Source organism: Mustela putorius, unplaced genomic scaffold, assembly GCF_011764305.1.
Source record: "Mustela putorius furo isolate JIRA1106 unplaced genomic scaffold, ASM1176430v1.1 tig00004033_pilon_pilon_pilon, whole genome shotgun sequence".
Taxonomy (NCBI): Eukaryota; Metazoa; Chordata; class Mammalia; order Carnivora; family Mustelidae; genus Mustela; species Mustela putorius.
The window spans coordinates 6,218,298-6,287,594 of NW_025422169.1; the positions used below are offsets into that span (position 1 = coordinate 6,218,298).

Below are 69,297 nucleotides of genomic sequence, written 5' to 3' on the forward strand. Positions count from 1 at the left end.
CGCAGGAAACCACGGGTGTGCACACGCACCCTGTTGTCAGCGCGCGCGGCCGGTTTGTCATTCTGCACCTGGCCTCGCTTTAGGAGGAGTTGGGTCACCTCATCTGGGGTCCTGGGGTCCCGGTCCAGGGCCGACTCTGCACACTTGCCAAGTCACGCTCTGTGGATCAGAGCGGAGCCTCTGTCCCTGCACTGGGCCTGGTTCATGGACGCAGAAAGAACACTTCACGGCGGCCCGCGGAGCCCGAGGATGTGAACCCTCCCCACAGAGACAGCACCACGGTTGGAGTTGGAGCTGATGTTTAATTCTACCGGCTACACACGCTCACAAGCAGGACAGGAGTACGAGGCGCAGCAGACAGCTCGTGCTGGAGTCTCCGGGTCCCGTGGGGAGGACCCAGGACGGGGGCTCTGTGAGTAGGTATTCGCGTCAACAATACTCGCATCGAAGGGCCGATAAATAACTTAAGTGTTACAAAAACGGGTGGGAAACGAAGTCCAAAGCAGTGCTTGCTGGCCGGGCGGGGCGGGTCCGGGTCCGGGTCCGGCGGCGTCTAGATGGCAGCGGGCTCCTCGTGGCCTCGGGGGTGCACGGGCTCCAGCTGGTTGGACTCGGAGACCTCGTAGCTGGCCTTGTACTTGGCCAGGATCTTCATGAGCGGCCGCAGCTTCAGCCACCACTGCTCCTTGGGGATCCTGTGCCTGCGGACGGCAGGAAGGGGTCGTCAGGGCAGCCTGGCCCCGGGCGATGGGCGTCATGGGGTCGGGGCTGGAGCAGCTCCGCAGGATCTGCTCGTCTTCCTAAGTGGCATGAACCTGTTCTGTAGACTTCTAGCAATGTGCCCCGTTTCTCAAAGGCTTGTGTTTTCGGAGTTGTGAGGACAGGTTAGGGCCCCTGGGTCTAGCAGCGGCGGTGTCCCTCCGCCCTGTCCTGCACACCTTCCCCGGCCCGGACGTGTGGACCCGCAAGGGCTGATTTACTCACTCGAAGTCTGTGTCCTTCCTCAGCTGGGTCACAGGTTGGAAAAGAAGGTTTCTTTTGCTTATTCCCAGCACGCAAATGGAATCCTCACTCGTAAACCTTTTTCCTGTAAAAGAGAAAAAGCGGTATCAGAACCAATTCTCAGTCACGCTAAGGACAGAAGGAGAGGTGAGGGCGGAAAGGAGCTTTGCCGGCGCGGGGCGCAGGTTCCTGGGAGGCAGGCGGGAGCTCGGACGGCCTGGCAGGAGGCAAGGCGCCCCGGGCGCTCTGGGGTCTGCGGGCGAGGTAGGGAACGAGCCCAGGTGACAGCTGCAGGACCCTGCTTTCTCAGGGGCTGCTGGCTCCGGTCCGCCGGGCCCCGCAGGGCTGGAGCAGGGAGAGCAGAGACGAGGAGGCGCCTGGGTCACCGCGCAGCCCCTCACGCCGCACACACCCCGAGAGGGGCCGGGGACACACATTGAGCGCTTCGCCCCCCGAGCTAAGGGAGGACGCGCGCGCTTCTCGTGGTGAGGCAGGGGCTCGAGGAACACCGGCCGCGCCCGCGGGAAGAGCCGGCTTCCCGGAGCCGGCCGCGGGAGCCCAGGCTCGGGCGTGCACAGACGGGGAGGCCGCAAGGTCCGGAGAGGCGCGTCCTCGGTGACGTGGGAAAGATCCCAAAGTAGAAATGGAATCAGAGCCAGAGTCTCTTCACTGAAGACTAAAATTACGTTGGCTCTATTGGCCTCCCTGTTTTTTAAGTCAAAGTCTGGAAATCAAACTGACAGACACGGATCTGGTCAGGCTGCTCCGGAAAACGGGGCTGAGGCCCGGTGTCCACAGTAACGGGTGGAAGCGCCACGTGCACAGAGAGTTCTAGAGACAGAACCTACAAACCCGATCGCAGAGCAGCTCTGCTCTTTCTGTTGACTTAGGGAACTCCAGTCAACTCTGCCCACAAGGCGAGCAGGAGGCTTGATGGCATCCACGGGGAACCCCACCCCCCACACCTAGACTTCGTGCAAAGCCAGAGCGAGCTCGCGCCCTGCACCCGACAGGGACAGGATGCGTCGGGAAGTCGCCAGAGCAGGAGGCCACCACAGGAGACCGTGCAGGAGCCCGTGCCCGGGGCAGGGAGCGCACCGCAGGAAGCAAGGCCGGCCTCATACCAGCTTCTCGGGGCCAGCAGGTCACATGCGCTTCCGTCTGTGCGAAGGTGCATACAGGTACCCCGCTTTGTCCCAAGACCTGCACTGGGACCTCTGCACGGACAGGACACCCAAAGAGGATTTTAGCGTTTACAAAAAGCGAAAAGCACGAACCTCGGAAGTGGCGCCACCCAGCGCCTTCCCCGGGAACTGCCCGCGGCATCCTCACATCCAGCCACCTGGGCTGCGCCTCTGCGCGTCCTGGCTTTACCCTGGGAGATTTCGTGCGTCCGTTAGCCACACGTGTGTCCTGAGTGACCTCGGGAGGCCTGGGAATGCTCAGGAGCTTCTGTATAAACTGCTTCTTTATGCCACTATGACTTACGAAACGGTTTTCTAAGACGGCAGAGGAAACGCAGAACACGCGCTCACGGTCAGAGGACCGCATCGCGACAGCACCACGACAGCAGACCCACGGCACTCGTGAGCTGCAGAAAGCCCTCAGACAGTTACCGATCGTGCTCAAGGGCGCCGAACGCATTCCCCGTTCCCATCAGGGCCGCAGCCTGCACAGGAGCTCTCCTCACTCCCGCTCTCCAGGATTGCCCCAGAGCGACACACACACCCACAAGCGCAAGGAAAACGTTAAAAGGCGTCCAGATGGTCCTGGCTCCGTGGGTGCGGAAAACGCAACAGACTGGCAAGTAATTACCAGAATTCAGAATGTGTAGAAAGTTGTGGATCGCAAACTTTACAAAAGTTGTATCTCTGTATGCCAACAGTACATTTAAAAAAATACCATTTCAGGGACGCCTGGGTGACTCAGTGGGTTAAGCGGCTGCCTTCGGCTCAGGTCATGATCCCAGCGTCCTGGGATCGAGTCCCACACGGGGCTCCTTGCTCAGTGGGAGCCTGCTTCTCCGTCTGCCTCTGCCTGCCATTCTGTCTGCCTGTGTTAACTCTGACAAATAAATAAAATATTTAAAAAGTAAAAAAAAATACCATTTACAGTAACATTTTTTAGAATGTCGAGTCAGGAATAAATTTACAAAAGATACTGCAGGATCTTTATACCTTCACAAGAGATAAAGAAAGGCTTAAGTATATGGAGATAGTGTTCATGAACTAGAAAATATTTTTAAAATCTCAGATCCTCCACCATATAATTTACTGACTAAATAGAATTCCCTCAAAACATCCAACAGTTTTTGGTGGACTGTAACAGTCTGATTCCATTTCCGTGACAGCACAAAGAGCCAAGGATAGTGGAAACCAAAAGACGTCTAGGGTAGTGGGGCCTCACTTTTCCCGCTATCAGAAATCATCGATAGGGGCGCCTGGGGGTGCTCATGGGTTAAGCCTCTGCCTTCACCTCAGGTCATGATCTCAGGGTCCTGGGATCGAGCCCCGCATCAGGCTCTCTGCTTGGGGGGAGCCTGCTTCCTCCTCTCTCTCTGCCTGCCTCTCTGCCTACATGTGATCTCTCTCTGTCAAATAAATAAAATCTTGAATTAAAAAAAGGAAATCGTCTAGAAAGCTGGCGTATCAGTGAGGACCAATAACTGGATGCCAGACCGCACACCCTTGCTCCCACTGAGCAAGGAGCTAACCCAGAGACCGTCCGGCCAGCGTCCCAGCTACCCGGTCTCTGACGGAGATTAGAGGCGACGCAATGAATGGCACGTGAGTGAGAGCCCGCATGAAGTCAGACCTCAGACTTCCCATCAAGTAGATCAAAGAAGGAATTGTAAAAACGTTTCAGCGAAGAGCTTAAACCGTCAAGGAGAAGGCAAACAGTCTACCTGTTTTGCTTGCACAAAACGACAAGCCCCACAGGACAGCCCTGTCTGCAACATGGCCTGGGCAGAATATGAAATAGAATTTTCTAGAACATAGAGTAGAACAAGTCTCTGTAAAGTCATCGAAACATTTTTAAATCTATACAGTGATATAAAAGCAAAAACTATGTGTCGATAAGGGAAGTATCAGTAAGCAATAGGAAAGTAGGCAAAACACTGGAAAAGCACACAGAACCAGCGGGAGCCCGAGGAAGCATGAGGGAAGCTGTAGGAGACTTCACCTCAAAGCCACAGGAAACTACCCACATCACAGGGACAGCCCGCCAGGGACGGGTCACGTGTCACCTGGGCAGGAGGAAGGAGCCCGCACACCCCAGGGGTGACCCTGCGGTTGGGGACACCGGGATGCAGGCCAAGGGTCAGGAACACCCGCTGGTGTGCGTCCGAGACCAACGCCCCAGCAAAGGGAAAGGCACGCTGCCACCCTCCATCCCCGTAAACCACAGGAGCTTGCGAAGGTGTCCCCGAGGTGGCGGGACCCCGGAAAGCAGAATAGAATGATTCTGCAGTTCTGAGGCCTGGTGGGGAGGGAGGGCAGTGAGCCAGAGAGAACATCCGTGCCAGATTCGGGAGGAGCAACCCGTCCAGACACCGGCCAGCTCCCAGTTTTCTCTGAAAAGGAGGGTCATGAAGAGTCCCTAAGTCCTCGGTGTCCTGAGTCAAGGCCAGTTGAGAGCGTGCTGTGTGGCCAAACAAGGCCAAGTCACACTAGGGTCCTGCCGGGGGAGCCCCATGTATGGGAGGCACCCTTGATGCAAGGAGCATGGCGCTAAGGTACCTGAGTGCCCCCCACCTCCGTGGAGGAGCCAAGCCCTGCCTTTGAGGAATCCCGGCCAACGACGGCCTTGAAGGTCCCAGAGCACCTGCAGAGCGAGGCCCCGTGCGGCTCGAGGCCGAGCATGTGCAGAGCAGCAGGCACCTGCCCCTGGAGCACCGGCCGCCCCAGCCGTGGCGCCTACCTTTGCCCGGAGCCTCCTTCAGTTTCGTGCTGATCCACTGCATGGCCCTGGCGGAGATTTTGGTCCCGAAGTTTCTATCGAACGGCGAAGGCGCCCCACCCTGTGGACGGTCGGAGATACAGACGCAGTTATGGACACAGTGACGATGGTCCGGCGGCTTTTCAAAATGCACTCAAAGGTGCGAGGGCTTACGAAGTTCACCTCCTACTCTGACCAGAGTCACACCCTGGATCCAAGTGGGGGCTCAGGGGTCTGTGTTTTTGTTCTTGCATGTTTTTACCTGCTTGTAGGTGGCTAGGACCTGAGGCCGGAGCTCCGCCCCCGAGGCCAGCTTCCCCGCGCTCACCCCCACCCCGCACGGGGCTGCGCAGCTCCTGGCTTCGCTCTTTTCAGATCTCCCGTTGAGATGTCTTATTTTGGGGTAGGGAGCAGGTCACAGTTTCCATTAAGAATCTGACCAACCCCGAGGGCTAGCTTTCACAAAAATACACGCACACCGTTTCGTCACATAAGCAGGGGACCCACGGGCCCTCTGGAACGGACGAGTGGGTAAGTTAAGACCCTAAGATGGTGGGGGGAGGGGGGGAGTAGCGTTGGGACCAGGACAGGCATGTCATCTGGCGACTGCAGCCCTTACCCCATGCCCACCTCCAGCAAAGCACACCCCGAGTTCCTTCCAGACCGCTCTGATTCTGTGCAGACCTCAAGCACCATGTGTCTGATGCGTAAATAGTTACTAAGAGCCAATAGGGAATGAAGTACTTGGTCACCAGAACACTGGAGGTCTCCCATCTACCCCTGCGCAGAATTTCTACAGCTGGAGGAACGTCGTGGGGCTTCTTAATGGAACCGTACATGAAGTAAATGCCAAGATGTCTGAAATCTCTCCTGAACACACATTTTCTCCCCCATCACAGCTAAAATAAGGCATCCGTCCACACCGAGCCTCCTGGGCAGCGGCCTGCTTCACACCATGCAGGCCCCGGGCGCACCTGCTGCATGTGCCCCAGCACGTTCTTCCTGCAGTCGAACACGCCCTTGCCCTCCTCGGAGTAGAGCTGGTAGATGAAGTCGGTGGTGTAGTTCTCGCTGCAGCTCTCGTTCCTGCAGCAAGGGGACACGGGGGCTCAGGGCGCCGGTGGGGCGTGCGGCCGGCCCCTGCCCGTCCCGCCCTGCACGCACCCTCTTGCAGAAATGCCAGTGGCCACCCGAATGTTTATAGCAGCAATGTCCACAATAGCCAAACTATGGAAAGAACCTAGATGTCCATCCACAGATGAATGGATCAAGAAGATGTGGTATATATACACAATGGAATACTATGCAGCCATCAAAAGAAATGAAATCTTGCCATTTGCGACAACATGGATGGAACTAGAGCGTATCATGCTTAGCGAAATAAGCCAAGCAGAGAAAGACAACTATCATATGATCTCCCTGATATGAGGAAGTGGTGATGCAACATGGGGGCTTAAGTGGGTACGAGAAGAATCAATGAAACAAGATGGGATTGGGAGGGAGACAAACCATAAGTGACTCTTAATCTCACAAAACAAACTGAGGGTTGCTGGGGGGAGGGGGGTTGGGAGAAGGGGGGTGGGATTATGGACATTGGGGAGGGTATGTGATTTGGTGAGTGCTGTGAAGTGTGTAAACCTGGTGATTCACAGACCTGTACCCCTGGGGATAAAAATACATTTTATGTTTATAAAACAAATTAAAAATTAATGGCTTAAAGAAATGACTTGGTGACACCTTAGGGGAAAAAAAAAAGAACTACAAAGCAAAAATGCATTTTCAGGTGTGCCCTTTAGTTACACGAACGCGTGTGGTTCTGAAGTCAGCATGTAACAGCCCCTCCTGCATGTCTCCAGTGGTGAGCAACGGCCGCCCCAGGGTGCTTCAACCCCGTGGCCAGGTCGTCTGGGGAGCTGGGGCTCAGTGACCGAGGACAAGTGTCTGTACCTGAGCACGAGTCCCCTCTGAATGGTGGTCTTCATTTTCTCCGTCAGGTGCTCCACGTTGGACTAGGAAAGAGCGTTCAGTTAGCCTGACACCCGCCACCACACGACCCCAGGGATGCATGCGGCAGGGGGCGCGGGAGAGCACGGCTGCAGGGCGAGGACCAGCCAGGGGTGCCAGTGGAGCAGAAGAGACCAGCACCTGCGGGCAGGCGGCACGCTCGGCCCGGAGGGCAGCTGCTCAGCTGGGCACAGACGGTGTCCGGGGACCCAGCGCCCCTGCAGCACGCAGGGGCGGAATAAATAGCTTTCCCTCTTCAATCGCGAATTCATGTCCTCTGTGTACCAAACCTGCGTGACCAGCGCCCCTTGCTCCTGTGCCTGAGGATGTCTTCCCCCTCGGAGGACAAACTAGCACACCTGGATTTGTGCACAATCTCCTGGCTGCCTGAGCAGGATCTGGGAGCCTGGAGAAGCTTTTCTAGCCTTGCACTTGGGTACAAAGTTTGTACAGAAAGGGATTCTGGATCCTGAGCACAGAAAACGTGCACGGGAAGGAGGTGTGTGTGTGTGAGCAAATCTGTCCTCCCAGTGGCTGCCCGTGTGCTGGGGCGGAGACGTGTGCACACCGAGCCCTGCCTTCTGGTGGCTTCTGAAGGACAGATGGTCAGATCCACGGTGTGAAGAAATTCCCAGGTTAAGTCTGATAACAAGTGAAATCATCAAGCGGGTCTCTGCTTCATTCGTGGGGTCCAGAAACAAAGACTTTAAGGTTCCTGTGCTCACTTCTGCAGCACAAATACAGTTTTACCTGTACTTTCGTCTGAGTTGTGTCTGTCTTCCTAAGGCCTGACCTTGTCCAGTGCCCGCCTCCTCCTGCCCCAAGGCGGGTGTACAGCCCGACTCCCCCGCACTTGCCACTCGCCCCCGATAAAGCTGGGGCCCGAGGGAACCTTGGCCAATTCGGAAAGTGCATCTCAAACTTAGGTTCCCCAGGTGAACCCTGATGTCAGTTGTGGTCCCAGGTGCGGGTCACACGTTAGTGTCGGGGGAGGGGGGTCTGTTCTGACAACGGTCCCGCCTTGGCGGGAGTGTTGCTGGGTGTGGGGCAGGCGTGCAGGGGACCTCTGTCCTCACCCTGAAACTGCTCTAAAAAATACATTCTGTTAATTTTTTTTTAAAAAAACCTCTAAAGGAAGCATGCAATCAGAACGCAGGTTCTATTTTGTTCTTAGTGCCTTAAGCCCGCCGTCCCGGTCCCGCCAGCCCGGCGAGCGCTGGGCCCGTGCACTCCCCCGACACACCCGGCCTTTGCGGCAGGGAGGCCTCGGCGCTCCAGGGAGCACGTGCTCCCGTGACCCTCCCGCGCGGACACCCACAAGGAGCTGGGCGTCGCTCATGCCCCTTGACCCAGTGAGGGTCCCCAAAAGCACGTGTAGAATCTGGTGTCCTGACAACCAGTCACACTCCCCTCGGAGCCAACCACCACGCATGCGACCGCACAGCAGCACCGACAGCCGTGTCACCCAGGGGCCCCGCGGCAGGGACGTACCTGCAGGTCTCGGATGTCGAACGGCTCCTCAAAAATGTAGGCGGCATCAGCTCCGGCAGCGAGCCCCCCCATGTTGGCCAGGTAGCCGCAGTAGCCCCCCATGGTCTCGATGATGAACACGCGGCGCTTGGTCCCGCTGGCCGACTGTTTGATGCGGTCACACGTCTGGCCACAGGAGGACACAGGTCATTCCACCACCGTGGGGGCGGCCAGGGCTGGGACACGGGGACAGAGACTGCGGTCCCCGGTGCCCCCGGCCCTTGCGGCTGTGCTCACCATCCCTGTATCCTGACATGCCCACCGGGGGGCTGGGCCGGCTCGCTGGAGCTGCCCGTGCGGCCTCGTGGGCCGTGGGCCCCGTCTGGTGGGTGAGCTGCTTCTGAAAGGCTCCCTGTGACATCTGGGTCCTGCTCCTCCTCAGTCTAACCCCAAACACGACACCCCGCGAGGGCAGCTCTCAAGCTGGACAGGGCTCCTGGACAGAGCGCTCGGGAGTCTTCCAGACGCTCACACAGCGGGCCTCCTAAGGAAACGCCTGCCACGGGTCAGCCTCGGGACACAAGCTCAGAGCTGACACAGCACACACTCCCGTCCGCCGCCTTCCCGCGGCCTCAACAGCGCAGACCCCGTGCGCGCTCCCGGGACCACAGCGTCCCCACCTGGCCCTGTCCCGGACGACCACTCTGATCCTGATTTGCGGGCCCGGCCCTGAGATAAGGTCTAAGTACGCATCCGAGCCTCTCCCTGGCCGGCCCACTGCGGGCACCAGCTGCAGCCTCTGTCCTGCTCCCGGGAGAGAGGACCGGGGGACTGCGGCCGCCGGACGCACCAGCTCCTAATCCAGCAGCCGGGCCCCTGCGGTCACTAAAACCAGCACCGACAAAGCTTCAGTACAGAAGGCAGCCCCACCCCGCGCTGGGGGCACAGGTCGGGGGACGGGGAGGAATCAGGAGTGTGGACGTCCCCACACCGGCCCCCTTCACGGGGGGAGGGTCCCCTCCCAAACCCAGACGCCCTGCCGCGGCAGCCAGACCTTCTCCCAGCAGTCCCGGGCTGCAGTCCCACTCGCCTCGAAACCTGGGGTTACAGTCCCAGCGCGGCTAACGTCTCGTCACACGTGTTTTAAAACAAATTGTGTGAAAACATAAGGAGGCGCTCAGAACAGGGTGAAGACGAGAGCCCCGGACCTGGACCGGAGGACACAGTCTTGCTGCCAGGTTCGCCCCCACGACGGGGATGTTCTGAGAATTAGGTCAAGAACATGGCCCTCGCCTGGCCACCTGCCCTCCTCCTGTGGGGGGAGCACGCCCCACAGCAGTCCGTCCCCACGGTACCGATGTCTGGTACCCACACACCAGATGGGGCCCAGGGCGGGGCCTGCTGGATCCCCAAGGACGGGAGCCCCTTTCTAGGAGCAGAGCCTCCCCCTGCACAACCAAGGGCATGTGCAAGCCACAGATGTGCCTGCTCTCCCCTGGAGTGTTCCCACTCCCAGGCCCCGAATCGCTGCACGCACGCCCTCCAGACTTGCGCTGAGCCCTCCTCACACACCACGGCGGGCTGGCTGTCCCCCGAGCGCGAGCGCGAGCCTACGGGGCACAGCCCACGAGAGACTAGGGCATCCTGCTTTGGGGTGTGCAAGAACAAACCTCACCCGAAGCGCTCGAGGACCAGCCCCGTCCCAGCTACGCCACGAGCTCCCACTGACCAACCCAGAAGGAGCCCTCACTGCGGCTCGCGCCTTCTGCAGCACCGGGTGGGCTCCTCCTCTGCGCCCGCGAGAGCGGAAGAGAAACCCCCTGCCCTGGTCCGCCTGATGGAGCCACGGGGCCTCTTACCTCCACCACGACATTGAGGCCCGTGTCCGAGCCCAGGCTCACGTCTGTGCCCGGGACATTGTTGCTAATGGTGGTCGGCAGGATGCAAATGGGAATGCAAAACTCCGGGTGGTGGTCCCGCAAGTCGGAGAGCAGAACAGCACTCTCGAAAGCCTGAAGCAGCAGTGCAAGCGGTCAGCGGGGCGTCCCCAGCACCCCCTGTGAGCTGTGTCCACGGGGCCCAGGGCGTGGGAGCTCCAGGACTGCGGAAGGGAGCTGCGGGAGTGGGGACACAGCCGCGGGGCACAGGCCTCCAGGAGGAGGGGCTGCAAGCCGGCAGGTGGCAAAGCAGGAGCCAGAGAAGCTGGCGTGTTAGTGGATGGACAGCCTTCCCTCCTCGGCAGCTCGGAGGCAGCGAGGGAGGCCAAATGGTGGTGGGACGTGGGGGGGCTTTATCAGGGGCCAGGCCAGCCTGGCAGCTCTGTGCGCTCCACGGGGGCACAGGGGCCTGCAGTCTGGCCTCGGCAAGGACCCCAGCACCGGCATGAAAGGCAGCTGGCAGGGCGACAAGCACTGGGCTGGGGAGCCTCGCCGGTCGCGCCTCTGCTCTTCCCAAGTCCTTCCCAGGACTGACACAGCAGCCGGGAGCAGCCAGAGCCCCACGGCTGCTCGGGGACCCCAAGCTGAAGAGTCTGCCTCTGAGGTCAGAGGGACTGTTCGCAGGCTCGTGGGCGGAGGTCTGAGGTCGCTGCCTGTTAATCCAGTGTTTGTCAGTGGCACAGGCCCCTCATCTGCCAGCCCCGAGCCCACCAGGCTCGCCGGATGGCCGGGCGGTTTGAGAGACCACCCACGGGTACACGGACGCCCACACAGGCTGTGCTTTTCCCCAAGGTGACCACCGTGCACTGCGGCAGGAGCACACTGGGATGGCGGGGGTGGGGCAGGCTTCCCGGAGAGGCGGATGCTCTCCATGGCCTCGTGCTTCCCTAAAACACATCGGGTCCTGGGGCTGCTGTGGCCCGAGGACCTGTGGATGCTGGACCTGTGGCAGGTTAGTCCAGGGAGCAGCCAGGAGGCAGCTGAGGGGGTCACTGCCCTGCCTCGTGGCCCCTCTGCGTTCACCCTTCTCCACCTCAGCCTGCCCCCATCCCTGCACGGACCCTGCTTTTCCGCCCCAAGGCCAGATCAGGGCCCCGCGTGTAGTGCTAGTGTGGGCAGGTGTGCAGCCGGCTGTCCCGGAGTCACAGGTGGGCTTGGAGGCCAGGAGGGCGGTGACCATCCCACAACCACAAGAACTGTCTGCGTTCTGGTTCCTGTCGCTCCGCTTTTTCTGCTCCATCTCCAGGAAAACGACCGGGAGCCTCCAGCAAGGACAGGGGACAGCCCTGCCAGGAGAGGGAGCCCCGGCTGGAACGGATATCTGTTCCCAGGTCTGGGGACCAAGGCAGACTTCTGCTTTGGGCTCCGCGTGCACAGAATTGACAACACAGCAGCCCCGCACTAACGCCGAGAAAGACGGGACCCTTTGTGGGGAAATAACCCTACTCGCATCTCGTGCTCCTAACTCATGGCGGCCACCTTCCTGGCCCGCACAGCACCACGAGGCTCAGATCGGATGGGGATGTCCTGGGCGCCAGTTCTGGGGATGCAAACACAGCCCCTCACGAGCCGCGCAGCCGTGGTGGGACGGCTTTCTGAGCCCCCGCTCGGAGGGGCCCGGGAGTCACCGCAGCCTCCAGGAAGCACGAGCTGTGCAGAGGTCTGTCTGAGGGATGCCCCAGTAAGCCGAGCACCCTCGCGAACCCGGAGGACATCAACTGTGAGGACAGTGACCGAAGTGCCCAAGATCATGACACGCCCAGAGGCCTGGGCCCTGCAGACACTGGGACCGATGGCTCCCTGCAGCAGGGCCATGCTGAGGTCGTGGGGGTCAGCAGCAGTCGGGCCTCTACCCACCATGCACCAGTGGCACCCCCACAGCCCGTTCTGGCGACCGAAACCACGGCTAGGCATTACTGACGCACCCAGGGGGCAGAATCCCAGGACAAGAGGCACTCGGGCAGCCAGCGCTCCTGGACAGGAGGCCACGGGCCCACAGCTGGCCCACGTGGGCAGGAGCTCCTGGGTGACGGGCGCACACCTGCATGGAGCTTAGTCTGGCGCTCAGTCCCTCTGGAGCCCATCCAGAGCAAGGCAGGGCGCCCTGAGCCGGCCCCAGAGCCCTGTCCGCACCTTTCCAGCCGGCCGCTCCCTCTGTGCGGCCAGCCCCGCCGGGTTCCAACCCAGATCCAAACTCCACACGGTTTCACTCCAGCTTCCAGAAACACCACTCTGTACAAAACCCAGCCACTCCACACACCCTGCCCATGCCTGGGTCCCAACCAGGACATGACCAGCAGGGGCAGGAGTGGGCATCGAGGCTCCTACACAGGTCCCGCTGGACATCCAGCTCACCACGGGTCACCGGCCAGGACAGGGCCCTGGTGCCCGCGAGCCCACCCACAGGCCGGGGCCTCAGCACACGTGCGCACCTTCTCCCCTGCGAGCGCGGGCCTGGACCAGACTGGACATGAAGCTGCCACCTGGTAACTGGGCAACCGGCTTGAAGAAACTCAGGTGAGAAACCCAATTTAAAAGACCATTTGCCCAATTTCCAAACCACTCCAGGGCAGCAAGGTGGACCATTTAGAGTTTCTGTATGTATTTTTCTATCTAATCTTGATAACCTGGAAACCATATTTTCAAGCAGAGGATCCTGGAACTCTAAAGCGGGAGACCCCTGGCTTCATACGACAGAGCACACACCGGATGTCACAGGGAAACCAACACCTACTGAGGCCCGTCCCACCGCCACCGACTCCCGAGTACCCCCTCCCCCAACCCCCGGAGGGCTCCAAGCCGGTGACAGTTAAGAAACATGAACTTGCGGTTCCTTCCACCGAGCGTAAGCAGATGTGGACTCCAGCCAAGGACAGAGAAACAGCAGGAAAGCACGGACGGCGGTCACACACAGGGAGGGACAGTGGCCCTCCTACAGAAGGCGGGAGCTTCAGCAGGGGCGGAACTGGTTCCCAGCAGGCATAGTAGGAGCAACAGTCACCAGGACAGCGGGCGCGATGGCCCGGAGACAGGTTAGTGGTGTGAATAGGGCGCTCCGGCGTGGACGCACGGGAGACACAGGGCAGGGCTTTTTAGTAAAGAAACCACAGAACGGTGAAGCAGCTCAGAAAAGCAAAACAAAACAAAACACAAAAAAGCAGTGCTAAAGCATTACTTACCGCCTGAATGTTATTTAAAAAGCTTCTCTTTTATGTGCCAGCACTAGAGACAAACGTGATCCCAGGGGTTAAGAAAAAGAATCCCTAGAAAAACACTCTTGGGATCTGTGTCCTCCCGGGGAAGATAAAGACTGGATGATTTACTGAAGAACTGCGGACACCAGATTCAAAAGGAGGAGGAGCGCGTTCTGCTCGTCGCCGCGCTGTGAGCTCCCACGCCACGTGCCCGGCGTGACCACACACCGGGGAACACGGGGGTGTCTCTGTTTTCGCTACTGCTTTTCGGCAAAAGAGCCAGCATGGCATCACTGACTTCTCAGGTGTGAGTGAGGGTCCCCGAGTTACCGTGGGGAGAACGGTGCCAGCGGCGGGGGCCACGGGGGGGACGGAGGCCACTGGCGGATTCAGGTCCGTGCACAAAATTACAGAAGCCTCAAGCTCAGGTTCTATCCTCATCCATTCGGGGGCATCAGACCCAGGATTTGTCATAATAAATTATGATCCAAGGCTTCCCAGGGGGGCTCAGTCCTTAAGCATCGGTCTTCGGCTCAGGTGGGGGTCCTGGGGTCCTGGGTGGGGGTCACGCGTCCCAGGTGGGGGTCCTGGGGTCCTGGGGCCAAACCCCACGTCGGGCTCCCTGCTCAGCATGAAGCCTGCTGCCCCCTTGCTTGGGCTTGCTCTCACTAACTGTCGCTCTCTCTCAAATAATAAAATAATCACAAAAAATTAATAAAGGATGTTATGAGGCTGAAGTCAATTTGGTCCAGCCAAAATACAAAAACAAAAACCACAAAAACCACCACCTAGCTTTAATAATTAGCCGAATCACAAAATCCTAGCCCACAACTAGGGGAGCCTCAGACGCTCCCGGTCACTCGAGGGCTGGCGGCAGCGGAGCCCTGGTGCTGAAACCACTCTGAGCATCGGATCAGAGACAGTCAGGCTTAAGGAAAAAAAGGAAAAAAAAAAAAAAGGCGTTTCTGGGGAAACAAGCCGGGGTCTCACTGCTGTCTCTAGTGCATGGCAGATAAAAGCGGGCCAGCGCCCCCGCGTTAGCGTCTGCCACACCTGCTCTGCCGGCCACACGGACTTACGTCGGTGATGGTGTTGAGCGCTGTGTCCGCGCCGATGCTGAAATCGGAGCCTGGCACATTGTTGGAGACAGTGGCAGGGACCATGACCATAGGGACACAGAGCTCCTCGTACCTGTCCCGGGCAGCCGACAGCTCCAGCAGTCCCAGGTAGGCCTGTCAGGCAGTGTGCAGGTGTGGGGGAGGGGAGCAGAGGGCCGTTAGGAACATGGAAGGCATGAGGGTCACCAGACAGGTCAGGTGGGAGGGTCACCGCGTCTCCTGGGGGCACGCGTCTCATTGTCTGAGGCCCTTACATTTTCTCTAAAGCAAGCGGAGAGGTCAGGAGGGGACCGATCATGGTTGAATAGAAACAGTTAAGGTCTGCGGTCCAACGTGCAACCGCAAGTGGTGGGGGTCACGTGACCACCCTGCCTGCTGGTGGCCCACGGGCCTCGAATTCGAGGGAGACGACCACCTGTGCAGACGGGAGACGCACGCGTCCCAGGTGGGGGGCCCTGCTCCCAACTCGGCTGCTCCTGCGGCCCCCAGGCCCAGGGGTTACCCCCCCTCACCCACTGCCCTGGGCCGCCGAAGCCCGCCCACGCTCACCCCCCCACAGCACCGGCAGGCGCCCCAGGCCAGGGACGCACCTCGAATCCCCCGATGATGAGCAGGGCGTTGATACTGTGTGTCCGCATCTGCGCAGCGATGTCCTCCAAAGACTTCCCGGGCAGCGTGCTAGAGATAGGCCAGGGCACAGGTGTGGCTGGGCAGATCCCGCACCACAGGCGACACCCCCGCCAGCACCCGGGGAGCCCCGCGACCCCCACGAGCCGCACCCCGCTGGACGGCAGAGCTGGGGAAGCAAGGCTCCAGGGAGTGTATTTAAAACAAAACTGAACACCGCACACAGGAAGGGACGCTCGCTGTGCCGTGCCTGGACCCCAAGAGACTCCTGACGCCTCCCCAGGGAAACGCTCTGTCAACGCTTGTGAGTTTTCCTGACACCGGAAGCCCCGCGGGCGCAGCTCACCCAGCCCTGCTCTCAGTAACGCCACACGTGCTCCTGCTGGCGACTCTCCTGTCTTATCACCTGGAGCCCATGGCCGGGCCAGCGTGGAGGACCAGAGGCATGACCGCTGGCCCAGCCGCGGCCACAGAGCCGCCGACCCCCGCCCTCCTCCTGCCTCCTTGCGGACAAGATGCTTGTGCTTTCAGTACATTTATAAGAATTCTCAGGACAAAACTGCCCGGGGCTGGGTGGTCGGGGCAAAACCAGGGGGCTCGGTGGCAACGACAGGGTCCCCCCGGCTTCTGGAGCACAGCCACCACCTTGGAGCAACCCTGAGCTCAAAAGCACAAGCACGTGCGTGTCACAGCCGATCGGAAGGGGCCCGGGGCACACAGGTGGACCAGGAGCCCCAGCGTCCCCAGCAGCAGGGGTGGGCAGCGACCCACAGTGGAGAAGCCGTGGGCTCCGCAGGGCCCGCCTGCGGCCACCATGGGGCTCTGTGCATCAGCGGCGATCAAGGACACTGCGACAGCAGTCCCCGAGTCTCGTGCCTCGCCTCTGCTGCAGGGCAAATCTCGGGGCCCCCCAGAGCACGACCCGGGTCCCTGATGGGGAGGAGGGGGCTGGCCCGTGAGTCAGCGCCAGCTGCCTTCAGGGTCCCTTCCCCAGAGTGAAAAGCAGCAGCTTCAGCCCCGGCTGCTTGCCTAGGATGGGAGCCCGTCCCCTTCCTAAGAGCTGGTCAGAACAGGGACGGGGAAATTACCGTTTGGTCCCAAGAATGGAGCCTCCTTGGCCGGTCCAGCCTCCGACGTCCCCCCAGCCGATCTCCTTTATCTGGCGTGCAGACAGTCCAACGGGGCGACAAACAAGGGGTGAGCTGTGCGGACAGAGGGCTCCCAGGTCCGCACGCTCTGCAGGGGCACCTCCCCAGGGGCCGGCGAGGCCCTCGGAAGCCGTCCCCGTCGCGTCCCTGAGCGGGTCAGGTGGGTCCCGGGGTGAACCCCAAACCCTGGACACCTCACCCCGGCCCTCCCGCCGCCTACGCCCACAGTGCAGATCAGATCCAGACCTCAGCTGGCATGCCCTACCCATGGGAATGAAAGACAGATTCTGTTTTTCTCAGTTGATACAAAAGAAAACTTCTTTAATTAAAAATTGAAAGAAATCTCAAGAATGCAGGTGAGGCCAGCTAGAGGCAGGCACACAGGCCGTCTCCTGGGCTGGCCCCCTCCCCGGTACTAAGAGTGTGGTCTGGTCCGCGCACGCCGATCCCTCCCCAACTCCGGTCTCCAGCCTATGCTTCTTTTTTTTTTTTTAAGATTTTTTATTTATTTATTTGACAGAGAGAGAGAGAGAGAGATCACAAGCAGGCAGAGAGAGAGAGGAGGAAGCAGGCTCCCCACGGAGTACAGAGCCCGATGCAGGGCTTGATCCCAGGACCCTGGGATCACGACCTGAGCCAAAGGCAGAGGCTTTAACCCATTGAGCCACCCAGGTGCCCCTCAGCCTGTGCTTCTTAAAGACCCCGAGCACACCCCTGCCAGCTCCCAGGACCCCCCCCCCCAGGGCCTCTGGTCACCCATCCACAGGACCCGTCCTGCTTCTTCAAACCCCTCCTGTCTTCTCTGAGCAAAACCCAAGTTCCTTCCAATCACCTCCAAGCCACGTGGCCCACCCCCTTCCCTTCCCCTGCTCTGCTGAGGCAGCGGCCACGTGAGCCCGCCGTCCCGAGCCCCTCTGGGCCTGGCCCTGTCCTCGCCCAGCCGGCACGTCCTTGCCGGCACTGGCTCAGCGCCTCCGTCCCCGGTCTGAGACTCCCTCCCCAGGGGTGTGTGTCTCTAGGGTCCCGGGCAGACCCCTCCTCTGGGCATCTGTGCAGCGCTGGTCCCGGCCCAACGTGCCCCATCCTGTGCCTCCCCGCCTCCCACTCACCATCTTCTCCCTCCCCAAGCTACAAGCTGGCAGAGGGCAGCTCTGCTTTCCGCACCAGCTGGCTTCCCCAGGGTAAGAACTCAGTACGTTTTGGGGTGATCAGGTCAATAAATACTGTCCCGCGGGGCACACTACAGCCTCAGCCACATTATCTCAACTCCTGCAGATGTGACCTCGGTCATGCTGATCCGTGTCTCCATGCCTCAGTTTCTAAATGAGGACAATGGGCTAATATCTCAGGTCTGCAGCTCTCCTCGGAGTACTCAGTGTGCACAGTAAGCACTCAGTGTCTGTTCACTCCTTTCAGCAAAGCTTCCCTCCAAGTGCTTGCTGGCTGCGTCCCACTCCCACAGCACAACAGCCTCTGGGAGGCAGACACCCGCCCCCTTCCCTCCTAAGGCCGGCTCCCACGGGCCCCACCGGCCACACGGCCTGCAGCCCGAGGAACCCCGGAGGTGCGCTCCACACGGAGCGTCCTACAGCGCCCAGGGCGCATACCCCGGGGCGGATCGAGAGCAGAAGTCGTCCTGCAGCGTCTGCATTCACCAGGGGACAGAGCCCTAGGTTTGCAGCCTTGGCCGGTCCTCCGTCTCCCAACGACGTCCCCCAGGGACTCACCTGGCCTTTGGCGAAGCCCTCGAAGCCGTCGTAGATGGCAAGCATCTTGTGTCCATCGGCGATGCCCACGCGCACGGCGGAGCGCACGGCGGCGTTCATCCCGGCTGCGGGTGCCCCCACGTTTATGACCGCCACGTTACAGTTGCTCTGCGAGACAGCGGGGGGGCAGCTGTGAGCGCGGGGCAGGCGCTCAGCCCCGGGGCTGGCTCTTTTTTTTTTTCCCCAGGATATCTTAAAACAACCAACTTCTTTAATTAGAAAGCAACAAATATGCAAATGGCAAGTGAAGAAATTCATTTGACCAACATTTTCACTATAATGAAAATTACTCTTCCACACTGATCCCAGCTCTCATATCTGAAGGTTAGGGAAAATACTGCACTTTGCATTTTCTAGCACTCCTCACACAGCGTCACCGACCTTCACAATCTGATCGTCCGGCAACTTGATGGCGAGCCGCTTGTAGGTGTTCAGATTGGTCTCGAAGCTCCTGGAAGGAAAGGGGGCCATCGGGCGGAGGTCAGAGGGCGCATGGAGCTTGAGGGAAGGCCCTGGGAGAAGGCCTGTGCGGGACGTGGACAGTTCGCGCACCCCTGCTCGGAGCGCTTGGGGCAAGCAGGCAGCCCTGGGGTCACCCCGCATCCCCGAGGCCCCGGTATCTCCAGCTACTAGGCCGCCTGCTGAGAAACCTGGTCTTTCACGTGCTCCGGTGTCCTGCCGGCGGCACCCCACTTTCCATCTGCCCCTCCCGAAGTTCTCCAGCACCCGGCCTGCCGGAAAGCAGACCACACACCAGCTGGTCCCCCAACTGCCCCTCAGGGCCCTGGAGCTGCCCAGTGGCGCCCTGCAGCCTGTCTCAGCTTCTGACTTCGTCCGCTGGGACAGAAGGAGCACAGCCCTGGAGCATGTCCCACACCAGCCCTGGGGAGGCAGAGCGCTCCCGACAGTCACCTCCCGCGGAGCTGCACAGCATCCTTAAATCTCCTCTCGTCCATGGCCTTCTGCACGTCCTGGGTCTTCAAACAAACAAGGAGAAGAGAACATGTCAAAACGCCCACGTCTGTGGACGATGATGGCTGCCACACCTGGCGGCTCCTGCGACTCAACCCGGTCGTCCCCACCCTCCCGGCTGGCAGCCCAAGCTCGGCAAGTCACTTGCCACTGCGGGCAGCAGCCAGCTGCAGGGGACACGCCCGGGCCTGCCCAGCTCAGGCAGCTCGGTAACAACTGCTGGGGGTCAGCCGGCGATCCCGGAGAGGGGGACCCTGAGATCCCCAGGAGAGCAAAGCCAGAGCGAAACCAGGCTCTCCGATGGACGCAGCCTTCTGAGCAACTCCTGGTCTGATTCTGATGACAAAGAAGCACGACAGAACCAGCCTCTCGGGGGAGAGGGTCACCGCGGGGAGGGTGGCAATGGGGGGAACAGGTCCCCGAGGAAGCGGCCCGCCCCTCTCAACCTGGGCATCTTGGTAAGTTAGTCCCTCTGTGAACCTCAGCCCCCTCTGATCCCCACTGCCATCGGGGGTGACAGGACTGGGCCAGGCCCTTGCCAGAAAGCAGGTGACACACACGCAGCCTCGCACACTCGCGCACACACATCTGCTCACTCCCAGGGGCTTCTGGGAAGTGTGCTTCTGTGGCTAGTTCAACACGTCCCTGCATGTAATCACGTCCCTGTCTAGGTGACACAACACATCCCCTCAGAGCTGCCAGAAAGGCCCGGGAAGGGACGGTCACGGGCAGGCTCCGGAGAACGACAGGCACGGCCTCTAGTGCCGCTCGCTGTGCCCGATGACCTGGGAAACCGAACCCGTCCCTGCGTCCAGGGGCCTGACGGAGGCCGGGGCACGCCAGGATGCCACCTGCCTTAGCCGCCCCACGGCCAGCCCTCCGGTCAGAAGATGCTGAGGGACAGCAGGGCAGGGACGCGGAGATCGGAGCACTTGAGGCCCCATGCCCTCCCCCCAGGACGCCCTCCCCGGAGTCCCCACAGACCCGCGTTTCTACACGTCGTCATCGTCTGCACATACTCCCTCTCTCAGCGTAGCGGAGGTTACGTCCCATGCCCCAGACCAATGACCTCAGAGCGCCCTGCCTTCCCTGCGGGCAGCAGCTGGGCCCTGGGGAAGCTGCCGGAAGCCCGTGTTGGACTAACCAGGGAGCTGGAACTCACCATCTGCACGCACTCCACCAGGGGCAGCCGCACGGCCTGGTTCCCGCTCAGCGACACCACGCAGGCCGGGGTCTCCGGGGTGGCCTGGAGAAGGGCGACCACGGCCTCCACCCCCATGCGACTGGCCTGGAAATGAGAGTCACGGAGGTCAGAGACAAGGTCCGAGGCCGAGGCACCATGCACCCCCGCCTGGCCCCGGGCTGCGCCGAGGCATGAACAGTGCCCCCAGCAGATGCGTCCCCGAGCAGAGACCAGCCTCACGGTGTTCAGAGGGACCCAACCTGCCTCCTGGCCTCCAGGTCTGGGGCCCAGAGAGCTACTAACCTTCCACCTGCCTCCAGCGAGGAGATTCCGACCCCACTAGCAAGTGGCTGGCCGGGGGCAGTGAGGGAAACGGTGAGAGGGCCTCACCAGGGCCTGCCTCCAGACACGTGCCCGTGGGCTCTGTTCCCTGGGGTCCCTGTCACCCTCGGCCCCCCAGGTCTAGGGTCTCCCACATCTGTGCGACTGGGGGCCGAGCCCGGTTAGCATGTCCAGGACGGGCCAACCACACTGTGCTCAGGCAGAGACACTGTGAACGGGACGGCGTGCGGGCAAACCATTCCTCCTCGCCCCGGGCGAAAGCAGCACCTGACTACCTCCCTCCTCACTCACCAAGATCCGGTCAAAGGCCGAAGGAGTCCCGCCTCTCTGCACGTGTCCCAGGATGGTCACCCGCGTGTCGTACCCCAGCTGCTTGACCACGAGCTGCAGGAGACACAGCTCGTTAACCCGGGGGGCCCTGCATCCTGGGCGCTGGCATCCCTGGGTCTCAGCTACTCCTGCTTCACACCGACATGGAAAAAAATCCTAGTGTCTAAATTTCACTTTCTAAAAGGATGCTTCATTGACCAGTGGGCTGAAGTTTGTTTCTGTGAAAGAACGCTCTTGTTACCACATAAAACCTGTCTCTCCTGCCTCGTCAATGAACCTAAATAACACGATTTTTAAAAAAGGACACGGCATCTCGGGTGTTTTACAGGAATATAGACGTTTCCCTGAGCCACGTCAGGGGGCACGGCTGTATCTGAAAAGCACACCGTGGTCAACCACGGCATCCCCACGGCTGGCCCCACGAGTGCCCTGCAGGCTGCGGGGTCAGGCCCCAGTCCTCGCCGGACCTCAGCTCCTCCTCTCTGAAAACACTGGGGTGGGGCGGGCGGGACGTGAAGCCTGTGGGCCTTGCTCTGCGGGCCTGTGGTCACTCTCGATGTGCTTACGTGGGGAAGAAAACCGTTGCCCTATTCCTTCTTTCACTACTGGCCAAGCGCCTTCACCCACAGCACCCCAGGCCTCGAGGTCAGGTGCTCAGCTGGTCAGGGGAGGAGGAGAGAGCACGACAGGGAAGCCATGCTGCAAAGCCTGGCTGACAGCGTCCTTTGGGGTGGGAGACGGCTTCACCCGGAGCCTGCCTCTCTGTCGGTCTGTCTCCCCAGCGTTCCGTCTGGAACACGCGCAGTCACCTGCCCCACTGGAGAGCCTGACCCATCCCACCGGCCCCGGGGCTGGCACGCCAGGCCAGCACCTTCCAGCGAGCCGCACAGCAGTGGGACCTCCTGGGTGGCCCTCCACGGGGCCGGGTGCGGCACAGGTGCCCACGTGACAAGTGCTCTCATCTGCAGGAGCACCGGGGCTGCGCGTCCCAGCGCCTGAGCCTGGTCCCTGGTGGGGCAGCCGGCGCCCGGCGCTGGGACCCCCGTCCACCCCACTGTGCCTCCCCGACCGCCAGGGCAGCTCTGGGGCCTCCGGGAGCTTTTTTTCAATTAGATTTTCTATAGGCTGCAGTAACACTACCTGTGCTTAAGTGAATTCAAAAGGAAGGCAGGCTGACCTTCCTGTACTTTGAGACAACAAGAAAAGATTCCAAAAATTTCAAGAAAGGGTTTCCAATATCATCCTCAAAATTGGAGGGTTCAGTGTCTGAAGTAATATGAAGAAGAAATACCTAACCAGAAAATGGATTTAAAAAGAATTAAAAACATCGTTCCTGAAATGTACTCTCAAATGATTCAGAAAAAGGTAGTATGTATGTGTGCATCTGTGTGTGTGTGTGTGTGTGTGTGTGTGTGCAGGAGACTCACCCTGTTAAAGTCATGAGTCATTACAAAACCATCCATCGGTATCAGGGAGAACAAAAAGGGTTTTCATGATAATAACACAATGTTCCAAACGCAAACGCTGCCAGCGCCGTTAAAATCTCCCCTTTCCGGGCTGGCGCCCGAGGAGAATTGCAAAATGGGACACACTCACCTCCTTGATCTGCTCGGAGGTAATGGGCTTGTTCTGGGTGTCTATGGCTCCCTCCGCCACAATGATGATATTCAGTCTTTTTTTCCGGGCACGGTTCTAGGGGAAACAGAAAATGAACATCCTCAAACACCTAAACTGTTTAAACAACAAACAAATCCCGGGCCCTTTGCCCCAGGTGAATGGCCTCTTGCCGGGTAGAAACCGACACCTAGTTTCACAAGCCGGGTCTCCACCCATCCTGGCCAGGGAAGGCCCTCCCAGAGCGTAGCTGGAGGCGGCAGGGGACGGGCAGGGCCTGTAGGCTGCCCCAGACAGGGTGGGGGGGGGCACACTTCTTGGCCGTTTGGTCCCAGAAGGCAGTGAGCTCAGCGATGCGCCCCCGTGGCGCGTCTATGCAGCCAGCCAGGCTTCCGATCTCCTCAGAAACCAGAGCTTCCCACCACCCCACCGTGAGCCCATGTGAGCACAGAAACCCCGGGCCCGCACAGGAGGCTAGAGGGGAGCGGGGGAGAGTGCGGGGCTGGGGACAGGCCCTGCTGGCACTGCGCCCACACCTGCCGTCCCCACGGGCTCAGGGCAGCCGTCACCCAGCGACACCCTGAACTCATTCTCAGCCAGTCCGTTCTCTCTCCCATCCCAAGTTACAGACCCCCACGCCCAGAGCCGCAGCGCAGACAGTGCCTGAAGCCGGAAGCAGCCGCAGCCTGGAGCCCCCGCGAGCCCCCGGGGCGTCTGGGCTGATTGCTTTCCAGTAGACACAAACATGCTCTACTTGGAAGAGCTTACTATCACTAGTCAGGAATGTTCTCTAGGAGACGTAAAAATGCGGAGAGCGACTGGGACGCGTCCTTGAGTGCAGGAATATGGCCACAGAGCCGCATGTCATCTAGAAAACGTAATACTCCTGAGGGTCACAGAACACGAGTCCTCCCCACAGGCACATGGGAAGATAAGCCGCCTTGCCTGGACAGGTGTGCAGACGCCTCTCACGGCCCTGCCTGGACGCGTCCCTTCCCTGAGTCCTCACAACAGCATCAGGGACCTGAAGAACGTGGGGTCATTGCCCAAGGTCACTGTGCGGGTGGCAGAGCCGAGACCCAACCCCAGGACCTGTGATGCTCAGAGAGGATCATCACCTGTTCTAGAACAGAACACCTGGGATTTGGGGTGTACCCTGAGGCTTGCTTCCTAGGCCAAGTTCCTGGACAAGATATTTGGGAAAGTCTGACAGTGCTACATCCACAACCAACAAGCCAAGGTATCCACCTTACGGCCCCCAACCCTCCCCAAGGGGAACCCCAACATGTTCTAAGCTCATGGTTCATGAGGCCTGAAACCCAAGGGGGTCTGCAGAGGCCACACAGTTAAGGAAATAATGGCCAAATCGAACAGAGGGCCTCAGCCCTACCTCACCGGAACCCACTGACCACTGTGCACAGCCTTGGAGCAGGGGCATGCGATGCACCCCCAAGGGCTGCCACCAGAACTTGCCTATGGCCGTGTGGCCCTGGACCAGGCCTGGGGGCGTTGTGGGGAGGAAGGATGGCCGGCGGGAACGGGAACGGGCACGGCCCCTGAAGGATGGGACCACAGGTAACGCCCTGCGGCACTGGTGATTAAATGCATGTCTCAGAGCCACACAGAAGGACCAGTCTCGGCCCAGGGCCACCTCCGATGTTGCGCAGCCAGCCGCAAATCGCCCCACACCACCAGCCCATGTCCCCAGGTGGGAACCGAGAAATTACAAGTGGATTTATTACATCCCGGGACTACTGGGCTGTGTTCCTGCCTCCTCCGGTCCCCCGCAGCCACGCCCCACCTTCCTGGGGGCACGATTCTCCCAGCAAAGCCGTGTGTCATCACCAGCTCCGTATATTTGGGTCAAGTACGTGGAGTCAAGTGCGTTGCTCAAGTCCCTTGTCCCTTTCTTGAAACCTGTCACCTTGAAGCTGGCAGCAATGTCCTATTGCGCATGTACCCTGGCTGCACGCAGAGATTATGTCCTCGCTGAATACAACGACAGCCGGCCTGGGCCATAGGCTTACCTCCCCACCTGCAGGACAGGGATGACGTGGTCGGGAAATGCGCCCCGCGCCCCGAGTTCTGTCCGGGGGGCTGAGCTCGTAGGCCCTCCTCAGAGGCCCTCCTGTAGGGAAACTGCCCTCCCCGCATGTGGGGACCCAGGCAGCCCCAGGCCACAAACAGGGCAAAGCCTGGTGTCAGGAACCCCGGCTGCAACCACGCCTGAGGCACGCCGGGCGTGGCGGGGACTGCACAGCCCAGGAGGACTTGCGACCTGGCCCCACGCTGCTCTGTGCTGCTGCGGGCCGGGGCCGAGACGCGGCTCTGTTCACACTGGTGCGTGGAGACAGAAGAGGAGGCAGAGCTCCCCCCTGACTCCGGTTTCTCCTAACAGCCTCATCTCCACTCAAGACCTTCCTTCAAACTCCAGCTGCTGCTCTGCAGGAAAAATAGTTTTGGGGTCTCTATACGGCACCCCATCACGACCCTGGGGGCAGCAGACGCGCAAACAGCCAGTGTACGCAGACCCTGCGCGACAAGCTTGAACTCTTGAGAACCACGGAGTTTCCACGTGTTTGCAACTCCGCCCAAACGGGGGCCCCCGTGGCTGCCGCCCGTCGCCGTCAGAGGCCCTGGCGGTCAGGGGACATGGAACACAGGTTACCTCGGAGAGCTTGACGCACATGTCCTCCTGCCAGCCCTCTTCTGGGGGCGACTCCGGAAGGAACACCCAGTCTGCTCCGCAGGCCAGGGCGCTCACCAGGGCGAGGTACCTATCCAGGGACAGCACGGGTTTTGTGAGGCTGCTGCCAGGCACCCTCAGCTCGGAGGTGGCCCTGGGCAGGCGGCCGGCACACGAGCGTGCGAGGGGGACGGCGGGCCACCGGGGGGCATCGAGGGGACCAAGCGGAGGGTGCTCGCCGTCCAAGCTGCGTCTCCCCATACGTACCCGCAGTGTCTCCCCATAACCTCAAGCACGAAGGTCCTCTGGTGGCTACAAAAGACAAAGGAAACATCCACTGACCACACGGGGAGCGGCGAGAAAAGCAGGGAGCAAAGTGCTGCCAGTCGGACAGACGCCTGCTTCACCGCGACGCAGGACCCACGCTTCCAAAAAGCGCCCATTTCCTACAAAAGCAGATGCCACTGTGCTAGCATTTCGAGCTCTTGTGAGCAAAGGGGCTTAGGATCGCTCACTTCACAGCCAGTGTTTGCTCTCCCGCACACATGCACATTCTGGACACCTCTGTGCCGATGACCAGCTGCGGCACTCAGCACCGGCGGGGCCGGAAGCCCCCAGGGGCTGGGCCTCTCCAGAGCCGGGAGCACAACCTCGGGGTTCTCCCATCGCCCACAGGGTCCTCGCACACCCACGGAGCCAGAGGACACGGGGCATATCCAGTCCTGCTGCTCCTGCTGGAGACCCTGAATCGGACTTCCCAGTAGCATTCCTCCCTCCAGGAAACACTTCCCTCCGGGAAACACTTTTTTCTTCTAAAATCAGGGGTAGGAGTAAACTTTCACAGTTGAAAATAAACAGTCAATGAGAAACAGTTTTCTTCCTTTGGTTGTAACATTCAGTAACAAGACTGGATCAAACACCCATCTGGGGAACCCTCCAGGGCCGGCATGGACTTCTGCACCGCAGCACAAAACATCCCCATGAGGGAACCCTCCAGGGCCTACACAGACGTCCACACTGCAGCACAGAATACCCTTATGAAGGACCCTCCAGGGTCTACACCGCAGCACAGAACACCTGTCTGGGGAGACTTTCAGGGCCAGCACAGATGTCTACACCCAGCACAGAACACCCGTACGAAGGAAACATCCAGGGCATCTAACCCACATCCAACCCACCAGCCCCTCCCAGGCTCCCATGGCTCTGTAACCTCTGGGCGGTGGTCATGATGGCGTCCACGACCTCAATTATCCTGTGCAAGGCAGAGTCAGTGCCGATGGTCATATCGGTCCCGCAGAAGTCATTGTCGATGGAGCCCACCATGCCCACGACGTTGAGGTACGCGTGCTTCTGCACCTGCTCCTTGTCGATCTCACCTGCACAGAAACAAGCACCGGCCATGACCGGGAGCGGCCACAAGGGGACGTTCGGGAGCCCCTGTGGAGCGGGAGGAGGAGAGCGGAGGGTGAAGGGCAGCCCGGCGCACCCTCCCCTCCGCCCCCTAGTTCTCCTCTGCAAAGTGGGGACACACAGGAAACCTATCTCCGATGGCCGTCACGGGCGCTACCCGAAACTGTGCTAGGGGTGGGCGGTGCCCGGCACGGGGCAGGACCAGGTACACAGAGCTCATCATTTTCGGAGGCATGAGGTCGAGTGCCCAGCCTGGGGGACCGGGAGACAGCACTATCACCACTGATGCGTCTCCACAGCCAGACAGCGGGCATGGGGGCTCAGAGCTCTCTGAAGGGAACAGAAGAGCAAGAGAGGGAACAGAAAACCCACAAGGGCAACACACAGAGACAGGGATGTACCATTTTGAGCCAACTCCTCCAGCAGCCCACTCCACTCTTTCCGGAAGATATTGGCCCCTGTGAGACTCCCGTCCCCGCCAATCACACACAGGTTGGTGATGCCCCGCTGAACCAAGTTCTGAGCAGCCTTCAGGCGACCTTCCCGTGTGCGGAAGGCTTTGCAACGAGCACTGCCGATAATGGTCCCCCCCTGGAAAAGAAAGAAAATCACATGTATTTTTCTTCTTCCCACAGGAGAGGAAGCGGCAGAGCTTAGCACATGTGAATACCACTGTATACACAATATACACATAGGACTTGCAAATCTAGGCTCCCCTCCACGGATTAATCTTGTAATTGGTCAAGCATGGGGACAATGGACAAAGGCATGGGCGTCATGCGCAGGGCAAGCCTGGGAGGGTCTGGCGACAAGGACGGCCATCAGGTAGACACGCGGAGGGTCAGAGTCTGCAGGACGACCCAGCCATCCAGGAGGCCTACGGCGGAGTGGCACCGCGCGGGGTGCCGGCCCCCTCCCCCGCCGAGCCTCACATGGACCCGGCACTGGTCAGCAGCCGCGGTCCGAGAAGGCGTGTCTGGGAGCCCCCATAACAAGTCCCCCGTTCCGTCAGAGATCCCCGTGTGAAAAGGCAAGACAGGAACCCGCGAGCCAAAGGGGCTGATTTTTGCACATCTCCCTGCCCCTCCCTCGTTAAAGGCCAAATCTTAAGAGAACGCGAGTTGGATCAGACAAACTTCCCAGAGCGGGAAGTCGCGATTTTTCGCATCTGGTTTTTCAGAAACGAAAGATTCTTAGTTGTCTTTAGAAAAAAGCAGGGCTCCTTCCCACACACCACACGTGCGCTTCCGAAACCCCCATCTGCAGGCCGCCCTCCAAGGGCACACTCACTCCGCAAGGCTGAGCGGCCTGGGGGTGTGGTGGGGCTGGCGCTGTGGCCCGGCACAGCTCAGGGGAGCCCGGGCGGAAGGCGCAGGACACACGGCCACCACCAGCTGGTTCCCCGGACTCTGAGTCCACCAGAGCGATCGGGGTGTCATGTGCTTTGTAGTGACCGGAGCCGAAATCAGCAGCCGGTCCACACCGAGGGGATCACAGGTGTGGGACCCCCAGAGCGAGGCTACAACTGAGGAAGGTAAAGTAGGTGCTCTTCCCTGCCCCCACACACCCAGGGGCACCTGCACACCCCATCTCCCCAGGGCAACCACACTCCACCCACCCTCGTGTCCCCACCGGGGCCACCGAGATGTAAGGGGCCGAGAAGGTCGCGTGCGCTCGGGGCGCCGTGATTCACACGCACAGGGTGACGTGATCACTGCACTAAGGCGCGTGAAGATACGTGGCTGCTCCTGTCATTAGCATTTTTTGTCGTAGCACTTTCAACACCTACTGTTCTAGCAACTTTCAACATTACAATTCTTAGGCAGCACAGTTAACCCTGTTAACACGAGGATTTATGGGAAATGATCCCCGTACTCAAGTTCCTTACCTGGTCCCTCACCTCAGCCACCTGTGAGCATGTGTGTGAAGAATGAAGACTTCCTCTCCGGGCGGCTTTTGAGGGGGCAACGCAGTGTCCTTAACCATCGTCGCCCGGCCGGAGGTTGCATCTAGAGCTCACTCGCCATCGCCAGGGAAGCTTGTGCCCTGTGACCGGCAGGGCCCGTTTCCCCACTACCCCCCTGGCAAACACCGTTGTTCTGTTTCCAGGAATTCAGCTTTTTCAGATCCCACGTGTGAGTCTGTCTGTGCCCGCCTTGTCTCGCCCTGGAGGTCCACCCTCCCCGCCCCAGCCTGCAGCATCTCCTTCTTCTCGTCAGCCGGCACCTGTCCCCTTTATATCTCTAAGCCGTTGACTGGACCCATTCTTCCACCGCACCAGCGCACCTTCCGTGGGACCGAACTGATTATGGTTTCTAGTTAAAAAATACCCCACGTGAGGTCCAGATTAACACAAAGCTTTTCAGCTCGTCCATTCTTCTCACCTAATCAGCCTCTCCCAGAACTGGGAGGCCTCCCTTGGCTACCAGGCTTGAGGAATTTACAGGCATGAAACATCCTGGCAGGTTTCTTTCAAATTCAAAGTAAGCAATTGTTTTGCCTGAACCGTCCTTGGCTCATTCCTGGGCACACCAGAGCAATTAACCCGGACTGGTTCAGGCCAGAACAGGGAGGCTGCTTCCCACTACATCCTGCCATTCTGGAGGGACCATTCCCAGCCTTTGCTACAGGGACACAAAGTGACTCTCAAAAATCCAACAGGCGGGGGAAGGGGGGGGTCTGTGCCCTGAGCACAGCACCAACAAATCCAAGAAGCCTCAGTATTAATCTGGTCTTAAGAAGACAAAACCTGAGGGGCGCCTGGGTGGCTCAGTGGGTTAAAGCCTCTGCTTTTGGCTCGGGTCGTGATCCCAGGGTCCTGGGATCGAGCCCCACATCGGGCTCTCTGCTCAGCAGGGAGCCTGCTTCCTCCTCTCTCTCTGCCTGCCTCTCTGCCTACTTGTGATCTCTGTCTGTCAAGTAAATAAATAAAATCTTTAAAAAAAAAAATAAAAATAAAAGAAGACAAAACCTGAAATCCACTACAAGGACTACAGGGAACACTAGCGGCCACAACATAACTTTTTAATGCAAGAATAATCCTATTTGCACAATGTAAAGCTTTCTAAAAATGTTAACTACATGACAAATTAAGGCTGGTTTTGTTTTGTGTTGTTGCTATGTAAGCAGGTGAGAATAAGGCCAGCCAGGACATTAATCCATGTTAAGCATTGCCGGAGCTTATGTGCAGGAGATTTCCGAATGAAGGAGGGACTTGACTGACTTTAGAGAAACAGAGTTTTGGAAGTCGGCACGTACCACTTGCAGAATGCTGGAGACGCTCTCCCAGCTGGCTTCCACGATGTTTCTGCCGCCGTCCACCATGCCTTGGTAACCCTGGGGGAAGGGAACAGAGATCCTTGTGAAGACTAGGCTACACTCTAGTGAGACCTCAGATGGATGTGTGAATTCTGTACAATGCACAGGACGAGGGCCCTGAGCCCCGAAGAGCCGAGGGGTTGGGAGCAGCCCGAGGCGAGTGCTGGCTCCAAGCCTGCCGTGGATGGGCACTTCTTGCTGGGCTCACCAGGAGCGCTCTGGGAACGAAGACAGTTTATCACCTAACAGCACCGGAGAGCCTGAAAGGGAAGATGCTTACCCCCAAACTGTGTGTAATCTAGCAAACTCCCATGCAAACAGTGGTGTCCATCACACAGAGTACAAGGGAGCACTCCTGTAGGGACTTCAGTTTGCCCGTGTGACCCGTGCTACCCTGGATAGACACGCCATGTTTCTGAAAAGCAGCACAGACATCCACGGGCCCTACCCTGCGGTCAGCAGCAGCTGACCACCCCGAGGGCCGGTGAGTGCTCACTTTCGGCCAGAAGCCCAAGGACCATGACCTTCCAACTCCATCTCGCTTTCCCCCCAAGACCGCACCAGATCAAGGCATCCAGAAACACCCATGTGTGCCCTTACCTCCGTGACTCTCTCCAGGACACTTATCTTAGAAAAGAACAGACACTGACCATTTACAAAGTTTGTCATCACAGATCCTTATGGGGGATTCAGAGCTCCTAAACCAGTGAAGGTCAAGAGGAACGGAAAGAGTAAGGATTGGTGAAAATGGGATGGTCCACTGAGTAGAGAACCGTGTGTGCAAGTAAACCAACAGGACGGGGGCCTGTACAGGCCATGAGGACGCACCTGTGCTTACAACGGACACTGTCCGCCAAAAACGCGCTACCGTCTTCTGTAAGACACTGGGATAGTATGTTACATCTTAGTAACATGTAACACATATTAACCTATTGTCTGCAGTACATATCCTGTATGACTGGACTATATTTATATCATGAAACATGGTATTATAGATTTCTACGTTCTATGGAGAGAATACATTTACATATACTGTCAGATTATACAGAAGGAACCTGCTCTCAGCTTCGCTGTATTCTCTGTCATTCCATGCCGCCTACCTCTCTCCTGTTTGTCACACACAGAACACTAGGCCAACAACACACACCTGTGTCTGTATGTGTATATATTTAATATGTTACATGGATATACATTGTATATAACATGTAACTATATGTTTATATGTTTCTAATATACTGATACAAATATGTATTTTATATATCATACAGAGAACAAACTGTATATAACAGAACACATTAGAGTTGTGTAGTATTTGATCCTACATAGTATACATATTCATAAGTACACGTAAACCTGTGTGTGTCACAGTCACACAGTTGTCACGTGCGACAAGCCTGAAGGGACAGGTGGCCTGGAACGAGGTAGAGAAGCCGAGAGCAGGTGCATGTTGGAGCTGGCAGGCTCCCTCTGCCCCCGGATGGAGGATGTTACCCTGGGGCTCTGGCTCCTCTCAGTCCCCAGGACAGGCCCACTGTCGTCACGGGGCAGCGAGGCACATCTTCTAAGCACAGCTCCCTAAACCTCACAGGGCGTGTGTCGTGCCTTTTTAGCCCTCTCCATATAAGGTAGCGAGCCACGGCACCTGTCACTGTGGAGAGTGAGTGTGATAAGCAGAAGAGGCTTTGATCCAGGCCCGGTCTCTGGAAAGGGAGCTCTTAAGAGGCACGGTCTACACCGGGCGCTGTGTGTGAGCTCCGCCAGCAGGTTACAAAAGCCAGCCCTCCCTGCTTCTGAGGGACTCCCAGGGATCTTCAGCAGAATGTTAACAAGAGGGAGAGAGCCAGGTCATAGCTGGATGGCAGCAAGACCGAGGACACACGGAGGGAGGGCCTCAGGGGTGCCTTCCACTGAGCCCTGCAAACTCCCGGGCTCCCCCATCACTCTGCACGCAGGCCCGGCTCCGCATGCCTCAGATTCGGGCCCGGCACTCAACAGCCGGCGGCAGTGCGGACTGTGAGCTCCCTTCCAGGAGGCCTGGTGGGCGGGGACACTCCCACCCCAGGAGCGGGCCTGCAGGCTGGCTACAGCTTCCAGAGCCTCGGCCACCGCGGGGACACGGCCCCTATGTGGAGGCATGCTGCCCTACCACCCCAGCCTGCGTGGGGCTGAGGACGAGAGAAACCATTACTCACGAGGCCAGAAGGGCAGGTGTAGAATGGGCTGTCCGGAGCAGGGCAGGGCGGAGAAGTGCGCTACTCATCGGCTTTGGCAAAAACAGGATGGGGACACCCTCTCTGTGCCCACTCAACACCCACAGCCAGGGGGATGATTTCTGCACATGCACCGCGAGGTCAACAAAGTGACCCAAGGGACGGGGCCACCCCAGGCCCCACAGGGCTGACGAGGACACGGAGGCCGGGGGCCATCCCCAGTCATCGGGGCCATCTCCGCTGCACATGGCTGACAGCACCAGCCCATGGAGGGTTCCGGCAGCTCATGCTCCGTGGACAAGCCCTGTGCCCGGCTTCTGCCCCATAGGTGCCAGGCCAGGAGCACAGAAGTCCACTTTGCCTTTATGATCATTGCTCTGCAGTTACACAGGGACTTCATGGGAACATTCACAGACCCCTTTGCCGCTGCGGAAGGAACGTGGAAAATCGTTCTGTAAATCATAACGTGTCCTGAAACATAGAACATTCTCGGAAAATCCTTGAGGTCCTGTGGCACAGGGACCCTGGGACAGGGAGGATACAGGGATGTTGGAGACTGGGGCCCCCACCCTGCTCCTGCCGCTCGCCTGGGCGGGGCCGGAAGTGACTCACCCTCCCTCCGCAGACTCTGGGAGCTCATGCACGCCTCGAAAAGGCCTCCCAACAGCAATTTAAGTGGCCCTTCACTTACAAGGAAGTGGTTACTAAATTAAGACGACTGATTTTACACAAACGTACCGTAATTTATAAATTCAGATGCGTGTTTTTCTGTGGACGTCTCTCTGGAGGCTTGAGTGCTTGCTGCCGACACAGCCAGAGCCCCAAATCTTTTCTTTAAAATTCTCCTTGGAATCTGCCTTCAGAACCAGTTCCATGACTCACGCAGGAATCAAACCACAGCAAACCCTTCCAAGCCACACTCGGTTTTTAACCCAGAGTAACCCGGCCCGCCTTGCTGATCCTCGTTCACGCAGTCAGCCCAGGAGACCGTCAAGTGCGCTGTCCTTTGGGTGTTGTCTGAGAAGGAGCCACAGGTTCCAAAATCAGCTCAACTTCTTGTTTGAAACATTTCTGAGCAATGGGGACGTCAGCATAGGCCCCCGATTTGCTCCTCTGGAGACGGCGCTGCGTTTTGGAGAACCTGTTTGATCCGCTCAGAAGAGAGTGTGCGCTCGCCCACGGCAGGTGACTTTCTCTTGTAGGACACCTCGCACTACGTAGGGTTTCTGGATCCAAGACCCAGTCACAGTCCCGTGCTCTCTGGCCAACTAGGCTTTTCCCCTTGAACACGATCCTGGATGAGTGCACCGGCTTTCTCAAACTGAAAATAGCTTTTCCACATCTGATTTCCTGGATTACTCGGTCAACAACTCACTGTTTGGGCAACAAACACTCCGCTCCCAGCGGAGACAATCTACAAAGATCACGTCCTTCTAAAGTATTATCTAGATACTGCAGTGACCAACACCACAGACTTCTCCCCAGGCTTCACTGCCTCGAGTAAATACGAATTTTTGTCTTTCTGGCTTATTCCTTAATAAATTAAAGCATTTTGCTTACAGCACTTGAGAGCAAGCCCGTGGAGAGGTCAGCTCTGAACCGCTCACGTGTCGGAGCTGGGAAATGCCATCGTGCAAGACAAGCTGGGCACGAGGGAGGCGGCACGGGTCCTCTGGGTGGGCAATGGTTTTCCAAGTTCAGGAATCACAACTCTTTTCTGCACCAGGAAGCTCAACGCAGACGCCCAGATCACGCAGTCCTTCCCGCACCCATCCCCAGCCGTGGCTCAGCCCCCACCAGGACTCTCTGGGGCACGGATGCCCTGGCCTCGGGACCCCTGCTCAAGGAGCCCATGACTTCAAGGATGATGCCTGCAGCCTTGCCCTTGCATGGGTCCCTGGCGAGAGGTGGCCAAACTCTGACCTTCTAAAATAGTCAGAACACACGAGGCCACTGCACTTTGTACTTGTGGAAACCTGACCATGGAGCCCAGTGGGACTGATTCAGCCGTCTGGTATTATCGGATTGCTTTACACCAAAGCTGCTAATCCGTGGTTCCAGGTACGTTATAAACCCTAGGCCGCCGCAGGACACAGCAGGTGCGAATCCTCCAGAAGGGAGAGCCCACCACCTCTCAGCCAGCCCTTCACCCAGACGCACGGTGATAACACAGGAGTGCACAGTCAGCAAAGGAGAGCACCCTTTTGTGATTAAAACAGTGGGAGGGTAACTAGGACAAGCCTGGGAAGAGCCACGGGGACCGCAGCAGGACCAGGCAGAGCTGGCTCTCAGAGACGATGCTCAGGGCGAGTTCGGCTGCGTTCCACGGTCCAGCTGGCCTTGGTGACTCATCCCGCTCACATGCTGCCTGCTACCAATGGGCCACGCCCCCTGCAGCTCGGTGGTCTCCACCTCCCGGTCACCTGCAGACCAATCCCTTTCCCCGCATGTTCAGACATCCGATCACTATTTTCAGACGGATGTTCTGTGGTGAAGCAGCTCTAACTTTAAGGAAGTGAAGATGCAGAAATAGTTTTGTGGGAAACCTCCGGCAGACGGGACAGCGTGGTTCTGGCCACCGTGCCTGGCCTTCCGGCACGTGTGGGAAGGGGGAGGCAGAGGCGGGATGGGTCAGAGCAGCCCTCGCAAACCAGTCTCCCAAAGGCCAGCCCCGCATCCCGGCCTCTCCTCCCATCACGGCGCACCACAGCCCAGCGGCTCCAACAGCGGCCACCCCACAGGACACGCAGGGAAGCCCATAGTCCGACCCTGACGGGAGGTCAGGCCAGGAGGGGAACCACCGCGTCTGCGAGAAGACCTGCCCGGCGTCTGCTGGGAAAGGTGGGGTTTGGGTTGTCTTTGTGGTTCTGCCACAAGCATGCCACTTCCGACTTTCAAAACTGTGGAAGCAGCAACTCAACAGATCCGAGAGGTCACGTGCCCCACAGCCAGCAGAGGGTTTCAGTTCGGAAGAGGAAAAGGACATTAATCTATTAGCAGACACATGGAAGCTGGTTTATCTGATTATGAAGTCAGCCCTGATGCCCAGGGGCCCGGCCCACTGAGCTCTGTGGGAGGCCGGGGTCCAGAGAGAAAGCCTCTTGGGGACTTTGGGCCGGGCCTGACTCTCCACCTGCAGCAGGAAGCCGGCGCAGCCACAACAGAGCTCTGACCGGCTCTGAGGCTCTCCCAGCACGGAAACTCCGGACCAGCACGCACGGAGAAGCTCATTTCTAAGACCATCGGCTGCTGAAAGTGATGGGCGTCAGTCCAGCCTTTCTTTGAGGCTCAGAAGATGGGGAGACGGGCCCTGTGGACATTTTCACGTTGGCATGAGCAGGCCCAATAGGGAAATGATGTTTTAAAGAGGAAAGACTTTTTAAGTGGGTCCTATTTAAAGAGCTGTAATTTTTCTCAATCTGCAGAAAAGGCTTCAGCTAAGAGGATTTTGAGCCTGCAGATTGCATGATACAGGACTAGCCTAGCTCTGCAACCAAGATCACAGGAACAGAGAACAATCTCCTCCCCTGCTCCACCAAAAGCCAGGGCGGTCTGCTGAGCTCGGTCTTGAAAACTATGGGATGGCCTGGCCATCAGCATCCCCCAGCAGCTAAAAACACCTGTAGGTCTCTAAGGAAAAGCCCTAGCCTAAGTGGAAAAAAAAAAGCAATGGGCTCCGTAGTGGCAAGAACGGGTTAATCCGCTGCCCGCCCCAGCATCCCCAGATGTCGCCCTGGGGCCCGGCATGCACCACACGTAGACCGGGCCCAGGCTGCCAGCCTTCCCCAGCGGCAGCCAGACGCACAAAGCCGGTGCCAGGCCCTTGGCAGAAAGACCAGCGTTCTCCCATCAGTAGCCTTCCCACAAACTGTCTGCTAAGGAAAAAACCCAAAAGCCTTTGTTTACATAACACAAACCTGTTTCACTGTTTAGGTGAGCCGGCAACCTTGAAGCTCTAGGCAAACTTAAGAAACTGGACCACAAGTGAGCACATGTATGGGACCGAGTGCTGACGAGGTTCAACACACTGAAGCCGAAATCTTCTCAGTTTGCGCCCAAACAGGTCTGGGACGGGTGCCCTGGCAGGGATGGGTTAGCTGCCCACCCCCAACCTCTGGGGACAAGTGCCGATGTCCGGAGACGTTTCTCTCAGGGGGTGGCCCTGGCCGGTGGACCCTGGCCCCGTCTTAGGGACGGTCACACTAGGAGGGCGTGGATGTGGTGGGAAAAACTGGCAGATTTTAGAGAGGCGGGGACTCCAGAGACAGGGCCGTGGAGATCAGTCATGAAGAGCTGATGTTACTGCAAACAGGGGTTCATCCAAACTGTCTCCCAGGGCAAAGCCTGAGGGTCCAAGGGGGTGCTGAGGACCACCCCCCCATGCAGTTGTAAAGAACAGGCCTGGTTCCCTACAATTTCTCTTTTTTGGGGGGGTGCGGCAGGGAGGGGTGTCAGGAGAAGCACGGTTTGCTCTCCAGACCGATGACTTCAGCCGCACTGCGTCCAGCTCCAGGCCACGCCCGTCGGCTCCCCTCTCCGGACTCGCGGGCGGACGGTCCCTGGGGCCAAGCCACAGACCCTGCTCTCTGCTCTTCTCCCCACACACCCTCTAGCCTCCATCCAAGGCCCCAACTGCCAGGAAACCAGTTACTACGAGCATACCCTCGCCCTGACACTCTGAACCGTATGCCCCTCTGTCTGCCTCTTCCTGATGGGAGAAGCTGCACAAATCCCCTCCCTTCTCTGACAGGAACGGGATCCGTTCAGACTCGGGACTCCTCGCTGCCCACCCCAGCGGGCAGGAGCCCTGCCCATCCCCCTCCAGAGCGGGGGCGAAGGACACGGCCCCTGCAGTGGGCAGGAGGAGGAGCGTGCTGGGGGGCTCAGCAGATGAAGCCTCTGCCCTCGGCTCAGGTCATGATCTCGGGGTCCTGGGATCGAGTCCTGCATTGGGCTCCCTATTCTAAAGGAGTCTGCTTCTCCCTCTGCCTCTGGTGCTCCCCCTGCTTTTGCCCTCTCTCTCTCTCTCTCTCTCTCTCTCTGTGTCACATAAATAAATAAAATCTTAAAAAAAAAAAAAAGTGGTCAGGAGCAAAGCAGGCACGTCGCCCACCTCTCCCAGCAGACAACGGGATGGACGCCTCTGGTTCCCTAGGTCAAGGTTCCTCCGAAGGAAATCCAAGATGCTCTTCTCCTAAGGCAGCCCCAGTGTACCGCTGTGCTCCAGCCCAGCCCCTCACCGGGGAGTGTGGGCGTCTGGCAGGAGAGCTCCCACTAAATAGCCCATAGAAACCCTGCGGATACAGAGCCAACAGAACGAATGGGAGGTCCTAAGTCTGAAGGATGAACATGCACTTTCCCAGGTCAGCTTCCACACCCAGAGAGTCAGCACACGCACGGGCCCTGCTTCCTACGACACTCACCCTGAGGATATGACCTGCCTTGGTTTAACGTGGGCCTTCCTGGCCTTGGCACCATGGGCCCTGGGACCAGAATACAAATTCCTCGTTGTGGGAGCTGTGCCGGGCGTCACGGGGTTCCCACCGGCACCCTGGTCTCCTCTCGCGAGATGCCGGGAGCACGGCTCTCACCCTGACAGTGGGACAGTCAGAACCGTCCGCCCTGGGGGGCGGATCCCAGCCCTGCCGCGGGCTGGACCCCAGAGAGAGACTGAACAGCAGCTTGGGAGGGCTGTGGTGGGGCCCACCGTGTTAACCTCACCCAAACCCGATAAATACAAACCCCAAACTCACAGAACCACAGCTCAGAAAAGCACACCAAAGCCCAGGGGAAAAAAAAAACAAAAACAAAACCCCCCAAAAAACCCTCTTTCCAGCAGATAACACACACACCCTCCTGCGGCCCAGCAGGCACAGGCTTGGGAACAGCCACTTTCCAGAAGGAGAAACGGATGGGGACAGCCGGCACCGGAACCCAAGCCAGCTCCCGGGCTGGGGGCTGGGGGGCCGGGTCGGGGCTGCACACAGGACGGGCGGTCAGCGCCACCGCTTCAGAGGTCGGCCGGGACGTGCAGGGGTGAGGGGGAGAGGGGCGCTGGAACCAGGGTCAGAAACCACTGCGGCCAAACGCACCAAGACCGGTCACGAGGGGCGTCCGGGGAGCAGAGTAAGCCCAGACACTGCACAGGTCTCCCGCCCGCACAGCTGGAGAGCACAGTTCAGCCGCCCGGGATGGCACAGGTCCCCCACGGGGACTACGACAGACACTGAAGTGGTCGCGCACGACCCTGCAGAAGACAGGCGTGACGGGAGCACAAAGCCCACACACAAGGCGTATCTGCCAAGGCTTTAATGGTGTCCAGACCCCCGTCCAGACTTTCACACGTCATGCTGGGAAAAATCGGAATACGAAATCCTCATGGTGGTTTCGCAGGAATCAAGTCATTTAAAAAACACGTGCTGTGTTTTCAGCTTTCTCAGAGCTCATAAATTTAAAAAGTAAATATACATCATTTTTTTCCTGATAGTCCCTGGAATAACTAGCAGGGTCCAAACTACACAGGGGCCTTCCTTCCCAACCTCGTCCGCTTCTCTGCGCTCAGGACCCCAGGAGAGAACGGGCCGGGCCTACTGTCCCGTGTCAGGAACCCGGTTTCCAAGTGAACACGTGAACAGCTGTTAGGGAGGTGGCCTGGGTTCTACAGAAATGATGAGAAGCTCGAAGTGGCCACTGTCTCCTGCTTACCTCAACTTGCTTACTCAAATCCACCAGCCCCGCCCACATTAAATAACTATTACTTCTTTAGGGAAGGAGGGGCTACAAATAAACACATTAATCCCAGGAGACCACAGAGTGCCCCGGGGGCTCTCCCCTCCCCACGCCCTCCCTGCCAGATCTCCGAGACCTGCTCCTCGACCAGCGAGCACCACCCCCTCCCCGCGCCCCCACAGGACCCCCAGCCCCCCGGGGCCCTGGCCTGGCCCGGCCTGGGTGTGCCCGTCCAGGTCAGCAGCACCCAGGCAGGCGCGAGGCTCAGGTCCCACAATCAGAGACAACGGGAGGGAGACGCAGCACTGACCTCATAGATAAAGTACACTTTGGCCCCCACGTAAATGCCCATGCGCACCACGGCTCGGACAGCGGCGTTCATACCTGCGGAAGGAATCAGGGACAGGAGTCAGTGACCAGGCGGGGGCGAGTCTGGCTGGGCCACCGGACCCGCTGGGACCAGGCGTGCACCGAGAAACAGCAGCAGGTTCCTCACGCAGACCACGGGCCTGGCGCGTCCCTCGGGGGTCAATGTCAGCCCAGAACGAGTCATCGTGAAAGAGCGGGGGCACCTCAGAGTCGCGGCAGGCAGGCATGGGCCACCCACTCGCGGGGGGCTGTGGGCAGCACCGCCCGTTCCCCAGACACCAGAGGGGCTGGGGGTTCCGTGCAGTCAGCCCAACTCAAACCTATACGGAAAAGGGACAATCCCGGTGATCGGAGAAGATGAAAGAGAAATACCTGATTTCAGGAGCAGCCCCCAGGGTAAAACAATTTTTTAGTCAACGGCCTTAAATTCAAAATAAGTCCTGCTGTTTTATTAAAAGAAAAATTAAACCAATATACTATAAATAATACCTACTCAAGATAAATCTAGGACATTTTCCACACTTTCCCAGGGGCTGTTACATATTAAAAGTGACTTTTTTTTAAGATTTATTTATTTGAGAGAGAGAATACAAGAGAGCATGATGGGGTGAAGGGCAGAGAGAGAAGCAGGCTCCCCGCTGAGCTCGATCCCAGGGCTCCATCACAGGACCCTGAGATCGTGACCTAAGCTGAAGGCAGAGGCTGCACCCACTGAGCCACCCGGGCGCCCCTAAAAGCACCTGTGTGCCGTGGCCTCGTGTGTCTGCTGCTCTCCCGTTCGCTCTCCCTGGGAGCCGCATTTCTGACCAGCTCATCCGGGCCGTGCAACCACTGTCAAGACCCAGGTGAACAGGTCTGGATTTCACCCCTCCAGAACCCTGGGTCCTCCCCGTGGCTACGAGTTGGCCCCGGGAGGACAGGGGTGGGGCCGGGGACTCAGGAAGGACACAGTCCCAGGCCTCCAGCGCTCAGCGCCCGGACTCCCAGCCAGACTCCCCCGCACACACCCACCCGACGGCCCCAGGCAGCCTTCTCTGCTAGTTTACGGTTCAGAAACCAACGTCAGGTCTGAAGACGCTGGAGAGCAGGACCCATGAAGCAAAGCCACTCCCAGTCACAGCCGACGAAGGCACTGTGGCTCCCAGGGGCGTAACAGACACGGAGACTCCATCCCTGGCACGGGACGGTAAGCCTGCTCAGAGGACGACGCACTGACCTTCCTGACGGAAGAATAAGGCTGTGGGCTTGAGATCTAGACGGACGTGGACGTGTGTACCCCGAGTCTCACGACTTCCTATCCAAACCAGGCTTAGGACGTGAAGAACTTGAACAAACTAGGGATCAGCAGGTCTTCCTCCCTCCGGACACACAAACTCCCTAGATCAAGAAGCGATCAACTTCTGCTCCTCCCCCCACACCCCTCCTCCTCCTGCCGCAGCCGCGGTTCCCTGTTGCTCAGGCCGCTGACGCACGCCCTCCACAACCCCTGCCCCTAAACCTGACACTTGTCCCGACATTTGCCCCAAATCCTGCCGCGTCCCTCTAACGTGATGCACACCATGGCCAGAAGGACTTGAAACAGGTTTTTCTCTTTGGTTAGCAATTATACAAGCAATTTATTAATACATTTGTCCTGTTCAAAAAAAAAATAAAAATAAAGCAGATTTTGGAAAAGGCAAAACTGCGGAGACCCTGCAAAGGTCTGGGCTGCCAGGGCTGGGGGGACAGGGGAGGCAGGGGCGCTATTCTCTCGCCTGCCCCGCGAGTGGTGCGGCTCATCCCACATCCGTGCAAACCCACAGGACACGCAGCACCAGCAGCGACTCGGGTGGAAACCACCGGCTTTGGGGGAGGATAGGGAGTCAGGGCAAAGCCACGGGCGGTAACGCAGGGCCGCAAGGTGGGCGCGCAGGCAGCAGCACACTCTGCACCTTCCGCTCAATCTTGCTATGAAACAAAACTGCTCCAAAAAATACAGTCTTTAAAAAAAAAAAAATCAGGGGCATCTGGCTGGCTCAGCCAAAGGAGCACGTGACCCTAGATCTCCAGGTTGTGAGTTCAAGCCCCACGCTGGGTGTAGAGATTACTTAGAAATAATTTTTTTTTTAAAGATGTTATTTATTTTAGACAAAGAGTGACGGAGGGAAGGGGCAGCAGGACAGAGAATGTCCCCAGCAGACTCCCCACCCTACCCCAGGTAGACCTCAGGGTCGGGAGATCGTTCCCTGAGCCCAGTCCACGAGTCGGATGCTTGACTGACTGAGCCCGCCAGGCGCCCCAGAGATAAAATCTTAGAAAGTAAAAGCTGCGCTGGCTTGCCCACCTGCCGGAGCCACCCGCAGGAGCCCCCATGGAAACGCGGGGACACGCCGCTGCCTCACCCTGTCACCAGCCGGTGTGACACTTCTGTGTTCCCCAGGGGTTCACCGGATCAGCCTCCACAAGCAGGAATATGCCCACCTTCTTGCTCTGGATTCTACCCAGGGGGCCTGCACGCATCACCCCATCCGCAGGGAGAGATTCTCCCCCGGGGGCTCCTCCCACCTGCTTGCCCCGCACCCACTGAACCTCATAGCGCGCTACCCAGCACAGCCCAGAGCTCCCCCAGGACCACCACCACGTGCCATCCGTCCCAGCTGCTGGACACCATCCGTCAACCTCAACCTGCAGAGAGACCTCCCAGCAAGCCCCCACCACTCCTTATCCCTGAAGAGCTCCGTGCACCCACGCAAGCGATGGGGCGGGGGGAGGGGCACTGCCGCAGGTGTGGTGCAGGAGCTCATCTGCACGTCCAAGTGCGGGTCTCTCCGTGGCACTGCCCCTGCGCACGCAGCCTCGCCGCAGACCTGAGCCGGAAGAGCCCTTCCACAGACAACAGGATTCTAGGCCTGGTGCTGCGGCCCCCTGTCCCGGGGAAACTAATCCCCCAACCCTTCAACCACGCCAAGACGATCGCCAGGTGACAAGCATGATTAACGCGGGACTTCAGGCCCTCGCCCTCCGGAGTGGCCTCTCTCTAGGGAGACACAGCCCCGGGGGGTATCTCGTAAATGTGCGATAAATGGGGGGTTCTAGACAATGTCACCAACGGCAGGAGGAAACTGTGGCAAGTACACCTGATCCGGAGGGGACGCCCGTCGGAACACCAGCCCCCACGCCTGACTCCCACCCTCGCCTCGTGGGGGGAGCCTGCACTCACCTGAGAAGGGGCCGGTCACCTGCTGCACTGGGTGTCCCCTGGGCCCTGGCAGAGGCCCCCAGGGGGGTGGGGGGCTTCCGGAGGGCAGGGACAGAGGAGCCTGAGCTGGACATCTTCCTGGAGATCCCCAGGGAGGGTGGGCGGCAGCCAGGCCTCAGAAGATCCACCTCCTGGGCTCAGGAGGCTTTCTTAGCGGTGAGCGCAGCCAGCCAGCTCCTCCCACAGCTGGTGCTAGTCCTGGGGAGCCTGGGGGGGGCTGTTCCAGCTCATGAAGGCTCTGGGGAGCCTGTGGGGTCCAGAGTCCCCCTGGGGGGATGAGGAAATCAGGCTCTGAGCAGACACAGCGAGAGCCAAGGGAACACAATTAATAAAAGGCACAGCTGGAGAGTAAACCTTCCTCTCCGCTGTATTTCAACTAAAAGACGAGGGACCTCCCTCCGGTACAATGGCGCAGCTTCAGAATCTCAGAAGGGAACTCGGGAGTGAACATGCCTGCTGGGCCGGGGCCTGGGGCTCAGCCAGGGCTCCCTGCAGGGGGGTGTGGGGCTGGGCCCTGCCGGTGGACACCTTCCCAGGAGGGAATCCTGGAGGACAAAAACCAAGCACAACAGAGAACGCCCCCATGTCCCCCCCACACAGTCTGGACAATGGGCTTCGTTCCTCGTGCTTTTTTGCCTTTTGTTTCCGGAGCCAGATCTGGGAATTCAAACTCTCCCAATTACTACCGTGGGAAAATGAGATCCTGCAAGCAGGTCGGAATCCTAGTACGGGGAAAGGAACCTCCTCCTCATTTGCAAATCTTTAGACTCTGGCCTGCTAGGAATGAAGACGTTGGTTATGGAAACCATGGTTATGGAAACCAAAAACACAAGTCTTGAAAAAATTAGGGAGCAGCTGAGTGGGAACCGTGTGATCAGTCCTTGAGATGGGACAGACAGGACAGGCCGTTAAACCCTTGTCTTGATTTTACATGTCTGCTGCTTCCTCCTAAAATATCCTGCAGGGAAGATCGGCCTGCACGATCATTCCTTCCTGAATTAAAATACAAACTTTCAAAAAAAAAAAAAAGGAATGTTCAATCAGTCACTCTATTGTGTATCTGACACGAATATGACCCCGCGTATGAACTACACCGGAATGAAAATGAGAACTTAAAACATAGTAATAAAAGAAATTAATCATGTAAATTTAAAAAAATTAAAAAGATCATTTCTTCCCTGAGGTCACAGAGTGCAGTAGACCTGCTCTGATGACATTCAAAGTTGGAATCATTTCTAAGGAGCGGATCCTAATAAAATAATGAGGGCTCATTCTTGTTGTTTCCCACGTGATCTGAACAGCAGGATCAGTCTCCTTCCGGATCCCTTCAGACCAGCCTGTCCGGAGCTAATCCCCGCTGCTCATCCCCTCGCTAACGTCAGCACTTAATATTCCATTTTGAAAAGTAAAGTCAGGTTGTTTGGCTGTCTTACTGGCTTCCCCCTGAAATCACGTCGTTCTCAGCTTTGTAGCAAAGCCATGGTGTCAGCCTGTGTCAGAAAACAAACCTGCACCACTGTATCTTGCCCTCGCTCCCCAAGCTCTCCATAAAAGCTTCCCGACTAGGGGTGCCTGGTGGGGCTCGGGTCATGATCTCAGGGTCCTGGGACTGAGCCCCACATCAGGCTCTCTGCTGGGTGGGAAGCCTGCTTCTCCCTCTCTCACTCCCCCTGCTTGTGTTTCCTCCCTCGCTGTGTCTCTGTCAAATGAATAAATAAAAATCTTTAAAAGCTTCCCCAGGGAGTAATTCAGGGGCTGGAGGGCCCAGGGCTCCTGCGGCTGGCTCCCCTGCAGATCAGTAATGAAGCTGGGAGCATCTCTGCATCCTGCCCCACACAAATCACTGAGCTCGAGGTGAAAAGTCAGAAGAAAGCTTGACTTTCTTCTCACTGGTCTGTGAGGGGAGCTGCGTCCATCCGATGCCCAGGGATGGGGAGCCCTTCTCTCGGCCAGGCACTGGGGCTCCATCCAGGACGGAGCCGTCCGTGAGGAACACACACGCCGTGCCCAGCGCAGGCCGGTGCCGAGGAGGAGGACCCGCAGCCGGGCAGGGCTGGGGGACCGGGTGTGGGACACTGTGAGACGCGGGGAGGGAGCTCGCACGGGCCTCCTCCAGAAGCCCTAGGGGCAGGGAACACAAGAAGCCAGCCAAGGGGACATCTGGAAAAGAAGGCCCTGCAGGGCCACGCGCGGCACCCCAGCATCCACTGCAGACCCGGGGACCACTGCCAGCAGCCCTGGCCTGGCATCCAAGCTTCGACACAAACACTCAGGAGGGACCCTGTGGATACATGGTCGCCATGGCCACCTGGGATGGACCCCACGTGCCGGAACCCCACTGTGGCTGGGAAGGCCGCTGGCCACAGCGAGAGGCCCTGCGTCACCGAGTGGACTGCAGGGCTCGGCGTGGGGAAAGAGAAGGTGGGATGTCTTATTGACGAGCCTTCTAGGCTGCACAAAATACACGTTTACAATTCATTGCTTTAACGTGGCGACAGGATAAAGTCACACACGTAACGGGCTTCGCGTGGGATCTAGTTCGGAACGTCCTCTCTAGTGGCCATGTGTCTGTCTTGCCACGGGAAGGACAAGGGTCACTGAATATTCCCTCCCGGGCTCCTAATGGAGCTAAGCTCACACTGACGGCCTTTCGCTGGCTTCCCCTGCTCACTAGAGTCCTCGGCATCTCCTCCTGCTGTACAGATGAGCTCCTATCTGAGGCCAAACCCTCCACTTACAAAATGCGCCCCACACCCCTGGACACCGAAGGAGCACCCTGGGGCAGGAGCGCCCAGCCCCACCCCTGCAGTCCTCCAGCTCCGGCCCAAGTCTGGAGTCCTCAAGACCCTAAACTTGGGCTTCCCACTCCAGCCCTCCTGGCCACGCCACAAAACTACCGTCCGGAGCAGCCAGTACCTGCAGTGGCTTTCCTGCTCGCCCCTCTCCCCCCAATCCAGAATCCTCACCGCCTGCCCCTCCCCACAGCCTCACCCATCTGGCCCTGACCTCCTCCTCCCAGCCCTGCTCATGCTTCCCCCTAGCCAGGCTGCTTTGCCCTAGCTCAGCCCTCCGTTCCTGGTGGGGTGCGAGTTGGGTGCAGGGCCCCCGGACCACAGGTGCCCTGGGCCTTCCAGAAACAGAGACTCTTTCCTAGGTCCAGCTTGCTTCTAGACTCAGTGTGAGCTCCCTGAGAGACAGGGGTCCGCTGTTCGCCTGACGCAGGACTGCCCATCGGCGGTCATCGTCCGTGGGTAGGACGAGGACATGCAAAGGGAACCGCACCGCAGGAATGTCAACCCAGGGCTGAACCGCTCACCCTCCGCCGCTCTTCCGAACATTCTCTGGCCCGGAGAAGCGTCCAGCAGCATCACTTACTTACAGCCTTTTCACAAGGGGTCCTAAGTTAACCAACCTTCCCAGCCAAGTTCCTCATCAAGGTCGGGAAGCCATCCTGGGAAACTGCCGCACGCACCCAGGATGCAAGCAAGGTGCTGAGCCGACCTGAGAGACAAGCCCCCACTAGACCCCACCTACAAAATCAGAACAGGCATCTCTGGAAGAGCCCTGGGCCTCGGCTGGGCAACCAGGAAGGAGGAAGCTCCTGACCCCCCAGGGGCAGGGGGGGGGGCGTGGTCCCCGGCAGCGGGGCCTGGTCCCCAGCAGTGGGGCGTGGTCCCCAGCGGTGCGCTGCACTTTCTCTTCTGCACACCTCCTCCTGGCTCCTGCCCTCCCCTGAACAGGGGAGACAGGAAGAGGAAAGGGGAGGCAGGAGGGAGGAGGGGAGAGGAGAGAGGTTGACTCCGGTCCACTCCGCCAGCGTCCCTCACTGTACCAAGGATGGAGGCCCCGCCCACTGCTGGCAGAGAACAGAACCGGGAACCAGGACCTACTCATCAGTGTCTTGACTCTCGAGGCGCTGCTCTGCCACACGCTTTGCTGCGTCTTGTCCCCACAGGCACAATTCCCATAATTCCCAGCACGCTAAGTATACGGTGGCGAAGATGCGTGGGATACAGGGGCAGTGGGAGGAAACGGGGCTTCCTGGCAGGTGCGCTGCATCGAACAAAGCCGGAGCACCGTGCCAAGCTGGCACAAGACCACCTGTTCTTACCCAAACACGCCCCCCTGACCTGGTTACCACCGCACCAGCTGTACAGTTCGGGGCCCCCATGTTTCCTTTCCCGTGTTGCTGGCCCATCCCCCCCCCTTTTTTTTGGTTGGTTTGTTGTTTTTATTTTAAGATTTTATTTATTTATTTGACAGAGAGATCACAAGTAGGCAGAGAAGCAGGCAGAGAGAGAGGAGGAAGCAGGCTCCCTGCTGAGCAGAGAGTCCGATGTGGGGCTCGATCCCAGGACCCTGAGATCATGACCTGAGCCTAAGGCAGAGGCTTCACCCACTGAGCCACCCAGGCACCCCCCCACCCCATCCCCGGGTTTCTAACGGTGACTGCTTCCGACAGCCCCTCAGATTGGTGGAGTGTGTCCCACAGGCCCCAATTCTCCCTGATGAAGGGTTCCAGTTCTGAACAGAAGCTATTTGTTCCCCCCCAAGGCAGGACTGAGCTTTTCTTAAAGACAACAGAGCGCCTAGCTTCTAAGGGTCGCCGGGGTGGGCTGTGCAGAATGTGTGCGTTACGGAACAGGGGGCAGGGGGCTGACCGCCCATGGCACTCAAGGAATGAGCACTGAAGCTCTAACACGCCACACCCCTAGACACAACCGTGCTTGCTAAATTATTAAATTGCACATGGGGAAAAAGTCCTCCCACTACAGAACGTATGTGTCCAGTAAGGGGCCCCCGAGACCGGGGAGGCGAGAAGCCAGCAGCCCCCCGTTTTCCTCTGTACCGAGCTGGGTTCTGCAGCCAGTGCAACTCTGGGCGAGCACAGAAGGAGCCCGCACCAGCAGGGCTCCAGGGCGGCGTCCAAGCAACACAGGGTCAACGGCAGAGCTGCCCCAGGCCGGGGCTCTGGCCACCAGTTCCCCACACTTCCGATGATGGCCCTAAAGTCCCAAGCTTTGAGCCATTAGCCACTCCCAGATACTGCTCTGCAGATAGAAGGCTGCTCTTGATCAATGAAGGCTCAAGTCCCTGAAATGACTTAATGAGGAAAGGAAGGAGCCAGGATGGCAGTCAGCCCGCATTTTATGAAAGGGAGCAGCCCTAGAGATTCAGGGGGAGCTATCCTTCACGCCGAGTCCCCGCTGGACACCAGAAAGGCACTGAAGACGACCTCCCATGCTCTCCGAGGCCCCCTGGCCCGGCCTGGGCTGCCACCTGGAACTCAAGGAAGCCAGTCCCTCGTAAAGCCCACCTGCTCCCCCGGGAATGGGGAACGAGTTACCGCACCTGAGCATGGCGCCCGCCGCCAGCAAATGTTAGTGGCTCCTGTTATCCTTTTAAAGACCAACCCAGACTCAATTTATGTGAACTCTCTGGAGACTACGGTCATGTTTGCTTTGCCTCGGGCAAAGAGGACTTTACAATTCATTGCTGTGATGCCCGCTGGGGGCACCCGACTTCACCTTCTCATCTGAGCCCACAGTCAGTGTCCACGCCCGTGAATCATTTTTGGTGAATGACACAACCTCGCTTGAGGGTGGCTACTTAGTCATGGAAAGGCTGCCTGTCCAGTAAGGTGGAAAATCCGTTTAAACTTGCAGAGATGCCTTATGACAGCAGAAGACACCCAAAGAATGAGAAAAATAATCAGCCCTAGAAATAGTCTTCCTTAGTGGGTGGGGCTGAGGCAGTTGAACAGAGATGCACAATTTTCTTCTTTTGTATTTTAACAGTAACTAAATTCGACTGGAAAACAAAGCCCTTCATTACTCTGGTGTCAAGGGTTGCATGGCTTCAGCTGACCTAAGGCTTTCCCTATAAAAAGGTGTTTTTCTGCTCCACTATCAAAGCTGCTTGGAAATCACCCGGGGGCACCTGAGGGGCTCTTCAGTTCCGTGTCTGACTTTTGGCTCAGGTCATGATCTCAGGGTCCTATGACTCTGCCCTCAGCAGGGAGCCCACCTGGGTTTCTCTCTTTCCCCCTCGGCTCCTCCTCTCTCTCTCTGTCTCTCTGATGAGTACACACGTATAAAAACAAAATCTTGAACACCTGGACTTCCATTTTACAAGGCCCCTGGAGAGCATGGCCTACTGGGAAGGCCCCAGGACTGAAATTGGACAGAAGTTGGTTTAAATTCTGCCCAACGCCACACATGAGCTGTGTGACCCGAACCAGGTCACTTATATCTTTGTAGCTCTTCCTCCCACCTTCAAAACGAAGACGACGTGTCTGGGAGCAAGGTGACCGGGCCTGGAGAGAACAGTAAAGTTCCTGGTACACAGAACGAGCCCAACAAGTAGTAGCTACGCTCCCCCCCTCCAACACCCCCCCCCCCCCGCCACGGGGAATCTGACCAAAATTTCACGCCTGATTGGAAACCCCGACATTAAGACTTGTAAATGCTGCTCCCCTGGGTCTCAGGTAGGAGCAAAATTCTCCCTAGAGCAGGGAGAACACGTCCTGACCGAACGCGGAGTCAGGCTAAAAATGGCAAAAGAAAAGAGCTGAGTGTCTCAGGCACATCTCTAGCAACGACCTTGCTGAGGGGGCCTGCGAATGCGCGGCCCCGGTGACCAGACCCCGGGCCCAGGCCGAGATGAGCTTCCTCAGCGGGACGTACACCCAGATGCTCCATAGGTCTAAGACCAGACGAAAGCAGGGCATCATACTCTGCACGAAGTCCAAGAAAACCCCAAGTCAGAGGCCTTCCCTGCACCACGGTGAGGTGAGGGCACAGGGCTCTCTCTGGGCCACCCAGATGGGCACCTCCCGTGCCAAGCGGGCTTCCCATGGGATTGGATTCTCGGAAGATCATCTTCCACCGAGCAGAGGACAGGGGCACAGACGGCCTCTGCTGGAACCACTCCCAAGGGCTGAGACGAGCTCCGGGGCAGAAAAGGCTGATTCTGCAGGTCAGGTCATCATCTCGGGTGCCCACACAACATCACCAGGTAGCTGAGCAAACTCTCCGAAACAGATCCCAACGAGTGGACTCTTACACATTTTTTTTTTCCAACAGACACAGCAGCACTTTAATTGTCGAGTAACTGTGAAAGCCTTGAAGCCGGGCGGTTCAGAGACTAGTTCCTCTTCCTTTGCCAACGCTGCACTACCAAGGCCCAGACTAAGATTCAGGCAAGATGCTTCCTAGCTCGTGCTGGAGCAGGTCTCCAGATATCTGCATGTGCGTTTCGCGCCTTGCGCGCGCTGTGTAACAGGGAAGCCACTCTCGGCCGCACCACGACCCCACCAGGACTCCACGTGGCACACCTCTGGGTGTTCATTAGAGTCACGTGGGTGACATCCTCTGTTTCACTGCATTTTCCCAATCCGGGCCTTAGCTCTATCACAACATTCCCCTCCTCCGGGATGTTTACATCGGGGCTCACTACTAGAACACCGGCTCGGCCAGAACAGCCTCGCTTCCCAGGCTCCCCTCGCGGAAGCGGACGCAAAGGGGGCCCTCGGAGTGGGGGCGGGGACTGGCGCCGCGGTCCCGCCCTCAACAGGACGAGGCGGGTCTCGCCGGGGACTCAGGCTCCTGGGAAGCGGCAGGCGTCTGAGCGCCATCCCTCACCGCCTGCACGCGCGGCGCCGGGTGCCAGATGCCAAGGGCCAAGGGCGCAGGGCGCGCAGGAGGCGACTGGCCGGGCATCACGTAGGCGCGCGGCGGGCGGGGCTGCGGCTACAGCGCCCCAACCTGCCGCCCCCGCGTCAGCCCCGCCTGGCTCAAGGGCAAAAGCAAGGTCACGCGCGCGCTGGGCGGTGGGCGGTGGGCCAGGGCGCCGGGTGCAGCTCCTGAGCATCCCTCCACCCGGTGTGGCCGGGAAACCTGGAAAAACCAGGCACCGGGGATAGGAGGAAGAGGAAAGAAAAACCAAACGCAGCTCGGGGAGGCGTCTCCAGCCTGGGCGCTCTTGGGCTCCAGGGACGCGTTCGCCTGCAAAGCGGGGATCCACTCTCTAGCGGGCGGCTCACCCCTCCAGGAATTTACCAGGATCAGGAAACCCCACCGCCTGGGAATCCCTGTGGCCCCACGTGCCGCAGCGCCAGGAGCCCGGGCGTGGCCTTGTCACCCCCTCCTTCAAATTTAGATACTCTCTTTGGGTGTCCGCGAGCCCTGGGCTGGGGTCCCCTCCTCCTCCAAATCTGCCTCCACATGGTGGGGGGAGGAAGGCTGGACTCCGCGCCCGGGGTGCTGGTGACATCCCGGAGTCCCCGCTTCCTGGTCCTTCCCAGCCAGAGGAGGCCGGCGAGGCGGGCCTAGTGACCCATTTCAGTTTTCGGTTTTGCCAGGAGAGCGGCGGAAACGAGGCCGCCGGGCATCCCGGGCGGGGTCCCCGCGAGCCCCCACCGCGCCCCACCCATGCAGCAGCGGGGACCCCGCCCGCGCCGCGCGGGGGACGCGAATCCGCGGGACTCGCGGCGGGGACCCGGCCGTTGCTTCCACCCGGTGCGGGCGGGGTGGGGGCCGGGGCGTCCAGGTGGCCGCGCGACTCCCGAGCTTCCCAGGGGTGTCGGCCCCCGCTACGACTCGGACGAGAAATGACTTCCGAGGACCGTCCAGGAGACCCCAGCGCTAGTCTCAATTTAAAAACTAAACGTGGAGGTGGGGGGCGGGTAATTGGTCTTCCCGATAAAGGATCCTAAGGCCACATTCTTCCCTGCTCCTGACTCCCCCATCCCCACCGCAGCGACTCCTCCCAAGGCTGCACCGCCCACTCCTGCCCCGGAAGGTACCCTGCGGTTCCCGGGCGCCGGGTTTCTCCCCCACCCTGCTCGGACCCGCAGGACCCCCTCCTCCTCGCTTCTTCCCGGGGCTCCCATCGCGTGTCCCCGCTTGCCCCGGGACCCCATCGCCTCTTCCCGTTCCCTCCTCCCATCACTCGTGCCCCAGCCCGGTCAGGCGGTCGCGCACCTTGGGCATCCCCGCCGCTGGTCAGCACTCCGATGGCCTTGCCGGCCCCGGAGAGGTGCTCCAGGCACTTTCGGAAGGAGACCTTGCGGTTGGCGACCTCGTCGTCGTCCATGGCGAGCAGGCCGAGGCTGTGCCGGGGCGGGTGCTCAGCAGGCAGTGCCCCCGCCCGCGCCGCCGCGACTCAGAACCGTCCGCCCCGCCCGCTCGGCGCGCGCCAATGGCCGGCCAAGGGCGGGCTCCGGGGCGGGGGGGGGGGGGGTGCCGGCCGGCGCGACGGGCGGGGCTGGAGCGCGCCGCGGGCCAGTCGGGGAACTCGGCCGTGGGGGGGCTTCCAGGGTGGGGGACACCACAGGTGGGGGGGAGCTACGAGGGGAACGGGAGGACCCAGCGCAGAAGGTGGGCGGGAGTAGCGCAGACGGGGAGCGCCACAGCTTGCGGGGGGACGGACCGTCTCAGAGGGGCAGTGCTGCAGGCGGAGGGCGCCGCGCTGGTGGGAGGAGGATCAAGGTCCGCTCCGGAGCACCCCCGGGGGAAAGAAAGGCGTGGCAGGTGGGCGGAGCGCTTTAGGTGGGCGGGTCACAGTAATTGTGGGAGCTCTGCGGGTGGCGGGGAGCGCCGCAGGTGGCGGCTGTACCCCGCTGGGAGGAGCCTCGCAGGGGGCAGACGTCACCGGCGCTGGGTAGGGAGCATCTCAGGTGAAAGGGAAAAGCACCACAGGTGGGTGGGAGCTTTGCAGGTACGAGAGAGCTCCGGGGTAGGGGCGCGGGGTGGAGAGAGCGCAGCGGGTGGCGGAACCGTTCCGCAGGTGGGCGGAGCATCCTGGGCGGGCGGGATCGCAGCCTGGAAGGGAGCGCGGTAGGTGGGGGGCGCTGGGCCAGCAACTATTAGGGAAACAGAACCCCAAGGGAAACCCTCCGGCAGGATTCCTTACCCCACAGGCGCTCGGAACTGCGGGCGCCCCATCTTTTTCTCTAGTTTCCCCAGGTTTCACCTCCGCCCTGAGGTTGTAGGAACGTGCAGCGGATGCTCCAGCTGGTGGCAAAAGTGAGGGTGGGTGACTGGGGACCATCAAGCCCTGGGCCTGACCCTCCTTACCCCCCTGCTAGAGGAGGAGCAGGAAGTGACCCTGGAGATGGCCTGAGTGACACTGTCAGCTGGACCTGGATGCCAAGAAGCCAGTGGGGCCCGTGGTGGGGGGGGGAGGGTGCGCAGGAAAGATTTGGCTGGGGAGATTAGACCTAAGTGCTTACCTAGGGAAACCAACTTGTACCTGTGTTGTCAGCCTGGAATCACCAAACCGAAAACATTCGTACCCAATCTCATGGCGAAGGTTGAAGGACCAGCGGACTTTTCACAAGCTCAATGCCAGCTACCTGCTTCGGGTATGGAGCCCATCCCTTTCAGGGGCCTAGGGTCACCAGGCACCCAGCACTGTGCTTGGAGTGCAGGTTACCCCAAGAAGGGTTTCAGAGATGCCCCGTTGACAGTTCATGGTAGGGATGGCACCGGGCCTCAGCCTACAGATAGAGGCTCAATAAATGTTTGTCTGGTGGGTACAAGAGGGAAAAAGAGCTCAAGGCAGGACTTGCGGAGTTAACCTGAGACGTCTGTAATAGCAGAACCAACAAGCTATCTGCTCAGGGCCACCCCCGCCAAAAGATGGCAGTACCCAGAGTCCGCGCCTGCCTCTTCCCAGCTACACCGGATCCTCTCGCTCAGCTCTCTGAGCATCAAAAATTTATTGTAAGACAGAAAGAAATGCCTGCCTTACACAAAGCTGGAGGTCTGACCTCTCCTGACCAGTATTATTGGTGAACCCCTCAACCCCATGGCCATCAGAACGACCCTGGCCTGGTTTTTCCCAGCCCCACCAGAACCACCAAAGCCCAGCTTTGGCACACAATCAGGGAATATGCATTTTTTTTTTTTTTTAACAAGCTCCTCCTGTGTTCTGATGATTGCAATGCCTGAGAGTGACTGCTCCAATGGATTGAGTCTGAGCAGTGCAGGGGCGGCGGGAAAGGAACCCTGGGCCTTTTTGGGGTGGAGGGCAGGTACCCTTCACTCTCCCAGGGCAGGGGAGGAGAACCAGGCTGCACCCCGAGGACCTGCACCCCCAGCCCAGGACCCGTGCTCTAGAATCACCCGCTCCTTCCCAGAGCATCCTGCATTTAAAACCTCAGGGCAGGCTGAATTCTGCCGTAGCCCAAAGGCCTTTAACTTCTTATACAAGTGGTAATTTTGTGATGTTAAGTTAGAGATTGGCCATCAGTCACTGAATTGTCTGTAATATAGAAAACGAAGGATATAAATGGAGTCCAGTCCTGCCAGTGGGCTAAGTAGATTATGGCTAAAAACATAGACTGGAATAATTTTCAGTTGTTGTTACTATTATGAGCATAAACATTCACGGACATGGAACTATGTCCCGGATCTATCCGCAAGAGGCAAATGCCGTGAGCCCACGCATGTGCGTGCACACGTGTGTGCACGTGTATGTAACAGATCTAGATATTTCCGTTCTCTTTCTTTTGCTTATTATGGGTATTCTCTTACTCTGCAACCAACAAGTATTGTTTTGGAATTAATATGTGATAGTTAATTAAAAAACAGTAAGATTGAGATTCGTCAGATGCCCAAGGTTCTGTCTGTTTTGCAAAAGCTAAGGTCCGTGTGTGCAGAGTTGTAGCTCAGGAGGGTCACCCACCCATCTCTCTCCCCGTGCCGCGCCGCAGAGCCCTGGCCCGTTGCTCGGTGTATCAGAATGCCGTGTGCAGAGACCGCCAGCGAATGTGGGGCGACAGAGACGTCTCCTTTCTTCATCTCCTGCGGTATATGTTTTAATAGTTCTTCAACCCCTGCAACTGGATGGTTTGGGGGCGGGGGGGTTGTTGTTGTTGTTGTTTTCCTTTTTGTAACTTCGGCCTTGGAAGAGAATCTCTGATACAGAGGGGACGACTGCACGCCTCAGTTGATGAGGGAGCAGGAGGCTGTCTGAGGACAGAGCAGAAGCTGGCGCCTTGCTCCCCCTCTCCACCCTCTCCCCTCCGTAGTAATCTGTGTGGCATTCCTCAGGCACCCCTGACTGCCATAAAACAATAAATAGTTGACTTGCCGGGATCGCAATCCTGCAGAACAGGAATCTCCATTGCTCTACAGATGTCCTAGAGACCTGAACAGGGAGGTTACCTTATCAATAGCACGAATTTCCAGAGGCAAATAACTCTCGGTTCCTGAAGCCCTAATGTCTCCCTCCCCACCATAAACTGGAGGAGGCCGAGCTAGAAGGGAAGGGAAATGAACGCAGGATCCTAACACCGCACCAAGAACCTCCCAACTATCTTGATGTTAGTGCCGGACCTAAAGACGACATTGATCAGGCCAGAAGGGCAAGGCCTCCCCCGCCCCCACCTTGCAGGCCGTCCCTCGCATGTGAGAACGCGGTCGAAACCTCCCATCCCCTCACCAGGGGCAGCAGCTCTTCCTGCCCACGGGTCCTGTCCCCGGGCTTTAATAAACCACCACTTTGCACCGAAGATGTCTCAAGAATTCTTTCTTGGTCATCGGCTCCGGACCTCAGCCCACCAAACCTCACCTAGGTTCTAGAACTTCATCACAGTGACTGCACTGCTTATCTCCAGCAGGACGGGACATGTGCGCGATTTCTCCTTGGCTGCCTAAAAATGACCAGCACAGGCTTCCATCACAGGGAGAATTGTCCCAGGGTCAGGAATGCAGGCGGGCTGGGCTGGCCCCTGCCCAGAGCCTGCCACAGGCGACACAGGTGTGGGCTGGGGGTCTGGAGGCTCACGGGAAGGCTCTGCTCCTCACACACACCCCCGCCCCCCCAGGCTGCTGGCAGGATTTGTTTTCTTCTGGGCGGCTGGAGGAAGGGTCCCGGTCCTTCCGGACTGTGAGCTTTAACGCTGCCTCTCATCTTGGCAATTTCCTTCCCTTCCAGGCATCCGGCTCACTTTGAGCTAATCTGCAACCACATGCCATGGTCTTGCCTTTTCTGCAGGCCTCAAGGTCCCTCTCCTCTTTCCTCGAACTTGGAAAGTCCACGCACCAACGCTCAGTCATCCGCTAAACTAGGGCATGCGGCCAGCACCCCTGCCTCCCTGGGCCGGGTATCCCTCAGAGTCCTTGTCCAAATTTAAAAATAATTCTGCTCTGCGTCTGACATCTAAGCTTTAAGTTATATATAGAACAGTTGGATGCTCTCCAAGACTATCTAGAGATGGGGGGAGGGGATGGAGCTGGGAAACAGTCCCACTAGTTCTCCAAGTGTATGTAGTTCAGAGATTTGACCCTCTGGGCATCTCCGTCAGTAACCCGGAGCCTCTCTCTACGTCCTTCGAGGCACACTCGTGCAGTTTGGCTCACAGGGACGTCCCCATCCTTCCAGCACGGTGAGTGTGACAGGAGGCCACAGCCATGCCCGGGGCGTCCCAGGTGAGTAGCTGGAGGGGTGGGTCTGTTGTCCCCGAGAAACATCATCTGAGCCTTCCCGTGCTTGCTGGCACTTCTTTCCTCAGAAAGCAGAGGGCCAGAGGAACGGTCGTCCTGAAGCATACATTATAGGGGCATCCCCCAGTTAGAAAAGGCGATTGGGATTCTAGCCACGTGACAGAGTGATGGATACTTTCACGAGCCGAGCCAGACGTTCCGTTACACAGGACTCTGGGCATGTCTCTGGCTAAGGTTAGCATTTGACTCTAGCGAAATCAGAGAAGCAGATCTCCCGCCCAGATGTCGGGGGTTTCAACCCATCGCCTCCCGAAGAGAAAAGCAGAGGGAAGGAGAATTTACTCTCTCCGCTTGAGCTGGGACACGCTGTTCTCCTGCACTCCTGGTCCTTGGCCTTCGGGTTTGGACTAGAATCACACTCATGGCTTTTCTGGACCTGCTGTCTACACATGGGACATCATGGGACATCTCAGTGTCCAAAGCTGCCTGAGCCAATCCCGTATGAGAAACGGCCCCGGATGTGTGTAAGGACATCCCATCGGTTCTTTCTCACTTGGCTCCGACTCACTGCCCGATTAACTACGTGTTCCCCATGAGCTGTGAGATGCTCCGTCTGAATACTGATCTGCCAACTGCCTCTGCCGACCTCTGTCCTCTGTTGGCGCTTGGAAGTTTGGGTGTATACTGCCCAGTTTGTAGGGCTCCTTATCAGAAGTGAGAGAATGCATGCCCCGGGGCCATTTCAGCCAAGGGTCTGAAATGTCATAAAACCGAGAGAACCACAATAACCCATTTTCTTGCAAGCATGCGCATGTTTGAGGCACAGGCCAGCATCCCATGGGAGTTTTTGTTTTGTTTTGTTTTTAAAGATTTTTATTTATTTATTTGATAGAGAGATCACAAGTAGGCAGAGCAGCAGGCAGAGAGAGAGGGGAAAGCAGGCTCCCTGCTGAGCAGAGAGCCCGATGTGGGGCTTGATCCCAGAACCCTGGAATCATGACCTGAGCTGAAGGCAGACACTTTAACCCACTGAGCCACCCAGGCACCCTATCCCGTGGGAGTATTTAACAGTTGGGATAATCTTTCCAAGATTCTGATATAAGCCACAGACCTCCTCCGCCCTGAAGTACATATATGCTCATGGGACCAACACATGCTGCAAACATCTGAGGGGACTCCTGGGCCAGGGGAGTGGCCAGCGCTGGCCCAGGGCTGACGGCAGGAGGGCAGAGATGGGGTTGCAGGCCCAAGGAGCAGACATCTCTGGCTTCTGAATGGTCCTGGCTGCCCACCGGCACCCCCTCTTATCTTAGGAGGCAAAGCCTGGCTGGTGGTGTTTGAGCCTGGGCCAAAAAGGGACAGGGCCCTGCCCCCTGGGGAGGAAGCCGGGGGTCCTGGGCCTGAGTCTGTTACCACATTGACCATTTATGCTCAGACCCCCCTCCGGTCCCCTGCCGCCTGAGAGCGACTTCAGAGCTCTGGGTTTCTCCCACTGAGAGGGGGGCATGGGAATGCTCCTGAGGCACGGATCCCTTATGAGCCCTCTCTGGCCCTGGGGCACTCGCCTGGGCCTTTCCTCCTCTCTTTAGAAGCACTTCACAGTGGAGCACGCTGGCCACTGACGTCTCTGCCACGGGACGTGCGCTCCTCGCCTCCTACACAAGCCACTTCCCACTCGCTCCAACTCGAGTGGGGTCTCTCCTCCAGTGGGGTCCCTCCTCACATGGGATCGGACAGCCCGCGTGCCGAGGGGCCCCAGTCCCATTTCCCAGGTGCAGCACCCACAGCTCACTGCCCTGGGCACAGCCCTCCGGGCCCCCGCTGGCCCCAGTGAAAGGCCATTTCTGGGGCCGCCCACGTCAGCTTGCTTAGCCTAGGAGAGTGGAGGGCTGCAGACGGACAGAGGCAGAGGCAGGAGACGCACCCAGGCCGGCAGGGAGGAAGGAGAAGCTCGCCGGACTCAGAAGCTCACTCCCCTGCCCACCCCCCCTCTGGACCTCGACTGTCTGGAAACGTTTCCCTGACCGTCGGGGTCTGCCCACATCCCCAGCTAACCAGCAAGCTTCCAAAAGCCGTCCCTCCACTTGGTCTGGTTTCTCTGCTGTCATAAGGGGCGAGGCACTGCTTCCTAACCGGGCCCCCAGACCTTCTCTCTGCTGGGGTTCTGTTGCTGTCAGCCGCCCTTCCACACCGTGCAGTGAAGTCCGAGCACTCACCATCTCTCCGGAGCAGCCAGCTTGGGGTCCCCTTCCCTCCCAGCTTCTGCGAGACGTCCATACTTCATCTCTCGCTGGGTGGCACGTGAAATGCCAAATAAAGGTGAAAAACGTCAAGGTTTCTCCTTCCACCCAAGTGCCGGGTCCCTGTTTTGCTTTCATTACCCTGGATTAGGGCCACCTGCTTCCCGTGCCCCAGAGGCTTCTGGAGGAGAAAGCACTCTGGAAGCCCCGATTCCTCCCCTGCCCTCGATCAGATAGAAGACCCCCCTCCCTGCCCCAGCGTCAGGAAGGCAGCACGGGAAGATTCAGGCCTGCTCAGGACAGTTCCTGGAAGGGCTCTCGGAGCGCGGACGCTCACCCGAACCCACAGCCTTTACACCGCAGCTGCGCGGTGACAGCTTCAGGACCCCAGAAGAGTCTGCCTTGATTCCTTCCAGGCTTGCAGAGCCTCTGTCTTCATCCACCCCCCACTGGGGCTTTAGGCTTCTCTCCCCGACTCCCCGCGAAGCAGCCCGATGAAAACAAAGTGTCTCACGATTACATACAGTTGACCTACAAACCTTCCAGCAAGGTGAGGGCAGATGGCGCAATATCCCACAGATTGACCCCATACTTTTCTATGTGGCCCGAGGTGGTAATACTCTCCCAGGACATCCATGAATCCCCCACCCCTCCCTCAAGATGCAACTCAAAAGCAAATGCAGCTGACTGATTCCACCGTGTCTTCTAACTAACCACATGGGCCGGCCCAGCAAAGCAGGGCTCCTCCCGGTGTCTCTGTCCATCGGCCTAGCCTGGCCATGTGACCCTATTCTGGAGATGCAAGCTGGGTCGGTGAGGAGGACCTTCAGAAAGGCCGCCTGAAACAAGTCCGACTACCAGCCTTTGCCCTCTTCCTGCTGTGTGGAATGCTGATGTGATGGCAAGATCCAAGTCACCACTGGGGAGCATGAGGCACTCTAGAAGATCCTTAGGAAATGACAGCAGAGGGAGCTGCAGAGAGGCTTGGCCCTCTGAAGTCTGGACTTGCTCACAGCCGGGGACTATGGTCTGTCTCCGGAGCTTGAGCTCGTGTTTTGTGTTCCATGAGCAGAATAGGACACTCGCTGTCATGTACCTGCTGCTTATATTTTAGGCTGATCTGTCAGGAAACCGTGAGCTCCCAGAAACTCCTAGAGAGTAGGAAGGGTTTTAGGACCACATAACCCATCTTCCTCACTGGATAAAGGAGGACCTGGAGGTGGGGGCGGGGGCGGGGAGGATGGTTGTTCAGGCCTAGAACTGCATGGCTTGCGCGGCCTCATCTCTTACTCATCCTCTGGAACTGCTTAGGGGAGGCTGAAGTTGCAACCGCGCACTGACAGGGGCGCCTGGGCGGCGCAGTCAGCTGAGCACTGGACTCCTGGTTTCAGCTCAGGTCATGATCTCAGGGTCGTGAGATGGAGCCCTGAGTGGGGCTCCACTCTCTCAGCGGGAAGTCTGCTTGAGTTCTCCCTCCTTCTCCGTCCGCCTCTCCCCTCATCTCAAATAAATAAGTAAACCTTAAAAAAAAAAAAAAAAAGAAAGAAAGAAATTAACCACCGACGGTGCAAGGTGTTCTGAACATGGCCAGGAAAAAGAAGTCCAAACACACTTACGGGCAGATGCACCCCAGTCCTGGGTCTTTGCCCCCGCGATGCCTCCCTTCCCCACCCGAGCCCGGGGTGACGCTTCTGACCGGAGGTGCTCCGCCGTCTCTGAGCCCGTCAGGATCCGGACCTGCTGTGTGTGGTCTGTCACACCCTGACTCAGAATTACTGCCTCCTGGGACTCGCCACGCCTGCCAAGTTCTGATCTGTTCACAGCACCCGCGGGCAGTGGGCTGCCGAGAGCGGGGAATTCAGTAACTGAACAAACGCGGCGAGCATCCCCCCGACCCCCCCGCTCCACGTTTCATACAGGAAAAAACAATACAGAAGCCCCCCTCCCTCCACGGCTATTATGGGGTAGAATTATTTCCTCCCTAACTTCTTTTCTCAGTATTTGCCCTTCAACTGAGCTCAGGGGCCCAGCGCCGTCCGCCGTCAACGCCGGAAAGACATTGCAGACCCCTTCTTTAAATACAAGTCTAGTTCTAGTTGTTCGATTATCTAGTAGTCTGATTCTTTATTTTATTATCTTTTTGCTTAAAGAGTCTTGGAGAGGAAAGGAGAGGTCCCTGCCATGCTACCGGCAGGGAGAGAGAAAGTTCTTCGCACAGTCAAGTGCACCTGGGACCAGTCTGGCTCTTGCAGCCGGCCTCTGCACGGGAAGCCAGACTGTGACCCTCGGGCCCGGAAGGACTCAACACTAGGGGACACCCACTTGCTTCCTTTTATCTGCATGCATGCCTGCTCCCATTTATTTTTAATTTGGCAAACCATCATTAGTAAGCCATGAAACCTGCTTTCAGTAACGTCCCCCCAAAAGCAAGTGCTTAGCTGGTGGGTCTGGGGAAAGATCCCGGACTTTGGCCAGTCCAGCCAGCACTGGGACTAGAACTTCTCTCTGCTGTGCCTCCTCCTTTCTGTCATCTCCTTATCGTGCTCCAGACTTCCTGGGCTCTGTAGCTGTGCGCAGCCACATCCTACACCTGTCTGCTCTGCTTCCTGCCCCACTTTGATGCCAGCATGAGGATAGGGGGCGCAGAACGACCCAGAAGGGCAGGAAGCAGATAAGCATTGCTGTGAGCAAGGGAGATAACGTTATTCTGCAGACAGGTGTAATTAGTCCTGGGAACACGATGCTGATTCATCAGGTCTCCTCTAGCGAAGACCACGGGGGTCCCAGGTAATCTGAATGCTCAGTCTGATCCGGGATGCCAGCACTCACTGTGTCTCTGACCCCTGGGGTCACTGAGGGAGGTCTGCTCGCTGCTCAATACCAGAGTCTCTGATCTCCTGGAGCAGAATCTCGTGATTCGAACCTCATTACCGTGACCCATGAGCCTCAACTCCACTCCAAGGCCGCTCTGTGTCATTGCCTCACTTGATCTCTGCCTCTCTGGCTGGCACACAGTGCCTTCTGGGCGCGCGGGCCGGTGGAGCCGCACACAGGAACCTTTGTCCCTGCACTGGCCGCCTGGTCCTGGCGCAGGAGGCCCGGATCTGGGGCTGCCTGGCTCCTGGTCTCCCACTTAGCTCCAAGATTCCGACCTCAGGAGAGGGTTCAGAAACTTTCTTTTAAAAACTTATTCTCTCTCTCTCTCTCTCTCTTTTTTTTTTTTTTTAAAGGCAAACCACCAAAAAGTAAAGCACACAATTAAAGTAAGAAGAACCAACTGGGAGTGGAAAGTGTAGGTATTGACATGGAAATTGCACGCCCACTAGTGGTCAGCAGGGCTCTGGGCAGGGCGCGACGCTCACATTCTGTTTCACCATCAAGTCTCCCTGCTTGGATGATGGGTTTTGCAGATTTTTTCCCCTCTTGATGTCTAGTGATTTGGAATCGCAGAAATAATACAGCAGGAGCTCTCACAAGTAGGTGGGTGTCTGCAGGTGGGCAGAACCACTGGAAACCAATGTGCGAATCAGAGGGCAGTTGGGTATGTGCGGATGAGCAAAAAGTGTGCCGGGTTATCTTCATGGACTCTCCCACCCACGTGTTGACCGGAGAGACAGACAGAGAAAGACAGGGAGACAGAGACACACAGAGAGAAAGAGAGAGACAGAAGGAAAAGAAGAACCGTTGATCCCTTTTGCCGGAAGATCGGGGACGGACTCTCCGGAGCCTTCCCTTGCAGCATTTTGGAGAGGGGCTGGCACCATTCAGGCTGCTCCCCTTTTTCTAGATCGTGACCATTCTCAGGCTGCTCTGATTCTGCTCTTGACTTTCCATTTTAGAAATGAGGCTGTTTTGCTGAGAGCTTATTTTCACACCTTGTTAGCTTTGGCTTGGTGACATTCCAGAAATGACTGTGATTATAGGAGCAAATGGGTGACGTTCAGTGAGACATGCTTCGGGAGATCTTCCCGGAGATGGCCAACTCCAGAAGGTGTTGATGAGCATCGAGATCTCGTTCAAGCTCCCTGTCTTCCCGGACTGGTTGCCGGGAAGTTGCCCTGTGTGTGTGTGGGGGGGGGGGCGGGGGGGCGGGACGCGTGCAGGCACAGGTCTGCACAGCCACTTGCACGATGGCAGATTGGCATGCTGGCCTGTGTCCCTGGTCTTCACAAGCAGGAGCAGCAGGACTCGGTGTGTGTCCTGTGTCCGTGAACGCCAGGCTCCCGGCTGCAGAACAGCCTGCTTTCCAGGATCAGGGACATTTTTCAAGGACACAAACCTTATAGTCCTTTCCTGGGACTTGGCCCGCAACAGATCTTGCGCGGGTATCTCTCTAGTGCACCGACCCTCCCCTGGTGGGGTCTGACCCTCCCTGGGCTCAGGAAGCATGACCCAGACCTGTGGTGGGATGTCTTAAAGTCAAACCCAGTTCCAGGACCTTAACTGGCTTCCAGAAATGGCGATGTGACTGACGTGTGACTAGGAGCACAGTTGAGGTTAGGGAACATTCCGGGCAGAGGGATGAGTGTAGGAGAAAGCATGCTGTGTGGGCCCACTCCGCAGGTGGGGCCAGCAAGAGTTGTCTGCAGGGGTGAGGAGAGGCTGCAGCCACGAGGACAGAGAGCCCAGGGAGAGGGGGGAGGAGCAGGCAGAGCAGGGAAGAGCAGAGGGAGTGCAGGGGAAGAGCAGGGAGAGTGAGGGGACTGTAGGGAGAGGAGGGCAAAAGCAAGGAGAGCAGAAAGGGCAGGAGGAAACACAGAGAGCGGGTGAACAGTGAGAGAGTAGGGGGGAGAAGGGAGAGCTGGAGGCATGAAGGGAGCGAGCAGTGATGGAGGGAGAGTACAGGGAGAGCACTAGTAGCAGAGAGAGTGCAGGGGGAGACAGGAGGAGAAAGAGGGAAAGCAGGGAAGGGGCAGGGAGAGTAAGTGCCCTGAGACCCGGGGAGAACAGAGAGAGCAGGGTGAGTAGGGACAGAGTAGGGGGAGAACAGAGCGCAGGTGCAGGGCAGGGGAGCAGTTTGGGCAGAGCAGAGAGAGCAGAGGGAGTCGGGGCTGACCATGCAGGGTGGGGGTGAGGTGGGTCCTCCGTGTTCCCAGTCTGCACTGATGCAGAGTCCCACAGTTGGGGGACCGGCTCAGTGAGAGGTGAAGACAGTGTCGTGCTCTCTGCCCGTGGAATCAGGGCTTCTCCCTGGAGGCAGGAGCTGCCCCCTTCCCCGTCTGGTGTCTTGGGCAGGGACAGATGGACTCGAACTCTCAGCCCCAGGGCAGGGCATTGATGACCCCCCTCCCTTCCCTTCCGGACCTTAGCCCATTCCACTCTTCCAGGGAAAGGACATGGTCACTAGGTGGGGACCTGTGGCTTTCCACCAAGGACAAGACAAAGGAAACGTGTGACTGTGAGGCCAGCAGGTCAGCAGGGCTCTGGGCAGGGGCCCAGGGCTGATGTCATCCTGGGCAAGGACTTCCTTGTAAGGCCACGCGGGCAGCAGGCAGCCAGGGCTGGGCTGCAGGGGCGGGGTGGGCTCCTTGGGCAAGTTCCAAAGGCCAGGAAGGGAAGGAGTGCATAGAGCAGGGCACAGGCTGTGGCTGCCCTGGAGCCCTACTTCTAGGCAGCAGGGAGGGCTGGGGGGTCCTCGCTGCTTGTAAGAACCCCTGGGTCCTGCTGCCCACATCAGCTTGGTAGGTGGTGACCGGCAGGTTCCGTCCGATGAAAGGAAGCGAGCATGAAGTATGGCCCATCCCTGTTAGTGAGCCTGCCCTCTGATCCCTGCTCCAGCTGCGCGCAGGTCAAGAAAGAGCCTTTCTTGGCGGTTTCCTGGCTTTCAAATAATAGTGTGAGTGACTTCTATTCAGTAAAACCATTAAAAATTCTACTGAGAGTCCCGTACTGATTTGGGAAATGGCTCCCCTGCTCCTTCTCTCCCTCCCTCTCTCCTGTTTTCCAGCTTTGTTGTGCCTTCTGGTTAGGACTGCAAGGCTGGGCCCAGGCCCCCATACAGGACATAGACCAGGATGGACACGGTCTCAGTGTTTGCAGAGGAGGATGCCAGCTCATCTATGAGGCAGTGTGGAGATAAGCTAAAGGAAGGGGCTGTCCATAGGACCCAGTGGCCCCCTCGCTGTCCCACACGGAGACACTCTCACACATGGAGACAGAGATGTGTGTGTGCATTTCCATTTTTATCACATGGGAACCAATAGGAATCTAGGTACATTGTCTTTGTTCTTTTCCCCAGCTAGCTAAAGTTGGAATTTAGAAAATACCTACATATGTAAAGAGCAATTTCAAATCAATAAGCTTTATATAATTGTTACTGGGGCTGAAATCTTGAGAAAGCAAAATCCTGATCAAGCAGACTTGGAAGTTCATAGATTTCTGGAGAGCTGGCAAGGTTCTGTCTCTCAGCGGCTAAATTTGGCCAAGAACATCAGGAGCCTCTATTCTGAGCACCATGCGATGCCCCAAGTGAGACAAAGCCTCAGTTTTTCATTGCAATCAGGAAAGTGTGCAGTGTGTTTATATGTGCATGTATGTGGGTGTGTGGTACAATATCATATTATATTACTCTTCAGATTTATCTCAAAGTATTAAAAATAACCCTTTGCAGGACACCTGCGTGGCTCACTTGATTAGGCTAAGCATCTGACTCTTGATCTCAGTTCAGGTCTGGATCTCAGGGTCGAGAGCTCAGGTTGCACGTTGTAGAGATTAGTTAGAAGAAATGATGCTTTGGAACGTGTTTCCATCTGTCCTCACGGCCTTCTGCCCCGCTTCTCTAAGTGTGGTTCGCGCTCCTGGGACCCAGCGTCCCTCCGAGGGAAGCAGAATCCAGGGTTTCTCTTCAGCATAACCCTCCAGCTGACTGTGTGCATATTAAACTCCAAGAAGCACTTCAGTCCCAGAAATGGCCTCAGCTTGTGAAGAAGAGCCCCGGGGTTTGGGACCCGCAGCTGCTGACAGCCCCTTAGGACTTCCCCATATCCCTCCAGCTGAGCCCGCTCTTCCTGCTCGCCCATGGCACAAGGGCCCCAGAACCCGCCAGGGGAGCCCTGGAGCCTGCCTCGGGGGCCGTCTGGGGTCAGACTGCATCTGCGATCCCCTGATGGGGAAGTCAGGGCCCTGGGTGTCCCCTGCTGCCCCGTGTTAGCCACAGGCCAGGACGGACGCAGGGTCCCGAGCCACAGCCTCCGGGCTCTGCCGCAGACACGCAGGACTCACTCACTCAGAGTGAACCTTGGTGCCTTCTGAGCGACCTCTCGTCAACCACACCTCCGGGACCAGATCGATAAGTAAACAAACGAGAGCGGGGCGCCTGCGGGCCTCAGTCGGCTACGCACCTGCCGGCGGCTCAGGCCACGATCTCAGGATCTGCGCATCAAGTCCCTGTCCGGCTCCTTGCTCAGTGGGGAGTCGGCTGCTCTCTGCTCCCCGTCCGTGTGCTCGCTCTCACATAGATCAATAAATCCGAGAACAAAACAGAACAGCTGGGGCACGTGCGTGGCTCAGCGGGTTGAGCCGCTGCCTTCGGCGCAGGTCATGATCTCAGGGTCCTGGGATCGAGCCCCGCGTCGGGCTCTCTGCTCAGCGGGGAGCCTGCTTCCTCCTCTCTCTCTGCCTGCCTCTCTGCCTACCTGTGATCTGTCAAATAAATAAATCTTAAAAAAAAAAAAAAAACCAGTTGACTTTCCGTTATTTTTTCACATATACGGTGAGGTAGAGCCTAAATTCTGTCATTCTTGCTTTTCTCTCATTCGCAAGGAACAGGCTGCCCGGCGCCACAGCTCCGCGCTGACAGACCGACCCTTTCTCCCGGATCGTGTCTCCGCCGTCGTCGGCGATCAAGGGGGCCCGCGCGTGCGCGTGTCCGTCAGTCCGCAGCACGGTCCACCGGCCCGTCCCTCCCGCACCGTCTCCGCCTTCTTATGTCAGGACTTCAGAGAGCCCCAGATGAGGTCCTGTAGACCTTGCTCTGTTTTCCTTTCAACTGGCCCGTCCGTGACCCGTTTCCCAGGGATACCGGCCGGAAGCGGGGGTGCACGTCCCCAGACTTGTACCTGGGACGTCTATCCGGCCGGAAGCTCTGGTGCGCGCCGCTGTGTCCGGCCGGAAGCTCTGGTGCGCGCCGCTGTGTCCGGCCGGAAGCTCTGGTGCGCGCCGCTGTGTCCGCCCGGAAGTGCTTGTGCGCGCCGCTGTGTCCGGCAGGAAGCTCTGGTGCGCGCCGCTGTGTCCGGCCGGAAGTGCTTGTGCGCGCCGCTGTGTCCGGCAGGAAGCTCTGGTGCGCGCCGCTGTGTCCGGCCGGAAGTGCTTGTGCGCGCCGCTGTGTCCGGCAGGAAGCTCTGGTGCGCGCCGCTGTGTCCGGCCGGAAGTGCTTGTGCGCGCCGCTGTGTCCGGCAGGAAGCTCTGGTGCGCGCCGCTGTGTCCGGCCGGAAGTGCTTGTGCGCGCCGCTGTGTCCGGCCGGAAGCTCTGGTGCGCGCCGCTGTGTCCGGCCGGAAGTGCTTGTGCGCGCCGCTGTGTCCGGCCGGAAGCTCTGGTGCGCGCCGCTGTGTCCGCCCGGAAGTGCTTGTGCGCGCCGCTGTGTCCGGCCGGAAGCTCTGGTGCGCGCCGCTGTGTCCGGCCGGAAGCTCTAGTGCGTTCCGCTGTGTCCGGCCGGAAGCTCTGGGGTGCTCCACTGTGTCCGGCCGGAAGCGATGGTGCACTTCCCCAGACTTGTACCTGGGACTTGAGTCCGCCGGAAGCTCTGGGGCGCGCCGCGGTGTCCGGCCGGAAGCTCTGGGCGCTCCGCCGTGCGCGGCCGGAAGCTCTGGGCGCTCCGCTGGATTTTCCCAGTTGGCTGCGCGCGTAGGTTTCGCCGGGGAGACGGTCTCCCTGAACCGGAGCTCCGTGCGCTCTGCGGCCGCCCTGCTTCCGCCCCGACCGGAAAGACACGAAGAAGCAGCCGTGAGCGGAGACGGCCGGGCGGAGACCGCTGTCGGAACGGTCGGAACGCGGTGTCCGGCGCTGCGGAGCAAGGCCGCGAGCCGAAGGCGGCCACGACAAGCGCCGGTTCAGTCCGCGGCGGACGAGGCTCTGCGCGCGGAGGAGCCGCCGTCGGCCCGCGCGGACCGAAGCCGCCACAGACGCCCGCACACGCGGAAGCCCGCGGCCGCCCGCCGCGCGTTTCTCGGTTCCCGGAGGCGCGCGGACACTGCTCGTTGCTGACCAACGCGCCGGTCCGCCCTGTCCCGGAGCCGCGGGCGCCCTGACCTTGGGGCCGCCCTGACCTTGGGGCCGCCCGCTGACCCTCGCCGCGGCCCCTCCCGCAGGACGGCGCGGGGCAGGGCCGCAGGTGGGGCCACCGCGCACGCGCAACGCCCCGCGTGCAGATCCTCGCCGCAGCGGAGGGACCGGACCTCGGGGACGCGCTTGGCCGCGGGGACACCGTGTCGCGGAGACGTCGCAGCCTTCCCGGCGGCCTCGCGGCGGTGGCGGGGCGCCCGGCCGCGCCCAGAGCCGGCGCCCCCCGCCCCGGACCCCGGTCGGCCCCTCCGCCCGCCGCGGCGCCTGGGCCCGGACGCGAGCCTTGCGCAGTGGCCACCAGCACGCGTGGCGGACGAGCGGCCGGCGGAGACGTCGCCGCGGAGCACTGGGACGCGGGCCCGCCGTCGCCCGCGCTGACGGCGCGCACGTTACACAGCGGAGCGCGTGGGCAACGTCGGCTTTTACCCCGCGGCACTGGTTCGTGGCTTGGCCCGTGGCGACCTCCACGGTGCGGACTCTTGCAGGTGAAGATGCCGGAATCGACGCCACCCGGAACGGTCACATCCTCCGGATGCTCCGGCAGCCGGAGTTGCGACGTTTTTACACACATTGCCGTCCTCCGTCCCCCGGTGAGGGCTGGCGCGCATCGCCCCCTCGCCTGCAGCCAGAATCCCGCCCTGCGCTGGCGGCCGTCCCGCCCCTCCCGGGCTCTGCAGCTGTGCGATCCGATTCCGCTGGTTCCTGTGCTCTTCCCTGCTGGGGTGAATGCGGGGTTCCCTGCTGACGCCCTGACCTCGGCCTCGTGCCCTGGCCTGCGCTCTCCTACCGCCGGCGGAAGACTTCCCGGGGGCTCATGTTTTGAACGCGAACCAAGCCAGGCCAGCCCGGCACACGCACCCTCCTTTGCGGACTAGGACACTCCTGGGCGACCGTCCCCAGCCCTTACGCCTGCAGAGTCAGGTGTCTGACTGCTGGGGACCGCGCCTCCCAACCCACCAAAATGAATCAAACTGGCCATTCCTGACCCTGTGCACGTTCCCTCCTGGGTTCCTTCTGGCCGAAACCACAGCACAGGCTCCTGCCCGCGTTCTGGCATCGCTCCTGGTGCCTCCTGCGCCCCTACTGCAGCTGCGCACGGGGTGGGGGCAGGTAATGGGTGCTCCTCCCTCCCATAAACTGTCTTTTCAAGGACAGTCTTCTAATCTCTTGGTCTCACCATCGCAGATAATAATAAGACGTCCATTTACAAATATTTTCCAGAAAGTATTCTTTTCTTCCCATGGGAAATGTTTGCAAACTGGCCCGGAACCATGCGTGCCTGGTTCTGAATGAGGTGGGGAGACAGGTGTCCTGTAATCTGGTCCGTCCAATCTTTCAAACACAGATCCTCAAGGCTGAGATGAGGCAGCCCCGCACCTGATGCTCCCGCCACAGACGCTTGACCGTGAAGGGGGTCGCCACTGCTTCAGCTTCGTGAAACAACATACCGTACCAGACCCTTGTCAGGGGAAAATGCACGCATCACAAAGGCATTCTCATAGATGCGTGACATCACTCGCTTTTAAGAGCAGAACAGCAAGATTTTTCTCCAGAATCTTATATTTGCTGGAAGATCTCCCTGGTTCTGAGGCGGGCGGCTTCCCGGCGCAGATGGTGTTTATTCTGTGAGAGTCGTTAGCCCCGCGCGCAGGTCCAGGCTCTGAGGTTACACGGAGCCATTTAGTGAACAGCTCTCATTACGCATCTGCCCGGCCAA

General features: G+C 58.7%; 1 protein-coding gene and 1 long non-coding RNA gene across 5 annotated transcripts; one reads left to right on the forward strand and one right to left on the reverse strand.

Moving 5' to 3' along the window:
• Positions 1-282: 282 nt before the first annotated feature.
• Positions 283-51,786, reverse strand: LOC101675626 (phosphofructokinase, platelet). Of its 3 annotated transcripts, XM_004757906.2 has the most exons (23): positions 51,591-51,786; positions 39,310-39,383; positions 30,001-30,078; positions 27,144-27,333; positions 26,543-26,708; positions 25,600-25,644; positions 25,315-25,423; positions 22,629-22,724; positions 20,994-21,086; positions 20,340-20,465; positions 19,118-19,182; positions 18,587-18,656; positions 18,167-18,313; positions 16,380-16,450; positions 15,255-15,342; positions 14,626-14,778; positions 10,275-10,427; positions 8,437-8,601; positions 6,889-6,950; positions 5,916-6,027; positions 4,924-5,023; positions 985-1,087; positions 283-701 (listed from the first exon to the last, which is right to left on the reverse strand). In XM_004757906.2, the coding sequence occupies exons 1-23, from the start codon at positions 51,700-51,702 to the stop codon at positions 554-556; spliced, it is 2,526 nt and encodes an 841-aa protein (XP_004757963.1). In that variant the 5' UTR covers positions 51,703-51,786; the 3' UTR covers positions 283-553. The 3 variants fall into 3 exon arrangements, with proteins under 3 accessions (XP_004757963.1, XP_004757965.1, XP_004757964.1); XM_004757908.2 differs by lacking the exon at positions 14,626-14,778; XM_004757907.2 differs by lacking the exon at positions 10,275-10,427 and having other exon boundaries at positions 51,591-51,785.
• Positions 51,787-51,897: 111 nt separating this feature from the next.
• Positions 51,898-54,724, forward strand: LOC101675417. 2 transcript variants are annotated; one of them, XR_001180412.2, is made up of 4 exons: positions 51,898-52,307; positions 52,566-52,640; positions 52,873-52,972; positions 54,326-54,724. It is a non-coding gene; the product is annotated as an uncharacterized LOC101675417 (long non-coding RNA). The 2 variants fall into 2 exon arrangements; XR_199838.3 differs by having other exon boundaries at positions 51,898-52,640.
• The last annotated feature ends 14,573 nt before the right edge of the window (positions 54,725-69,297 follow it).

Coding starts and splice junctions, on each gene's coding strand:
- LOC101675626 (XM_004757906.2), bottom strand. CDS start 51,702: ATGGACGACGACGAGGTCGCCAACCGCAAGGTCTCCTTCCGAAAGTGC. Junction 39,384..51,590: donor CAGCGGCGGGGATGCCCAAG/GTGCGCGACCGC, acceptor TTCCTTCCGCAG/GTATGAACGCCGCTGTCCGA. Junction 30,079..39,309: donor AAGTGTACTTTATCTATGAG/GTCAGTGCTGCG, acceptor CCCTTCCCCCAG/GGTTACCAAGGCATGGTGGA.